This window comes from Arvicanthis niloticus, chromosome 19, assembly GCF_011762505.2.
Source record: "Arvicanthis niloticus isolate mArvNil1 chromosome 19, mArvNil1.pat.X, whole genome shotgun sequence".
Lineage (NCBI taxonomy): Eukaryota > Metazoa > Chordata > Mammalia > Rodentia > Muridae > Arvicanthis > Arvicanthis niloticus.
The window spans coordinates 6,535,369-6,607,457 of record NC_047676.1 but is presented as its reverse complement, the minus strand read 5'-3'; the positions used below and the strand labels follow the sequence as shown (position 1 = coordinate 6,607,457).

At 39.8% G+C, this 72,089-nt stretch overlaps 2 protein-coding genes across 3 annotated transcripts in view; both read right to left on the bottom strand.

Moving 5' to 3' along the window:
* Positions 1-10,484, bottom strand: part of LOC117723831 (uncharacterized) — a 19,806-nt gene extending 9,322 nt beyond the window's left edge. Inside the window, exons 1-3 of one of the 2 annotated variants that reach the window (XM_076916349.1) lie at positions 10,351-10,484; positions 1,830-1,956; positions 842-937 (exon numbers count right to left, since the gene is read on the bottom strand). In XM_076916349.1, coding sequence (XP_076772464.1) covers positions 842-937; positions 1,830-1,956; positions 10,351-10,356 — 229 coding nt within the window. In that variant the 5' untranslated portion in view covers positions 10,357-10,484. Of the gene's footprint in view, positions 1-841; positions 938-1,829; positions 1,957-10,320 lie in introns of both variants that reach the window. The other variant, XM_034523387.2, reaches the window with a different exon arrangement.
* A 33,120-nt stretch (positions 10,485-43,604) lies between these two features.
* Positions 43,605-61,461, bottom strand: LOC117724036 (uncharacterized). Its single transcript, XM_076916348.1, is given in 5 exon segments — positions 43,605-45,654; positions 45,657-48,607; positions 49,970-50,065; positions 51,364-51,490; positions 61,327-61,461. Coding segments are annotated over 5 exon segments (3,267 nt in total). The 5' UTR covers positions 61,363-61,461; the 3' UTR covers positions 43,605-45,597.
* Between the last annotated feature and the right edge of the window lie 10,628 nt (positions 61,462-72,089).

Here is a 72,089-nt window from a genome sequence, read left to right as displayed (position 1 = left end):
CAATCTTAAAATGGGCAGTCCAGAAACTATATACTAGACTCATGATAACACATAAAGTAGAAACACACACAGTTCTGATACTCACAGAACCAGACCTCACTGATGGGGGAAAATATCCCACTACATTACTACATTACTGTGCTAAAGTGTTTAGTATTGTATAATCTATCCACAAAAACATACAGCTAACATAAACAAAGTATTTTAGACAACCTAGATTTCAATAATACAAAAATAAATGTAAAATAATAAAAAGAGAATCTTAAACCCACTAAATTCTGGAAAACAACTGGTAAGCTACTAAAAACATTCTTTTAGACATATAAAGTTTCAATCTATGAAATATATTCACAAAGGGTGTGTATCTTAAATCAGAGACACTGAGTGTGTGAAAAAAAACTGAGAAAAAAATTATAATCATTCATAGCATTTATAAAAAGATTTTAGTTACCATTCATGTAAGTGATGTGAAGGAAATTTATTTGTGATTATATTGTATTATGATGGGTTCACACATAGGCCTTTAAACACATGTATAAATTTTTAAAAATATAGGAAACAGTCAACATTCCATTGAAAGGAAGACGCTCAGCAAAATGACAAACTTTTTCAGTCACTGTAAACATAGGCAGAGTCCTTTGGAGAGGAAACGAAAGCTTGGAGATTTAAGGCATCATAAGATAGATGTCTTCTGACAGAAATGAATGAATACGTAAATAAATAAATAAATAAATAAATAAATGGGGATATCTAAAAATTGATTTCCGTTACAATTTCATATTCCCAATGCGTTTCTGTTGGACCCCATACTCTGCCCTCTGACCCTCTCATTCCTACACACCTGGGTGCATGGTGGTGGCTACTGGTCTCTTCTCATCTGAAGGCTCTTGTCCTTGCTCCAGAAACGTGACCAGGTATGGCTTAGAGAAAGCAAGGCCTGTGTGTGGAAAAGAGGAATATGATTGTTTGTGTGTTATTCATCTGGGAAATAACATGTCTATTCCAGGATTCTTCTATTGTGGGCATTCTTCTATGGGGACAGTATACCGAACATCATTTTCTTCATTTACGAGAGATAATATTAAAACTCAAGGATATGTCTTGTGCCTGTGAACATTACCAATAGAGTGAAGGATACTTCTAAGAAACAGTCGGGTTAAAACCAAAAAGGAAAAAAAAAATATCTTAGTTACATCAACAATCTCCCCAGTTCTTCCTTAAATAAAGGCTCATAAACCTCACTGTTGGAAAATACAAGCTCCCATGAAATGTTCTATAAAATAAATTTAATATTCACCTTGAATTAAGCATTCACTATGGGCCAGACACGACCCTGCCCAAGTGACTTCTAATTGGTAAATAAAGATGCTGACAGCCAATAGCTGGGCAGAAGAGACACAGGTGGGGTTTAAGTTTCTCAGGATATTGGGGAGAGGAGGACCATGAGGGAGAACACACAGGAGAGGTGGAAGCAGAACCACCATGGGTTAAGGGTCAGGAGGGCAACCCTGAGGGCTGCCCAATTAGAGTTGAGAGCAGCCCAGATGGAACATAGTAAATAGTAGGTAGTAACTCAGGGTAATTGATAGGAAAGTGGACTCTAACAGCATGGCAGGCAGGCAGGCAGCTGCCCGGATATGCTCTTTAGAGGTTATCAGAAATATAAAGGCTATAACTGTGTCTTTCACTTGGGAACTCAATACCCAGAGGCAGGGAAGAAACCCTGGGTAGAGATTTGTAAAGACTTTATACAACACACACACACACACACACACACACACACACACACACACACACACAAAGAATTTAATGATGAAAGCTATCCTCACCCAGGAACACAAGGTGGCTGTAATTCTCCAGTATCACGTCCCTGTACAGATTCCACTGAGCAGGCTCCAGACATTCCCTCTCTTCTGGAGAGAAATCAACAGCCACATCCCAGAAGGACAGCATTTCCTGAAAGAAGGACAAGTTAACCAATATCAGATTATAATAATAACCAATAATATAAATACCAATAAGCATCCTGTACTTATGAATACAGTCTGAGAACTACAGCAACAACAACACTTCATTAATACTTAAAATAACTAGACACCATTCTCACATTCTTTCACGTTCTCCTTTTTACCATGTGTTTAGCTTTTGTAAAAACGTATTCATATGTTTACTGTATTCATAGTGCAGCCTTTGAAATCACGACAACTTTATCTGAACTGCTGAGTTTAAGAACTATGATTTGTGATTCTAATTACTATTTTCCCATATTTATTTTTACATTCTAGTATTGGATTGCTTTTCATCTCATTGCATAAAGTTCTCAAATGGCCATGGACAGCAACACATTATTTCTTCTGTTCTATGGCTAGATAATAGAAAATCATAGATTTACATGTTCAAAGGGGTATTTTGCTATAGGTAGACTCATCGTTGTCTGTACATCAATTCTTAAATGATCATTTCCTTAAACGCTTAATGTTACGAAGTTTTAAAAGTCCAAAGTTAGGCCAGGGGCTCTAATGCCTGTCTTTAATTTCAGAACTTGGGAGGCAGAGGCTGAGGCAAGTGATTTCTGTGAGTTCCAGGCCAACCTGATTTACACAGCGAGTTCTAGGGCAGCCAGCACTAGAGAGACCAGACACTATCTCAAAAAACAAACCAAACCAAACATGTCTTCTACTTTTCTATGATACATACTATAAAATGGTAACTTACAGTCACCATTCTGGGCAACATTTACTATTAAGCTTCTTCCTTCTATTTAACTATATAAGAGTACCGACTGACCAATATTTTCCAATGCCTTCCTTTCCTGATGGGCAAAAATCATTATTTCTCCAACTTCTGTAAGTTAAAATTCTTAAGACTCAACCTGTGCTTGAGGTCATGTGAATACTTGTCTTTCTGTATCTGAAATAATAATTTTTAGTCTCTTCTATATTGATCCAAATTACAGAATTACATTGTTTTCTGTGACTAAACAGTTCATCATAAACATGTGCACCACAATGTCATTGTCAAAGATTAAGTAAATTACAGAACTTAGATTTCAGCCACATTTGGATGACCTCAAAATTATAGAAAAAGAAATATAAAGTAAAATTTAAGCATTCACGCCAGAGGAATTCTGAGATCAGTTTTGTAACTGAAATGAGTAAAGGGAACTTCAAGGATCAGAAAAATAAATCCAGTAAAATAATATTTACCTTTGCCGCAGCACTAGTAAAAGCAGAAAGAGACCATAGCAAAGCATCAGAAAGTGTGTGCGGGTCTCCTAACAGGAAAACGTGCAACTGTGCAGAGACTGTATCATATGGGGATGGCACTTCTCTTTCAAATGACATTTATTTAATGATGTGACACCACTTAGACATGTGTTTAAGATAAGAATGAGATAGTTGTTGATCCCTGGATCATTTCCAGTTACTTAAGATTTCTTTTGAGATTCGCTTTACAATTTTTATTAACTTGTCAACATTCTCTTAATAATTCCTCTTTATAAATTCCCTGTATGGATTCCAGGTATGAAGCCAAACTAACACTTAGTGGTTTAGGAAAACCCATGTTGCTTTGCTTTTCCTAAGTGGGCCAGCAAGGCAGTTTGGAGGACAGCCTCCAATTTTCTTGCTCCTTTCCCAGGATATTAATCCTGGCAGGTGATGGCACTTCTGGCCACCCGCCAAAGTTCTCTGGATTCTCAAATGAAAGACAGGCATGCTAATTATGTTACCCCAAAAACCTAGTTACAATGTCCTACATGTAGGCTAAAGGAAGCCTACCCTCAGTTAGCTGATTGGGAAGTAAAGTTGCCAACGTCCAATGGCAAGGCAGAACGAAAAGAGGTAGGACTTTTAGGATTCCTGGATAAGAAATGCAAGAGAGAAGAAGGAGGATTCTGCCTTGAGAGTGGGTAGGACCAACCATGCAATGACAGGGAAGCAGAGAGATTAAAATTAAGAGTCCGCTGATATATAAGAACCCGGGAAAGCGGCTCCAGGGGCCACTGCCCCAATTGGGTCTGGGGTAACAAAGATGAAATATAGATTTTAAAAAATATTAACTAAGGAATACCGGAAGAGAGTGTGTGCTAGCCACAGGAAGGTTTGGAAGTGCCCAGCCAATGAGCTAATAAGGCATATTAATAATGACGCTGCTACACATGCGTGTCTTTCATGAAAGAATCCAGAGAGCTTGGGGCGGGTGGCAAGAAGGGTGATTACTCACTGAGACCCAGAGCAGATTAACAATTCACTGCTACAGAAAGGCATCTAATTTCTTAGAACACATTTGAAGGTACTATAAATTCTAGCTCAAGATGGGTGGTCACTGTTATTCCCAAAGGCCAAAAATCAATAAGCACTATATGAAATACAAATAGGAAATATGGATCGGACAAAGGAAAAACAAAACACCCCAAAGATTCCCTGAACACCCTACCTGTGTTAGTAATCTAAAGGAGAATTCAAACAACTAAATAAAAAGGTAATATAATAACTCCATAGGTAAATAAGAAGTCAGAAATCAACCATGCAATAAAATATGAGAAGCAAAATGACAGCTGCAAATGCCATACTGAATGCAAATAACACAGGAGCAAACACTAGAAAGATTCTGGCAGAAGGAAGGAAGCCTCAGCAAACAGAAAGCTGCCAGAGGTTACAAAAGGAGAAGGGAGGAGATGTCAGGGGCAGCCTCGCTTATACACTGAAGGCTTAAGGCCTAAGTCAGCCTGCTAACACAAAGTCTTGGTCTCTGGAAAAACACTGAAACAGATAGCTATAAGATACTGTAAACAGGCAGCTTTGGTGGAAATCTACCAGCCTGGATATGAACTAATAGCCATAGACCTTGTGGATAGGTAACCTTGGTGGATAAGATACCAACTTAGATAAGAAACAAGTGATTCATAGACAGAGTCATAGTGACCTGTTCCCTGAACCTTCACCCAGCCGATACCCTGTTCTGGAAGATATCTGCACTCCTCCTGAACACCTATGCTCCTGTGTCATCCCCTTCCCCACATCCTGCATTTTTGTGTTTATAATCCCTGTGTGAAAAAGTAAAATCACGGTTTGATTAAAAAAAAAAAAAAAAAAAGAAGAAAGAAAGAAAGAAAGAAAAAGAAACCTGCCAGAGGTTATAAAAGCATGACAAAGAGACATTAAGAACACTGAAGGCCTATAGAGAGAGTCAGCAGGTCAGGACTTGGAGCCCACTGTCATGACCTGAAGTAGATCTTTCATACCAAGGTACAGTGTTTTTTTGAATTTTGCTCCTACACAGGCATAGCATGGTATGTGGTCCTACATATACAAACAGAGTCAATAAGGAAAGAGAAGAATATAAAGAAGAAAGTAAAATAAAGGACTGGAAAAAAAAAAAACTTACGAGGCTGTAAAAGATTTATGGAACATTCTCCATGGAATAAAAGAAAAGGAGGAAACCAGGATGGTGTTGCGTGTTTGTAATCTTAGTTCTTGGATGGTACAGGCAGGGGTACCAGGCATTCAAGGCCAGCCTCACCTGCATAGGGAATTTAAGGCTAGTCTGTGAGATGTGAAGACATCTCTTATTTAAAAAAAAAATATGAACACATTTAAAAAAAGAAAAAAAATTACATTTTAAGAAAAATTTAAAAACCTTACACTATGTGAAATGAGTGATGGACACTAATTAAAACTTCCAACAAATGCCAGTCTAGGTAACACTGAAGACACTCAAGAAGGCTGAGCAAGCTGTGTAAGCAAGAATTCTGATAGGAGTGGGAGAACAACAACTCCTTACCCAGGAGGTGCTTCTGTAAAATCCTTAGTAGTTTACCACAGCAGGAATGGCGGCTGGGGAAGGTGAGCGATGTTGTGATGTTGTGTCACACACAATGGAAGGAAAAGAACAAGCATGGATACACAGACAAAGCTGCTCCCTAACAGACTGGGAGAGCAGAGAAGTCAACAGAAACCAGAGCCTGTGGAACAGCAGAGGGGAACTGCAAGGAGTATGTCGACAGACAGATTCTCAAGTCACAAGTAGAATGATGAAAAAAAAAAAAACAAAAAATAAAAAACCAACTAAATCCAGTCTCCCCCAGCCCCCATCTCTTTCTTTGCTTTTTTTTTTTTTTTTTTTTTTTTTTTTTTTTTTTTTTTTTGAGGCAAGGTCTCAAAATGTAGCTCTGGATATCCTGGAACTCATCATGTATATGAGGCTGGCCTACCTCTTCCTCCTAAATGCTGGGATTAAAGGCATGTGCCACCTGCCCCAGTCACTTCTTAAGAAAGTAGACTCTGCTGAAAGCATCTTCACAAGGTGAGAGATGAGAAGAAACACATTTTCCACTTTCTTTACCTACGAGATGGCAAGGGCTGGGTGGTGAAATCTAACTTCCCTTCTTTGGAATGGAGGCTGGTCCTAGACACAAGCCTAGACCAACGGAATGGAGAACGGAGAAGTCCGAGAACTCTTGCATACCATGCCTGTGTCCCTCAGAAATACTCCTTCATTGAAAACAAATAGCCCCGACTAGCAGGAGCTTATGTGGATGTGAAAGTCAGACTGGACTCCCAGTTAGCTTCTAGCTACTAGTGACTCCATTTTGGATACAGCGTATCTACAGATTAAAGAACATGCTGCCTTAAAAACACAACAAAGGTATGATAAAGTAACCAACCCATAGGTCTCTGGCCCAGCTCCTGACCCACATGTATGTCGGGAAATGCAGCAATCATTAATTCTTGTTTTTAGCTAACACATTTTGCAATACCATGACTTAGTGGCTATTTGGAACATTGAACATGGATTGGGAGATCATAGGTGTTATTTACTTACAAACCAATATGCTTTTAAAATATGTATTCCACGTAACGAACACATGCTTTATTCTGTATGTTCAATGTACAAATCTAACAGTGATTTATATTATTCAGTACAATGTCACTATTTGTTCCTAGAGAAATATTAAGTGCAGTCCATCCTGTAAACAGTCAGGGCTCAGAATCTCATCCGTTTTATTTAATTCTTATGTAGCTACCACCCCAAAGAAGATAATAATTGTAGGTCTTTGAAAAGGTCTGCCAAACAATCTGACTCATACTTTTCGACTCAAAATATGTTACCACATTTAAAAAGAACTACATTTAGACCCAAGAATGGAAATATTTATAAACCAAAAGAAGAAAAAAAAAATGCTAAAAGTCTGTGCTTCACGTTTTTCATTCCTTGCATGTTTCTGTCTCCCATCCAAATCTATACAAATAACTTCTGTATCTTCTCTCCACGTTACCCAACAGATGTCACACAGACCACCAGAAAATGAACATCATCACCATCCTGCCAACTTTCACTTTTGGAGTTTTCCCAAGGACAACGTGTCTAACACAACAATGTCCCTATATGTGAGTTTCTAAAATGAGAAACTCCTTCCCTCTTATCTTCACTTATACAAACATTAAAACACAAAAGAGCCTTAGAGAAAGGGGCAACTGCACGTCATGGGAGACTGGATTCCTTGCTGAAAGAGGAAGAAAGCCACTTTAGCAGTTTACTGGCTGAACGTGAAGGACGGAGGTAAATGTGGTTGTCATGACCCACACGCAGAGCTGGAGCACTGTTCTGGATAACTATAAGAAAATGTTCCACACACAGCTGAACCTGTTGTACAAGTGCTGGGCAAGCCATCCAAGCTCCACAGAAAGACAGAGGAATGTGAACACGGGAGGGCTGCATCCATCCCGGCTGCAGTGGAAAACTGGGAAATGATTGAAGTCTCAGATGGGATGGGAAGGAGCGGATTGGAGGAATCCAGGAAAGAGCAGAAGAAAGCACCATGAGGTCATGACAGAAACAGAGATTAATGCCTGACGCTATGAACGTTCTCTGCAAATCGGCAAAGCAAACAAGAGAATTGCTCCCTACAAAGCAAACAAAAGGAAGCATCTAATCTCTAAAATGTAATCTCTTTAACAAAAGTTTGTTAGTGGAAAAAAAAATATTAAATTCTGTGTCAAACACGGAGCCAAAAGAACTTTTCGACCACATGGAGAAACTTTGAAAATCAGCAAAGTGGATGGATTTCTGTCTGTCTGCTGGTGCTAAGTCAGATGACAGGAACCATAAAATGTATCTAGTATATCTCTAGACTACTGTTTTAGAATACTTTTAACAAGGCTCATTTCATGGAGACTGACCTTAAACTTTCTAAGCAGAGTGCAACGGTGAACTCCTGACTTCCTGCTGCCACCTCCCCAAGTCAAATGGCAGAGTTACACCCCAGAATATGCTGCACTCACAGGTGTGCCTACTTAAAACTATGCGTATGTGAAGGATCTATATGTTATAAGTGAGCACACTGCTGCATCGTCTATGCATTGTAAGAGCTCTGATGCCCAACGCGGTGAAAAAGAGTTAGGTTCCTACAGATTAGTGATATTTACCGGGAAGTATCTGTATTTTAATTATAGGTACAAAATCCACAGGAAATTCTGATATGTAAGTAAAGACCATGTTTCTCATGCAAGAGTGAAGAGAAAAAAGAAATCACACAGTGAAATTAACCAGACCCAAAGTCAGTACAGCTCAGCAGACTTCTGCATACAATGGTCATTCGGATTGGAAGCTGTGGGGCTCTACAGTCATTTTATACTTCAAGTAGGAAAGTTTAATAAAATCTGTTATTTTAAAAAAATACCACGTTTTTGTTGTTGTTTGTGACAGGTGTTTTTGTGTAGCCCTGGCTGTCCTGTAACTTGCTCTGTAGATCAGGCTGGCCTCAAACTTGGGGATCCATATGTCTCTGCCTCCACAGTGCTGGGATTAAAGGTGTGCATCACCACCACCAGGCTAAAAATACCACGTCCCTTATGAGTAGACTTTAGTGCCATAAGCCAGTCTCTAGCCCACAAACACTTGGCTTGACTGAAGTGTGACAAAGTAAGAAAGAGCACAAAAAATTGTGTGAAACACATCAGAGAAACCTACAAAAATACCTTATGGGTTTATCCATGAAGATTTGCCCATGCCCAGCACAAAGAATCTCTTAGGAAGCAAAATGAATAGCTTTGTCATTGGGTGAATATCAGATCTTTCAAAGCATACATTTGAAATACATTTTGTTGAAAATATAGATGAGATAGGAGTTGCATGCTTATGTAATAATTTATGTATTGATTTTATAGTCATGTATAATAAAAATGATTTTTAGCAATTGTTCAAAACAAAAGAAAAAAAGAATCAACAAAACAAAAGACAGTATGAGCAGCCACTGTGTACAAACTACAGGACCCGGAGTGAACCTCTTCAAATTCATCTTTTACTCTTTCGACACAGTATAAATACTTGGATAAACAGTTCCAGAACTGTTTAAGGAGAATCATGAAATGCAGACCCCACATCTAGTGACAGTTTTAGACACTGTACACAGTAGACGACAGAAGAAATGCATAGGATTAGAGAGCACTGTAAGCATTCTGTCAGGTATGCAGGGCTATTTCTCTTTCCCAGAGAAACTCAAGCTCCTTTCTGTCAATCCCTAGACACACTTGTAGCCTCAAGTCAACATCTCGCATGAACTAATGACATCGAAATTCACAATGGAAGTGGATGAGTTATTATTCTCTAGTACAGTGCAAGATCAGTAAGATCAGTAATTTCTTGTTTTGCAAAATTAGAACCTTTTCCTTTAGGGGATCATTCTAGCTCTGCATGGGAGTGTTAGTCTGAGGATTCAGGTCACAGCGCTGATCATGAAGTATTCCTATTTAAAACAGCAGTTCATAAATGTAACTCTGTTCCAAAACAATATTGGACTACATCCCATACGTCAATCTCCCCCGCAAAACTCTCCATCCTTGGAAACTAGTAACTTTATGAACTTCTATCAACGCAAACTAAAAAGTATTAGGCCGACTATAAAGTACAGGAGGGGCCAGACCTCCACTTGGTCTAGGTGTCCTGAGAAAACTGACAACATCGGGGAAGGCGTGGCTCGGCTAGTCCATAGCCAATCTGCAATATGTGAGCCCCCCAGGTACAGGTCGTGAGCCGACCCGCCTGCCAGAGCAATCCTGGATTTTCCACACTTGCCAATCTCTTTCCTGCCAAGCCAGCCCCTATAACAGAAGCTCAGGGTGGCCCCAGGCAGCCACCCCCTGCTCACAGAGAGTTCACTTCCAGCACCAACTGCACGCCCTCTCCCCAGCCCCAACAGGCTTCCAGACGCTGTGGCCCAGCCTAGGTCAGGAAGGCTCCACCAAGTCTGCTCTTCCCGCCTCGGGGCCACCCCTCCTCCGCTCCCTCCGAGCCGGACCCGCCCACCGTCCCTCCGACCTGCATAGGTGCACGGCACCCTGGACCAACCTCCATGTCAGCGATGCAACCTGAGTGCGGAGCACGACCAGAGAAATCGCCCAACTTTGCGAGAAAATGCACTAGTGCAGACGCAATGCGGAAGTGCCGTTTCCACAATGGCTTCTTGTGAAGCGATACAACGGAAGACTACACTTCCCACAAGTCTGTGCGACGAGGCGCCAGGAACACAGGCCGGTGACGTGCGTTGTTTCCTGCGTTTCTCCCTCCTTTGCAGGTGAGGACGGATGGCAACAGTGGCAGACCTTGCACTGGGACAGCTATAGGGAGTCAGGCTGCTTTAAAATCCCGGATTCACGACAGGAAATGTTTGAATGTGAGTCGCACCTTTGACAGTAATGTTTTCTGGGTTTGCTGGTTATTTCTGGTCAATATGTTCCGATTTAAAACTCAAAGTCTGCTTATTATGGGATTTATTCCATGTGTAAAATTTACGTTGACTCAGTTTAACTTTAAAATAAATCAGCAAAAAATTGTATGGAAGTGACCACTATCTAAGATGATTTTGCAGTCAGCCTAGTTGGCACTCCCTGCCTTCGAAGCTGCTCAGGAGCTTAAGACAGAAGGATCCCAAATCTAAGGCTAACCTGGGCAAAAAGTACAAACTACAAAAAGGGTTACCTAGCATCTTAGGGGTAATGCCCTTGCTTGCCTGGGATGAAGGAGGCCTTGGTTATAAATGCACCACTACAATAGACAATCTTGTCCGGTAGTAAAATAAAATAACCAGTGTGCCCCAGCTGGAAAAAAGTCTTAGTGTGAACATTGGAATCCATACAGTGTTGTGCATGGGTCAAGGTACACAGATATGATTTAAAATCATAAAATGAAAAGTTCAGCTTTCTAGAATTTACATGTAAGAAACTCAGAGAATTCATCTAAGAAGAATGTTTTCATAAACCTGCAACCCCCGTTTCATACATTAACCCATTAGTCTGTGTAAGAAATGTAATTTTTGTGAACTGTAGCAGGACACCACCCCCAGCTCCTGGTCCATCATCCATTGTAGAATTTATCTCTGAATTAGGTTTTATATTTCTTCAGTTTCTACTTTCTCCTTTCATTCTGAAATTCTTCCTGTCACAGAATTTTAAGGGTCAAGTCTATCTACCTTAAACTTCCCTCACTTCCTCTAACAGGGGACATAGAGATAATGAATAAAGCTAGATAGGCACCATTGGGCCTCCTATCTCCTCTTAGAATGTCTACTGCTGTACTCATTATGCCAAAGACCAAAGCACAAACTTCTTTAGAAGAAGAGCCTATTCTTGTGATGGACAAGGAAGCTAAATCTCGGCCGATAAAAAAAATCATTTTTTTTTTAATCACTATAAGAAACTTGGGTCCTTTTTATTCTTCTCTGAAAAGATTAAGATGTTTTAATAACTTTTGGGGGTGGCTAGACAGATGGCTCAGTGGTTAAGAACACTGACTAATCTTCCAGAGGTCCTGAGGTCAATTCCCAACAACCACATGGTGGCTCACAACCCTCTGTGATGGGATCCAGTGCTGCCTTCTGGTGTTTCTGAAGAGAGCCACAGTGTATTCATGTAATGAAAATAATAATAATAAAAATAACTATTTGGTGATAAAATGACAATATTTCTATAGATAGAGAAGGATGAATAATACAGTCCCCTGTAAATATGAGTTCAGTTAGGAGAGGAGAGTAGAATCTCAAGGTCTATGAATGATTGGTGTACTTCCATCAGCCCTTAGTGATGAAAACACATACTAAGGCACTGGGTCCTGTTTGCTTTCATGTTAGAAGGACATAACTTCTACAAATAACACCCATCTCCATCACACAAATAACCACTTTATGAGAGAATCATTTATCCAGCAGACATGAAGCAGATGTTTTCATTTCACAGTATTCTCATGTTTACATAGAAACAGTAAACATATCACCCAGGAGCTAAGTCACATTTTCTGTAGGGTTGAACTGGAAATTTTGCCATTAAAGAATATCAAATAATTCAACAGATATACCTGTCTTAGTCAAGGTTTGTATTCCTGCACAAAACATCATGACTAAGAAGCAAAATGTGGAGGAAAGGGTTTATTCAGCTTACACTTCCACATTACTGCTCATCACCAAAGGAAGTCAGGACTGGAACTCAAACAGGGAAGGAAGCAGGAGCTGATGCAGAGGACATGGAGAGATGTTACATACTGTGTTGCTTCCCCTGGTTTGCTCAGCTTGCTTTCTTATAGAACCAAAACTACCAGCCCAGGATAGCACCACCCACAATGGGCCCTACCACTCTTGAACGCTAATTGAGAAAATGCCTTACAGTTGGATCTCATGGAGGCTTTTTCTCAATCGAAGCTCTTTTCTCTGTGATAACTCCAACTATGTCAAGTTGACACACAAAACCAGCCAGTACAACTGACCCCTTGTCAACTTGGCACACAAACACATCATTATTAAGCCTGACCACTTACTTTCTTATTCATTTCCAAGATCTAAGTAACTTTAAAAGTCCCACAGTCTTTAGAGTTTGTACATATTAAAATTCCAATCCCTTTAAAATATCCAATCTCTTTTAAAATTCAGTCTTTTTACAATTCAAAGTCTCTTAAACTGTGGCCTCCACTAAAATACATTCCTCTTTCAAGAGGGAAAAATATTGCTGGGCGGTGGTGTCGCATGCCTTTAATCCCAGCACTTGGGAGGCAAAGACAGGCGGATTTCTGAGTTCGACGCCAGCCTGGTTTACAGAGTGAGTTCTAAGACAGCCAGGACTACACAGAGAAACCCTGTCTCAAAAAACCAAAAAAAAAAAAAAAAAAAAAAAAGAGGGAAAATATCAGGGCACAGTCACAATCAAAAGCAAAATCAAACTCTAACCATCCAGTATCTAGGACTCACTCACAATCTTTTGGGCTCCTCCAAGGGTTGGGTCACTTCTCCAGCTCTGCCCTTTGTAGCACATACCTTGTCTTCTAAACTCCACTGCTGCTGCTGTTCTTGGTGGTCATCTCATGGTACTGGCATCTCCAAAACACTGCTGTCTTCTACTGCAACTAGGCTTAACCAACCTCTCATAGTCTTTCTTCATGATGCCAAGCCTCAACTACTTTGCATACTCCTTCAGTCTTGGGCCATTAATAGCAACATTGGTGAAGCTGCACCTTCACCAATGGCTTCCATGGCCTCTCCCAGTGCCAAGCCTCAGCTGCTCTTCATGACCCCTTCGTGCCTTCAAAACCAGTACCATCTGGGTGATTACCAAGTCCACTGAAACATACAGTACAACCTTGGCTATCCCTGGAACATAGCCTCTCTGTGCTCTCAGAAAACACTTCCCAGAAGATTTCACTCAATGATACTAGTCTCTATCACCACTAATTTCTTAGCTCCTGCTAACCAACATCAATAGTCCAGTAATGCAAAGTTTTTGCTTTAGTAATTCTGGTATCTTGTTAATCTCAGCTGATTCTTCAGCCCCAGCTAAGCAAAACCACAGAATCTTCACAATCAAAACAGCAACAGCCCTGATAAGAGTCTTTAATCTTCCCTCTGAAATTTCACAAGCCAGGCCTCCATCTTCTGCACTATTCTCAACATCATCTTCCAAGCTCCCACAGAACATCCCACAGAGCTCTTAACATCCCAATGGCTCTTCTAGCCCAAAGTTCCAAAGTCTTTCCACAGTCCTCCCCAAAATATGGTCAGGTTGTCACAGGAATATCCCACTATGCTGGTACCAATTTGTCTTAGTAAGGGTTTGTATTCCTGCACAAAACATCATGACCAAGAAGCAAGTTGAGGAGAAAAGAATTTATTCAGTTTACCCTTCCACATTGCTGTTCATCACCAAAGGACGTTAGGACTGGAACTCACACAGGGAAGGAACCTGGATTCAGGAGCTGAAGCAGAGGCCATGGAGAGGTGCTACTTACTGTATTGCTTCCTCTGGCTTGCTCAGCTTACTTTTTTATAGAAGCCAGGACCACCAGCCCAGGGATGGCACCACCCACAATAGGCTGGGCCCTCCCACCTTGATCACTAATTGAAGAAATGCCTTTCAGCTGAATCTCATGGAGGTATCTCTTCAAGGGAGGCTCCTTTCTCTGATAAGTCCAGCTTGTTTCAAGTCGACTCACAAAACCAGCCAGTACAGTACCTTAATTATCAAGAATTGCACCCATTTTTGTATTTGAGACAGACTTTCATATAGCCCAGGCAGACCTCAAACTGCATAGCTGAAAAACTCATACTCAAAAAATCTCTATTTTACTCTCTAATTGTTGAGATTATGCAACACCATAGCTATCTATCTATTGGGAGCCAAGTCCTAGCAGAAAGTGGCTATCATCTTTGTAGCCATCTTGTGCCATATACCCTGACAAGAGACTTATTTTTCAACAGCCTACAATAGCTGAGCACACTCTGATAAATATCTTGGTTTTTTTCGTACATATCTTGTTTTGATGTTTAGTGTCCACAGCTTCAAGGCACATGTGGTAGTGTCTCCAACTGTACTCCCCTGCTTGTGTTTATATACCCATGATTTTTCTTTCAATAAATGGGACCTGATCAGACATCCTGTCTTAGCTCCATTCTTTGAGTCTCTTGCCCCTATCCCCACTCTGTCTCTTGCAGACCCCATTGACTGACTCATTCAGGCTGGGTCATGTGGTATTCAACAAGAGGCAGTGAGAATGAGAGACCCAATGAGGGATGTTACTGGAAGAAGGGTCGACTGAAAATTCAGAAGTGAAACAAAGGTGATCGCTGCAAGGAACCTGCTCTATCGAGATCACTAAGTCATAGTAACAAAAATGGGGCAAGAAATAAGTGAGCAGAAACAGATGAAAAGGGCTTTAAAGATGTGAGGAGTAAATTGCAGGCTGCTCTGAGTCAAGACAGCCAAACAGATAAATAGATAAATAGAAGGCTGATCTAGGCCGAGAACTGAACAGAAAGATAGTGTTAATCAGTTGTATTAGATTGATTTAACTTTCAAAATGGGTGTGATTCTGAGTTGTGTAGTTATATTTTTCCTCTGGATAAAAGGTCAATGTAAAGGTTTTTCTGCTTATTGGCTCAAGGATTTTCTGATTTGGGAAAAAAGTGTTTTCAGAAGAGGTCATTAAGGTAGTAGTTATATCTTCCAGAATTATATGGATTAGACATGACAGAGGCATGCCTCCAGAAGACTAGATTCCAAAGAATCAAACAAAATAATTTTCTTGATGATACTAAAATTTGCTTTGAGATTGGTGGTATATCACAGAATATACAGCCTTGGTGAATCTACTCAAACATGCTGAGATGACCTGCTTGAACTCCTGATATCCTAGACTTCCAGCTGGATCCAGTTAACCACAAAGACATCAGAGGCTTATCAATTTACCCTTCACCCCTTTTCTAATATCTCAATGCCCAGCTTGAAGAAGTTAATGAGTTGGTGCCCCAATTCCCTGGGCTTGGGGACTGAGGTGGTTAATATTAGGCTGTCTTTCTAGGAAAAAGTAATGGTTTTATTGGAATAGGAAGGAATAGCTAAAATTGATTACATAGCCATAATCTAAGGGTTTCAATGGTATAATTTCTTCTATTAATTCAAAATTTGTGGGTACATGGCTTAGACTTTTTACTCCTCCAACAGGGGGAGTTGTGTGTTGCCCTTAAAAACATGTTGCTTTTATACTGACCATTTAGTCATTGTTCAGTCTCTTTTCTCTTGGGTCCATGTTGTTCAGCAAACTGATGGCTTTTGTAAGACAACAGATAGATGCTATTCAAATGAAACCCATACAGGTCCATAATCACAGGCTGGAAGTAGGGGACTCTTAAAACCTCTGTCATTGAGATTGACGAGGATTAACACCTAACTGGATAGTCAATGACTCATGACTCGTAAGAGAATACCTCAACACCCCTGCCCCTAACTGGAAAGTTTCACCATCCTAAGACAGGAGCTCAACCAAATGGCTGTTGAGTATTCAAAGACAGGAAAGGAAGGCTAGGGTCTTCTGTTTCAACCTAAGATAGGCATGGTCTCCATAAGTTTTCCCAGCCTTCTCTTTTGAAAAAATTAAAAAGGGGACCGGTTGGGAGGCAAGTTCTAGCAGAAAACAGCTATCGTCTTTGCAATCATCTCAGGCCATATACCCTGACAAGAGACTTGTTTTTCAACAGCTTACAACAGCTGAGCACACTCTGATAAACATCTTGTTTTTCTCATACATATCTTGTTTTGTTGTTTAGCACCCACAGCTTCAAGGCACATGTGGTAAAGTGTCTTCAGCTGCACTTCCCTGCTTGTGCTTATATACCCATGATTTCCTTTCAATAAATGGGACTTGATCAGACACCTTGTCTTGTTTCCATTCTTCAAGTTTCTTGCCCCTCCATCCCCACTCTCTCTCTTGCTAGACCCTGTTGACTGACCTGTGGATCAGGTCAAGTTTCAGTGATTGCCCCCATGAATCTGGATATCATAAAGTTCACAGAGGGATACAATCATACTGTGAAGGTTCTCTAAAGTAAGCATTCTCAGCTGCTGATGACTATGGATACTTACTTCTGTGGAACTGCAGCGAAGAGGAAGGAGTTCCCTGGCAACCAGACTAACCCTGGATCTTAAACTTAGGCTTGCTGTGAGTATAAGGGAGGAATTATGGGCAGGGGCTTTTCTACTCTGTTTCTTCTGTTTTGTATACATTTTACATTCAGTTTACCTGTTTGTTACTGATTGTTTTTAAAGCTAGGAAATCAACATAATATTCAAACTAATGTAGAGGAGAAAATGGGGTAAAAAGCTAAGAAATGACTTACCATCTATTCTAGATGTTTTATGAACACTGATAATTAGTTAAACAGGCTGACCAACTAATCCAAAAATTCCATTTATAATCCATTCTCCCTGTGAACTTTCTAGAACCAACTAATTTTGAAATCATTTAACTCTGGTTCAAACCAGAAGATGAGTGGATTGGCTGAAGGACAGGTAATGATTTCACACAGATTTGTTAGTAAGGAGAACTTCTGTTTAAACCATCCTAGATCCCCTTGCAATTCACTTGCTAGACTTAAAACTCTTTACAGTCATTGTCAGTGCTTGTCAATGCTGTCTTTATTCTGAAGTACTGGTATGTGTTAGGTGTAGTTTTATCTAGTTGTACGTTGTTGTCTTTATTCTGAAGTACTGGTATGTGTTAGGTGTAGTTTTATCTAGTTGTACGTTGTTGTCTTTATTCTGAAGTACTGGTATGTGTTAGGTGTAGTTTTATCTAGTTGTACGTTGTTGTCTTTATTCTGAAGTACTGGTATGTGTTAGGTGTAGTTTTATGTAGTTGTACGTTGTTGTCTTTATTCTGAAGTACTGGTATGTGTTGGGTGTAGTTTTATCTAGTTGTACGTTGTTGTCTTTATTCTGAAGTACTGGTATGTGTTAGGTGTAGTTTTATCTAGTTGTACGTTGTTGTCTTTATTCTGAAGTACTGGTATGTGTTAGGTGTAGTTTTATCTAGTTGTACGTTGTTGTCTTTATTCTGAAGTACTGGTATGTGTTAGGTGTAGTTTTATCTAGTTGTACGTTGTTGTCTTTATTCTGAAGTACTGGTATGTGTTAGGTGTAGTTTTATCTAGTTGTTGTACGTTGTTGTCTTTATTCTGAAGTACTGGTATGTGTTAGGTGTAGTTTTATCTAGTTGTACGTTGTACTGTAGTAACTTATGGATCAGCTTAGAAAGGTCCACTTGTTAAGGTGAATGCAATTGTGTATTCTATGATCATTATAGTGGGAGAAAGCATCTTTTAAAATATAATCCAGGTACATAATGCTACCAGTGATTTGGACTGAAGAAGCAGGACAACCTTTTGTTTGTTTGTTTGTTTGTTTGTTTTGTGACAGGGTTTCTCTGTGTAGCCCTGGCTGTCCTGGAACTCACTCTGTAGACCAGGCTGGCCTCGAACTCAGAAATCCGCCTGCCTCTGCCTCCCAAGTGCTGGGATTAAAGGCGTGTGCCACTACTGCCCGGCGACAATCTTCTTTTAAAAGAACAAATGAGAGTCATGTTGCTATGAATATTTTCCTACTACCTCTTTTGCTTTCAAATAAACTCTATTTTGAGATGGTGTCTTACTTAGGGTTTTATTGCTGTGAACAGACACCATGACCAAGGCAACTCTTATAAGGACAATGTTTAATTAGGGCTGGCTTACAGGTTCAGAGGTTCAGTTCATTATCATTAAGGCAGGAAGCATGGCAGCACATCTCAGGAGGAGCTGAGAGTTCAACATCTTGTTCCAAAGACAAACAGAAGACTGGCTTCCAGGTAGCTAGGATGTAGATCCTATCATCCTATCATCCTATTATCATAGTTTTATCATAGTATCAGAGTAGTCCACACCTACTCTGATAAGGCCACACCTTGTAGTCAGGAAGCTTGGCAGCATCCAGGCAGGCATGGTGCAGATGGAGCTGAGAGTTCTACATCTTCATCTGAAGGCCTTAGGAGAAGATTGTCTCCCACAAGGTTAAGAGGAGGGTCTCATTGTCCCCCACATAGTGACAACCTCCTTCAACAAAGCCACACCTCCTAATAGTGCCACTTTCTTGGCTATATATATATATATATATATATATATATGGCTTGTTTGGATGTGTATGCATATGCTAGTAGGAAAACCAGTTACAGTGATTCATATCTGACAACTTTTAACACTCCAGTATTTATCCTACATGCTAAATGACTTCATGTGACTTGCATTCCTATGACAATACAGTTTGTTTATATAAAAATCAGGATAATGTTGAAATGAAGAAAGGAAATAATTTGTTATGGAGAACTTTGGGGCCATTTGGCAAGAATCTGACACTGGCCAAGGACAAGGAAATGGGCTTCAGGCAGGAATCTGACATTGGTCCATGACAGGGAAGTAAGTTCAGGCAGGAATCTAATTTTAGGATAAAACAGAGAAGTAATTTCAGTCAGGAATCTAAATCTTGGGCTAAAATAAAGAAGTAGGCTTCAGGCATGAATATGACTTTGGGCTAGGACAGGGAAGTAGGCTTAGATATCTTGGTCATCCTGAGAATCCCTTAGAAACAGTGATCATGATCTACGGGACTTTGCTTATTGCTTGTTCCTTGACTATTTACATCTATTTTATTGCTAGTTCCTCAACTTAGAACTAACCTAAATACTTGCATGTAATTAAAATGGTATAAAAGCAAGTTGGGAAGAAATAAACCCGCCTCAGCCTTCAGCCTCAGAACTGGCTGGGGTCATGCTGCAATATTGTCTCTTTTCTTTCCTCACTCCTGCTCTGGAGAACCTGTTGACTGACTGAGCTGGCTTGGTCAATTTGTGGTGTTTTGCATGAGAATGGCCCCCATGGGCCCCTAGGGAGTGGCAATATTAGGTATGGGAGTAGGTGTGGCCTTGTTGGAAGAGTGTGGCACTGTGGGTGGGCTATGGGGTTTCAAATGCTTAAGCCAGGCCAAGTGTTGTTCTTTCTTTTCCTGCTGCCTGCTGATCAAGATGTAAAAATTTCTCCTCCAGCATCATGTCACCCCGAGTGCTGCCAAGCTTCCTGCCATGAGAGTAATTGACTATACCTCTGAAACTGTAAGTCATCCCCCAAGTCAATATTTTCCTTATTCTGAGTTGCCATCGTCATGGTGTCCCTTCACAACAATAGACACCTAGCTACTACACCATTCTTACCAGAAAGGGAATAAGGGATTGTTTGTTCTGAAGCCAAATATGACTGACAATGTGTTATGTGAGGTACCACTAGAAAGACACACACAAAAATGCCTAGTCAGCCCAGACAGGCATAAATAGCAGAACAACATAGAAATTTACCAATGTCCAAATTGTGAGGTAAGTGTATTGATTGAGGTTTCTTATAGACCAGAGGAGGGGTTACTTACAGGAGTGTGTAAGTAGCCAAATGGAGAAAGCTATATGACACCATGGCCCAGGACCCCAGTATCTCATTACCTTAAGTACTATATTACAACACAACTTTAGTTTCATGAAACATTTATAGTTACAGAACAAAGAAACTTGTCAATCAAGACATCTTGAAAACATGTTGGCTGAAACATTGTGGGGGGTAGGTTATAATGTATTCTGCTCCTGCTGCAGGACCAGATGTTCTCTTAGCATTCCTTTCAGATGACACTTTTGGCATTTGTGTTGGTCAGAGTTAGGCATCTGTCTCTACATTGTGAAATAATATACCTAACAGTCATAAACATGTTCTATCACACAAAAGTTAAGGTATTAAATGGCTATTTACAGCTTAAGACATATCACAGAATTTGAAGTGACATGTACAATGCATCCATCAGCCTTGAATATTTAATGTAAGAGCAGGTGGTATTCTTTCAGGGAACTTTAGTTCACGATTGTTCTGAAAAGATACAGATCTCACATGTTTTACTTTATTTCCAGTATCATGTGGACAAATGCCAGCACAGGAAACAAACAAAAATTCTTTAATATGAAGAGAAAATGAAAGATGTGTATTGCATGACCTATAATACAAAAAAATATGATTGTGTGTGTTGTACTTAAGGCTGTAACTATGGGGAGTTGGCTGTTACTTATGAGATCCCATCTGCCTGTAACCTTTATTGTACCAACTGCTTTTCTAGCCACTTAACTCTGGTTTAAAAGTGAACGTGTGGGCACCGAGAGAAGGGCCTTATATATGGCTCAGAAAGAAAACTTTCCTTTTTACTGTCCTAGATCCTCTTCTAATTCATTCGCTCTGCTTAATAGACTTTACAGTTATCTACAGTTAGGCCTGTCAATGTCATCTCCTTTCAAAAATACTGCTATGTCTTCAGTGGAGTTTCATCTAGTTATACTGTTGTAACTTGGGAGTCAACCTGGAAAGGTCCTTTTGTGAAACCGAATACAATTGTTTGCCATGACCATTCACTATTTTTGAAGAAAAGAGCATTTAACATAAATCCAGGATAGAAAATGCTTCCAGTGATTGATGGGGGCAGGGAGGATACTTGTCTGTTCTCTGCAAAAACACATGAATTATGAGCCGGAGAGATGGCTCCATAGTTAACTGTACTCACTGCTCTTGCAGATGACCTGGGTTCAGTTCCCAGTACACACATGGTGGCTCACAACCATCTGTAACTTCAGTTCCAGCGGATCTGATGCCTTTTTTGGAACATGTGCACACATTGTGCACAGACATACATTTAAGCAAAACACACAGAAAATTTATTTTAAAAACAAAGATATGAATTAAGTCAAATTCAAAAAGCAAAAAGATGAAATGAAAAAATATTTGTATTTAAATATTACCTCTTTTTTCTGATAAATTCAATTTTGAGGTGGCTTTTGGGATATGTGCAAATACTGCAGTAAGAACATCAGTTACTGTGATTCATACTTCTAAATGAGTTTATTTGACTCATCTCTGTTTTCAATATAGGTCTCTGCTTCTATGGCCTACTATTGACAAAGAGGATATAACTATTGTAAATATTTACAATAATACTACAATTATTATTATAAACAATAAGGCACTTTAGTACTACATTCTTATATCTAGATTGGTCCTCCAAAACAATAATAAACAAAGATTCTATGAAGATCAATATCCCATACATCAATTCGACTTAAACATATCTATGAACATTCTACCAACACATAGGAAACACAATCTGTTCAGTGGCAAAAAGAACATTTTCTAAAATGGACCAATTATAGACCACAAACCAAGCCTTTATAAATAGAAAACAAAACAAAACAAAACAAAAAATCTGTACATCCTAACAGGGCACATTGGGATAAAATAGAAATTAATAGAGACTAGCTTTGCGAAAAGGTGAATAAATAATCTACCTTTCCATGAATGGTGGCTCATTGAAGAAATAAGCAAAGAAGGCATTCCTATGAGGAATGGTTATACTGAGTTCTTGATTTAAATACTTCTTTTTTCCCATTTTTTATTGGATATTTTATTTATACTTCAGATGCCATCCCCTTCCCCCATTCCCCCCCTTAAAAAACCCCTATCCCATGCCTCCTTTTCCTTTTTGCACTTATACATTTTTAAAAAATGTTAATCATAAGCGTTATAAGTTTGGTATTGCTTAATCAGAGGTGTAACCCACTACCCAACCTAGATATATCAACTATCTTTGACTGGTGGAGATACATGAACATCTACCTCCCTGTCTCCCCCCTCTTTCTCTCTTTCATCACCTAGCTTCTCCTCTCCTTCTTCTCCTCCTCTTCTTACTCCTTCTCTTCCTCTCAGTACTCCTCCCACCTTAGCTCCTCCTACATATCACCCTTCCTGTTAAAATGAAACTTTTCTCTCAAAATACAATTAGAGCATAATTATGCCAATATGTACCAGTGAGGTACAAGACAGTCTTAATACCCAGTCCATCATTTTGTTGACTAACCAGAACCTCTGTCATCTATCCTAACTAAAACATTTAGTTCTGAACCTGGCTTTAGGATGAATGTCAGCTGATGACTATCCACTCAAATCTTTTCTCTCAAGGTAAATAGCCAGGATTGGCTATAAGGCTATAAGTTTTCAACCCCATCAGAAATCCAGAACGACTGAGTTAACTATAATTGTGGGAAGCACAAAGCATAGCTTCTAAAACTTAGCCAATTTATAGAGACCTCTGAACACCTGGACACTCCCTCTACTACAAAACGTTGGAGCATCTGTTCTTCCGCCTTCTGACCCAGGATCATCTGACAGACCTTAGTACTGCAGAATTATTAAGGGCTGATTACTCTGTCTAGGCAGATATAATCAATCGACTATTCTGCAAGTGTGTCCTTTTCTGGACAGTAATTTGTCTGTAGAAGGAAAGAGCCAATTCTTGTCTAGTGGCTGTCTCACCAAAACTTGAGTAACTCCAAAGATGCTCAATTTCTTCTTAGAATTCAATATAGGAAGCTGTCAGGAGCAGATAGGTCTCTAATCAAAATGAACATTAATATAGAAATGTTTGTCACGTCAATTCTGTGGATTTCTGATGGTTTGAAAACCAACTATCCATGTAAGGTAATCTGGACTGTTGCCTGTTAACTCCACTCAGCTATCTCTAAATAAAACATAGGAAACACCCTAACAATAAACTCCAAGCCATGAATTTGCTATAGTCCCTTAACTCACAGGCTGACCATCTCAAACCAGTTAAAAAAGTTGTAGCGCACAGCCTCGCCGATAAGGAGCACGCCACACTCAGGATTCTTCTGACAGCATTTATTGAACAGCTCTTCAATATGGTGAGGTGGAGGGAAGGACGCCGAGCTCAGAAAGCCCGCTGCTTAAATAGAGCTTTGTGAGACGTGCAGATCCCTCATTGGCTCAAATCTTTCATCCAATTGTCATACTTGGTTTTCGCGCCATGCGCAGGCGCATTCTCAAGTAAAGCTTCCATGAAGAACCAGGAAGCAGAAGCCTGCGCCATCTTTTAATGGCAAATGCGGCTCCTCACAAAAAGTTAAAGAAGGACTGGGTCTAAGCCTTGTATTCCTAAATGTGTTATACTGGTACAATGCCTATGAGAGTAACAATATTCATCTCACTTTTATATCAATAAGAAGCTTGTACCAATGAAAACCTTAAAATTTGTAATCAAAGTAAATTGGTGCCATTTAAGAATTTATACCTACATCTTGATAATAATTATACAGATTTCTACTAATAGGTTATGACAATGCAATAAATCCTAGCTAATCCTCTTTATTCCCACAAAACCACTACTTTTCCCTAGAAAGACAGCCCAACATTTACCACTTTAGTCCCCAAGCCCTGGAATAGGGGCGCTGACTCTTCATTAGCTTCTTCACGCTGATTATGGGCGTTGAGATATTAGAAGAGGAGTGTGTGTGGGGGGAGCAAATTGATAAGCCTCTGATGCTGTGTCTTCTCTGCCTCCAGATGGAATTCCTGGACCTCAGAGGTCTGAGCAGGTCTGCCCAGCTTGCTTGATGAGTAGATACACCAAGGCTGATCATTCTGCAATATACAATTCTCAAAACAAATTTTAGTGTCAAGATAGTTTTTTTTTAAGAGGGCTGACATTTTATTAAGGATGTTGGTTCTAACCGCTTTTCTTTTTTCCCCCCTCTTTTATTGGATATAATATTTACATTTCAAATTTTATCCCCTTACTGCATTCCCCCCACCACCCAGGAACCCCTTATCCCATCCCCCCTCTTCCTGCTTCTATGAGGGTGTTTACCCACCTACCCCCCAATCCCCCTCCCCACCCTCAGATTCTCCCCCCCCCCCCACTCAGTGTTCAGCTTTCAAGGTACCAAAGACCTTGTCTCCCACCTATGCCCAACAAGGCCATCCTCCCCTACATATACAGCTGGAGTCATGTGTCTCTCCATATGTGCTCCTAGGCTGGTGGTTTAGACCCTGGGGAGCTCTGGCTGGTTGGTATTGTTGCTCTCCTCATGGGGCCACCAACCCTTTTGGCTCCTCCAGTTTACTCTCTAACTTCTCCATTGGGAACCTTTGATCAGATTAATGGTTAGCTGCGAGTATCTGCCTCTGGGTATGTCAGACTCTGGGGGACCTCTAAGGAGACAGCCCTATCAGGCTGCTGTCAGCTTTCCCTTCCTGACATCCATATCAGCGTCTATTTTTGGTGGCTGCACATGGAATGAATACCCAGGTAGAATGGTCTCCATACAACCTCTTCTTCAGATTCTGTCCCACACTTTGTCTCCATATTTGCTCCCTTGGGTATTTAGTTACTCCTTCTAAGAAAGACCTAGGCATCCTCACTTGTTCTTTCTTCTTCATGAGCTTCATGTCCTCTGGTAATTGAATCTTTGTTGTTTCAAACTTTTGGGCTAATCTCCGCTTATCAGTGAGTAAATACCATGTGTGTTCTTTTGTGATTGGGTTACCTCACTCAGGATGATATTTTCTAGTTCCAGCCATTTACCTAAGAATTTCTCGAATTCATTATTTTAATAGTTGAGTAATATTCCATTGTGTAAATGTACCACATTTTTTGTATCCATTCCTCTGTTGAAGGGCATCTGGGTTCTTTCCAGCTTCTGGCTATTATAAATAGTGCTGCTATGAACATAGTGGAGCATATATCTTTGTTATATGTTGGGGCATTTTCTGGGTATATGCCCAGGAATGGTATAGCTGGTCCTCAGGTAGTGCTATGTCCAATTTTCTGAGGAACCACCAGACTGATTTCCAGAGTGGTTGTACCAGCTTGCAACCCCACCAACAATGGAGGAGTGTTCCTCTTTTTTTACATCCTCACCAGCATCTACTATCACCTGAATTTTTGATCTTAGCCATTCTGACTGGTGTCAGGTGGTATCTCAGTGTTGTTTTGATTTGCATTTCCCTGATGACTAAGGATGTTGAGCATTTCTTAAGGTGCTTCTCTGCCATTCGTGTTTCCTCAGTTGAGAATTCTTTGTTTAGCTCTGTACCCCATTTTTAAATGGGGTTATTTTGTTGTTTGGTGTTGGGAGCTGACTTTTAGCAGAAAGTAGCTATCAGCTTTGCAGCCATCTTGAGCCATATACCCTGACATGAGACTTGGATTACAATAGCCTACAACAGCTGAGCACACTCTGATAACAGCTTGGTTTAGATACCCAGGACTTTCCTTGGGTGTGTGAGATTAAAGGTGTGTGACTTAGAGATCAGATTTAGAGACAAGACCTAAGGGCATGATTAAAGGTTTGACTTCGAGGCATGGCTTAGAAGTGAGACATATAAAGGCGAGAGGCAGACAGAAGAGAAAGCAGAGAATCAGACACTTTAGAGAGTACAACTTAGAGAACAATTTGGAGTAACAGAGATTCAGACACTAGGAGTAGGAATAGACATTAGACACTCGGAAGAGAAGAGATTGAGTATAACTAGGAACTAGGAACTCAAGACTTGGGACTTCAACTAGGAAGAGAGACTGAAGAATAAACGGGATTGAAACACACTCTGTCTGGTCTCCATTCTTCAAGTCCGTCCTCACCGGGATACAGTGGCCACCAAGTGTGGAGTGGAGAGGGCTGCAACATTTAGGCCGCCCAAAGTGGGCCAGCGAGGACCCAACAGTTTGGCGTCTAATTTTTTGAGTTCTTTGTATATATTCGATATTAGCCCTCTATCAGATGTAGGATTGGTAATGATCTTTTCCCAATCTGTTGGTTGCCATTTTGTCTTGTTGAGAGTGTCCTTTGCCTTACAGAAGCTTTGCAATTTGATGAGGTCCCATTTGTCAATTCTTGATCTTAGAGCATAAGCCATTGGTGTTCTGTTCAGGAACTTTTCCCCTGTGCCTATGTATTCAAGAGTCTTCTCCAACTTCTCTTCTATTAGTTTCAGTGTATCTGGTTTTATGTGAAGGTCCTTTATCCACTTGGAATTGAGTTTTGTACAAGGGGATAAGAATGGATTAATTTGCATTCTTCTACATGTTGACCTCCAGTTGAGCCAGCACCACTTGTTGAAAATGCTGTCCTTTTTCCACTGGATGGTTTTAGCTCCCTCAAAGATCAAGTGACCATAGGTGTGCAGGTTCATTTCTGGGTCTTCAATTCTATTCCATTGATCTTCCTGTCTGTCTCTGTACCAATACCATGCAGTTTTTATCACTACTGCTCTGTAGTACAGTTTGAGGTCAGGGATGGTGATTCCCCCAGAAGTTCTTTTATTGTTGAGAATAGTTCTCACTATCCTAGGTTTTTTGTTATTCCAAATGAATTTGTAAATTGCTGTTTCTATCTCTATGAAGAATTGATTTGGAATTTTGATGGGTATTGCATTGAATCTGTAGATTGCTTTTGGCAGGATGGCCATTTTCACTAAGTTAATCCTGCCAATTCAGGTGCATGGGACATCTTCTGAGATCTTCTTCGATTTCTTTCTTCAGAGACTTGAAGTTCTTGTCACTTGCTTGGTTAGATTCACTCCAAGATATTTGATTTTATTTGTGGCTATTGTGAAGGGTGTCATTTCCCTAATTTCTTTCTCAGCCTGTTTATCCTTTGAATATAGGAAGGCTACTGATTTGTTTGAGTTGATTTTATATCCAGCCACATTGCTAAAGTTGTTTATCAGGTTTAAGAGTTCTCTGGTTGAAGTTTTAGGGTCACTTAAGTATACTATCATATATATCATCTGCAAATAGTGAAATTTTGACTTCTTCCTTTCCTATCTGTATCCCTTTGACTTTTGTTGTCTAATTGCTCTAGCTAGGACTTCCAGTACTATATTGAATAGGTAGGGTGAGAGTGGGCAGCCTTGTCTAGTCCCTGATCTTAGTGGGATTGCTTCAAGTTTCTCTCATTAAGTTTGATGTTGGCTACTGGCTTGCTGTATATTGCTTTTACTATGTTTACGTATGGGCCTTGAATTCCTGATCTTTCCAAGACTTTTAACATGAAGGGATGTTGAATTTTATCAAATGCTTTCTCAGCATCTAGTGAGATGACCATGTGGTTTTTTTTCTTTGAGTTTATTTATGTAGTGGATTATATTGATGGATTTCCGAATATTGAACCATCCCTGCATTCCTGGGATAAAGCTTACTTGATCTTGATGGATAATCGTTTTGATGTGTTGTTGGATTTGGTTTTTGAGAATTTTATTGAGTATTTTTGCATCAATATTCGTAAGAGAGATTGGTCTGAAGTTCTCTTTCTTTGTTGGGTCTTTCTGTGGTTTAGGTATGAGCGTAATGGTAGCTTCATAGAATGAATTGGGTAGTGTTCCTTCTGTTTCTATTCGATGAAATAGCTTGAAGAGGATAGGTATTAGGTCTTCCTTGAAGGTCTGAAAGAATTCTGCACTGAAACCATCTGGCCCCGGACATATTTTGGTGGGTGGGAAGATTTTTAATGACTGTTTCTATTTCTTTAGGAGTTATGTGACTGTTTAGATGGTTTATCTGCTCCTTGTTTAACTTTGGTGCCTGGTATCTGTCTAGAAAATTGTCCATTTCATCCAGATTTTCCAATTTTGTTGAGTATAGGCCTTTGTAGTAGGATCTGATGATTTTTTAAAATTTCCTCTGTTTCTGTTGTTATGTCTCCCTTTTCAGTTCTGATTTTATTAATTTGAATACTGTCTCTGGGCCCTTTGGTTAGTCTGGCTAAGGGTTTGTCTATCTTGTTGATTTTCTCAAAGAACCAGCTTCTGGTTTTGTTGATATTTTGTATAGTTCTTTTTGTTTCAACTTGGTTGATTTCAGTCCTGAGTTTGATTATTTCCTGCCATCTACTCCTCTTGGGTATATTAGCTTCTTTTTGTTCTAAATCTTTCAGGTTTGTTGTCAAGTTGTTAATATATGTTCTTTCCATTTTCTTTTTGTGAGCACTTAGAGCTATGATTTTTCCTCTTAGTACTGCTTTCAGTGAGTCCCACAAGTTTTGATATGATGTGTCCTCATTTTCATTTAATTCTAAAAAGTCTTTAATTTCTTTCTTTAGTTCTTCCTTGACCAAGTTATCATTGAGTAGAGCATTGTTCAGTTTCCACGTGTATGTGGGCTTTCTGTTGTTTTTGTCCATGTCAAAGACGAGTCTTAGTCCATGGTGGTCTGATAAGGTACAAGGGATTATTTCAATCTTTTTGTATCTGTTGAGGCCTGTTTTGTGACCAATTATATGGTCTATTTTGGAAAAGGTACCATGAGGTGCTGAGAAGAAGGTATATTCTTTTGTTTTAGGATGAAATGTTCTATAGATGTCAGTTAAGTCCAATTGGTTCATAACTTCTGTTAGTTTCATTGTGTCTCGGTTTAGTTTTTGTTTCCGTGATCTGTCCATAGCTGAGAGTGGGGTGTTGAAATCTCCCACTATTATTGTGTGAGGTGCAATGTATGCTTCAAGCTTTAGTAAAGTTTCTTTTATGTATGTGGGTGCCCTTACATTTGGGGCATAGATGTTGAGAATTGCAAGTTCCTCTTGTTACATTTTTCCTTTGATGAATATGAAGTGTCCTTCTTTATCTTTTGTGATTACTTCTGGTTGAAAAACGATTTTATTTGATATTAGAATCACTACTCTGGCTTGTTTCTTGGGACAATTTGCTTGGAAGATTGTTTTCCAACCTTTTACTCTGAGGAAGTATCTGTCTTTTTCACAAAGGTGCGTTTCCTGAATGCAGCAAAATGTTGGGTCCTGATTATGTATCCAGTCTGATAGTCTATGTCTTTTTATTGGAGAATTGAGTCCATTGATATTAAGAGATATTAAGGAAAAATGAGTGTTGTTTCCTGTCATTTTTGTTATTGGCCGTGGAGATATGTTTGTGCAGGTACCTTCTTTTACGGTTTTTGGAATATTACTTTCTTGCTTTTTCTAGGTTGTAGTTTCCCTCCTCGTGTTGGAGTTTTCCACCAATTATCCTTTTAAGTGCTGGATTTGTGGTGAGATACTGTGTAAATTTGGATTTGTCATGGAATATTTTGGTTTCTCCATCAATAACGATTGAGAGTTTTGCTGGGTATAGTAGTCTGGGCTGGCATTTGTGTTCTCTTAGGGTCTGTATGATATCGGTCCAGGATCTTCTGGCTTTTATGGTCTCTGGTGAGAAGTCTGGTGTAATACTTATAGGTCTGCCTTTATATGTTACTTTGCCTTTTCCCTTACTGCTTTTAGTATTTTTCTTTGTTTTGTACATTTGATGTTTTGATTATTATGTGGCAGGAAGTATTTCTTTTCTGGTCTAAACTATTTGGAGTTCTGTAGGCTTCTTGTATATTTATGGACATCTCTTTCTTTAGGTTAGGGAAGTTTTCTTGTATAATTTTGTTGAGGATATTTACTGGTCCTTTAAGTTGGGAGTCTTCCCCCTCATCTATACCTATTATCCTTAGGTTTGGCCTTCTCATTGTATCTTGGATTTCTTGTATATTTTGGGTTAGTAGCTTTTTGTATTTTGCATTTTCTTTGACAGTTGTGTCAATGTTTTCCATGGTATCTTCTGCACATGAGATTCTCTCTTCCATCTTTTGTATTCTGTTGGTGATACTTGTGTCTATGACTCCTGATCTTTCTCCTAGGTTTTCTATCTCTGGGGTATTCTTCCTTTGTGATTTTTTTATTGTTTCTACTTCCATTTTTAGATCCTGCATGGTTTTGTTTAATTTTTTCTCCTGTTTGGTTGTGTTTTCTTGCAATTCCTTAAGGGATTTTTGTGTTTCCTCTTTAAGGGTTTCTATCTGTCTACCAGTGTTCTCCTTAAGTTCTTTGAGATTGTTATTTATGTCTTTCTTAAAGTCCTCTATCATCGTCATATGGAGTGATTTTAATTCTGAATCCTGCTTTTCTGGTGTGATGGGGTGTTCAGGGCTTGCTATGATGGGGGAACTGGGTTCTGATGATGCCATGTAACTTTGGTTTCTGTTGCTTACGTTCTTGTGCTTGCCTTTCGCCTTCTGGTTAACTCTAGTGCTGCCTGTACTTGCTGTCTCTGACTGAAGCCTGTCTTTCCAGTTATCTAGCTTGTGTCTGATCTCCTAGGGGTCCAGACGTCTCTGTGATCTTTTCCAGCTGCACTGATTACAGAGGTACCTCTAGGATGCCTCAGGATATGGTGCTTCCAAGGTAGCAGTCCAGCTAGGTGTCTGCTGTTCTGGGTGCAGTGTCTCCTCTAGGATATCTCAGGATATGTTATCTGACGCTCTGAGTTCAGTTGTTCCTCTGTGGCTCTGGGTTGAGTGGACCTTCCAATATATCTCAGGCGGAATCGGGGTCCACACAACAGCAGACCGGGCAGAGGTCTGGTCCAGGCCTCAGATCCAGGAGAGGGGCGGATGGGGAGTGCTAGTCCACGGAGGGGGGGGGGGTGTATCTGCTGGAATCTGAGCGCTCACAACAGAACAGCCAGGTAGGCCTGGCCCACTATAAAAGGGGCTGCTTGCCCCTCCTCTCTCTCTAGATCTCCTGCTCTCTTGATCTCACTCTGTCCCCTTGCCCCTTACATCTTCCCTTCCCTTCCCCTTCTTTTCCCCCTCTCTCCACATGCTCATAGCCAGCCTCTACTTCTTTCTCTCTCTCTCTCTCTCTCTCTCTCTCTCTCTCTCTCTCTCTCTCTCTCTGCCTTTCTCTCTACCTCTACTACCCCCTTAACTCCCCTCCCCATGCCCTGAATAAACTCTGTTCCACACTATACCCTGGTCCCTCAAGGGGAAGGCATGCCTTGGCATGGGCCCGCTGAGACTTCCTCTTCCCCCATACCACACCACACACCCATAGAACATATTCTATATTTATCTTTTTATAAACACATCAACTAGCTTTGTTTCCAATTTTTCTGTCTTAAACTCCTGGCATGGTGGATGATAGGCAGGGTGACCAAGCATGGTTACAATAAGCATCGACATTAGCTTCCTGATTCCTTACTTTTAAGTAAAGCAAATCAATCTGAATTTTCCATGAGGTAGTAAGAGTCTATAAGTAGATCTGAGCTGGGGCTGGAGAGATGGCTCAGCAGTTAAGAGCACTGACTGCTCTTCCAGAAGTCCTGAGTTCAATTCCCAGCAACCACATGGTGGCTCACGACCATCTGCAATGAGACCTGATGCCCTCTTCTAGTGTGTCTGAAGATAGCTATGATATATAGAAGATAGCTATGATATATATATATATATTAAAGAAAACAAAAAAAAGTAAATCTGAGCTTTAAAATCACAACGTTTTAGCAGAAATAACTAGGAAATGTGATAAATGTGAAAGGCTCAATTCATAGGCTAAAATCAGGTGCTGCAAACACAGAACTGTAAAAAAAAAAAAAAGCCCAAATCCCTTGTGGCTGCCCAAGGGGCTGAAACCTGTTTCTGTTAGTATTCTGTCTAAACTCTACCTCCACATTTACCTGGCAACAGCCAGGTCTGCTCCTCCCCACAGTCACCTGGTCTTCCCTTCCAATTGGTTCCCTGAGAGAGGCAAGTCAGTTCCTTGGTCAAGTCTGACAGAAGTTGGATATCTGTTTCACTATTTACATCCCGAAGAATAAACCAGGACACTGAGGATATAGAAAGCCTTCTCACACCAGCCACTGACTTCAGGAAGAGAAGGCCTGGAGAACTGATGCTCAGTGGATGCCCCACAACAATTAGATAGGAAGAAGCTTATTTACTGTGGCCCAGAATGTTAACTGTGTGTTAACTATTATGTAGTCTGTATTTCAGAAGCCTAGAGACCAGGATTTTGGACATTCTAAACAGAAACGAAAAATTAATTGTTTGATGAGATAAATGAGCAAACATATTAAAACAGATATGAAGATTATAAAAACTACACCTTTAACAATTATTTCAAAATACCTCATTGATATGTAAATTTTTATTGTTTTGTCATTTAGTCATAGAAAGGAAAAGAAACATTACTGCTTTCATAGATTATTTGAGACTTTTACATGATATGATGATAAATAAAAACTATAACATAGAAAATTTAAAATAAGACAAACTAGTAAAAAGCATTACAAATTAAAGTTCTGGGACTTGGCAAAGGCACAGATGTAGTGGTTTGGGCCTAAAGCTGCTTATATTATGTTAATTTGGGTCTCCAAACTTTTCATGAGAGTCTGCACATAAGACACTGAGGGACCCTGTCCCCAGTTGTTTCTGACTGGTAAATAAAGTTGCTGTCAGCCAATGACTGGACAGGGCAGTCAGAGGCAGGACTTTTAGGATTTCCAGACTACAGACAGGAGAAGAAGAAGAAAAACGCCACACCTGAGAACCCGAGGGACAGAGAGCATAGCCATCATGCAGGAGCCAGAGGATAGCAGCCCAAGAGGGTTGCCTGACTGGGTCCAGGGCAGCAAAAATAGACTATAGGATTTTGTAAGTAATAACTTGGTGATATCAGAAGGAGGTAGATTAGCCACAGGGAGGTTAGGAAGTGGCCCAGACATTGAGCTGTTTTAGGCATATAAAAATATAAGGGTGGAGTTTAGACACAATGTTAACACTTGTCACCACCAGGTGTTCTCTGAGCACAAGTTTTTCTCCTCCTCCTCCTCCTCCTCCTCCTCCTCCTCCTCCTCCTCCTCCTCCTCCTCCTCCTCCTCCTCCTCCTCCTCCTCCTCCTCCTCATCTCCCAAGAGGAGGCGCAGAGCTCCTGGCATCACACTGGTGTGTGTACTGACTCTTGGTACAATGTGCACTATAGGATTTCCCTCTGCATTAATTTTGATGTTCTTTATTGAGTTTGCTCTCTCTCTCTGATCCTGATGATGCTCACATTGGCACTATTTGAATATTAGTGATATCTGCATTGAACTTCCCTCACTTCTCAGCAGAACCCTGAGGTGATTCCTCCTTGAATACAAAGGTATCAGCTATATGTCCCTAGGACTGTCAAATGAGCTCACTGTCGTAAAGAAGCTACACTGGAACCATGGAGTCCTGAGAATGCCCATCTCTTCTTAGGAAGGTTTATTCCTGGGCAGTCCATGCTTGAGACAAAGGTACAAACTCCATCCATCACAAGGAAGGCTTCATGCTTCCATGATGCAAGCTGATCCCCAGGGAAGCTGTTTCAGAGCAGAGACTGTGAAGTTCCTATTCAATTCTTCTATTCCATACAGTACGTTATCCCCATGGTACAGAACAGTGTCCTCCACTTAAAGAAACCAGAGTCAACAAGCAGTAGAGCAACATGGACATTTGATTGACAAATCTGTTTGAATGAGGTCATGACTGATCTGTTTTCCTGCATGCTGCAGTGAAGGGCATTGTCAGCATCCTTAAGAGATTAGCATTCCTGAGCATGGCTAGGCTTTTAGTGTGTGTGTGTGTGTGTGTGTGTGTGTGTGTGTGTGTGTGTGTGTGTGTTTGTGTGTGTGTGTACATGTATGTTTGTGTGTACATGTATGTTTGTGTCTGTTACATGGACACCTACCTGAAAGGGCACTTACTCATCTGAGAGGCTCTGATCCTTGAGGATGTAGCATTCACTCTCAACTGTTCTGCAGTCTCCATTTCCTCCTAGTGGGATTGTTTAATTCAAGAGGAGGAGGAGGAACTTAATGTGGTATAGGCACAAACTGAACATGCAGACTCTAGAGGAAGCCTCATTCAGCATGACATTAGGGGCCCAGGCATACTTTAGGGAAAGGTTACCATAGCCCGATTCTCAGACCTCATATGTTTGTTTAGACCATGTTGGCAGTTTCAACTTTATCACCTATATTAATCATTTTATAATAACTTGATCATTTAATTTTCTCACATAGAAACATTCTGCATTAGCTGTGATGTTTTCCCAAATGCCTTTAAAATCTATGCTTGCAGTAAGCTAAAGAGATTGCTCAGTAGTTGAGAGTAATTAATGTTCTTACAGAGCATGAGTTTCTTTTCTAACATGCAGAATATAATAAAAGATAGAAACTCAGGCATTAAAAATAAGACAGAAGGAATAGCTATAGTCATCAAAATGGTATATTTAAAAATTTCTGGATATGACACATGCAGGAATTCTAGGACTGTATGAAATGCCAAATGTAAAAATTATAGAAATGGAAAGAGAATAATCCCACTTCAAAGGTCCAGAAAATATTTTCAGCAAAATCATAGAAGAAAACTTTTCTAACTTAAAAGAGATGCCTTTAAAGGTATAAAAACCATATAGAACGCTAAATAGATTGGACCACAAAAGAAAGTTCCCTCACTACATAATAATAAAAACACTTAATAGTAAAATCAATTCCTCAATAAAAAGACATAGACTAAATGAATGGATGAGAAAAAAGATCCATTTTTTTTTGTTAAAACAAAACAAACAACAAAACAAACCTCAAAATCAAAGGTAGCCACTGCTTCAGAGTGAAGGGTTGTAAAAAGTATTTTTCAAGCAAATGGGCCTAAGATATAAACTGGTGCAGCTATTGTGAATTCAAACCTGAATTAATAAAAAAACACACAGACAATGAAGCACAGCAAACCAAACACAGGACACTTCATACCCATCAAAGTTAAAAAAAAAAATCCACCAATGCAATGTTTATTCTTGACATCTACATCCCAAATGCAAAGACACACATGTTTGTAAGAGAAACATTACTAAAGATTAAATCACACATCGATAGTGGGAGACTTCAATAGCCATCTCTCACCAATGGACAGGTTATCCAGACAAAAACTAAACAAAAATACTGGCACTAACAGATACTGAAAAAGTATAAAAGCAAGTTGGGAAAAAAAATAAAACTACCTCAGCCTCACAACTGACTACCATGTTGTCTAAGTGTCTTTTTTTCTTTTTAAAATATTATTTATTTATTTTTATTTATATGAGTACACTGCAGCTGTCTTCAGATACACACCAGAAGAGCACATCAGATTCTATTATAGATGGTTGTGAGCCACCATGTGGTTGCTGGGAATTGAACTCAGTACCTCTGGAAGAGCAGTCAGTGCTCTTTACTGCTGAGCATCTCTCTAGCCCTGCCTTTTTTCTTTTTCATCCTCACTCCTGCCTTGGAGAACCTGTTGACTGACTGAGGTGGCTTGGTCAAAGTGACCATATCCCAGAATGACAGGATATTCTGAAATAAAGAAAAACGAGTGAATCCCATACATTATGCTAATTACAACCATCAATAATAACATAAATACCAAGAAACATCATGTGTTTCCAATATAAATCTAAAGGTGGCCCAGAGTGGAATAAGTGCTGGAAGGTCTTCTTATACAGGTAAGTAATATCCCTAAAGTATTCCTGATATGGAGCTGGGGGTCACCCAGGAGTTATCTCTAAGGAAAGCGGATGGCAGACGATCCTACAAACTCTTATGCATATTGCACTTTCAAAACCCATAAAATGAAGAATGAGGGCATCTACAAAACAGTATGTTGGGGCTGGTGAGATGGCTCAACGGTTAAGAGCACTGGCTACTCTCCCAAAGGAACTGGGGTTGATTCCTAGATACCACATGGCCATTCACAACTGTCTATAACTCCAATTAGAGAGGCTCAGACAATCTCTTAGACATGTATGCTATAAGCAATATACCTTCATTAGAGGTTCTATTCCTGCCATGAAACTCCAAAACTCAGCTTGGGGAGGACAGGGTTTATTGGAGTTATACTTCCATAACACAGTTTGTCACTAAAGGAAGTCAAGACAGGGACTCAAACAGGACAGAAACCTAGAAGTAGGAGCTGATGCAGAGATCAGGAAGGGTTATGCTTATTGGCTTGGTATACATGGCTTGCTCAGCTTATTTCTTTATAGAACTCAGGGACACCAGCCCAGTTAGCATCTCCCACATCAGGAGGTATCATGCTCTTATCAATCACTAATTAAGAAAATGTTCTACAGGCTGGCACACAGCCCGATCTCATAGAGGCATTTTCTAAATTGACATTTCATACACTCACTTAACTACAGTTTGTTTCAAGTTCACATGAATCTAGCCAGCACACAAAAAATAAATAAATAGTAAAATGTGAAAAAAATACTTTTGTGTGCCACCATTGTATTATATTACAGCACACATTACGTATATTTCTCACAGTAGAGAGCCATGGTGATGGAGAAGTTACTTCTCAATATGCACTATCACAATGACAAATACAATGAAGATATAGATCTGATGAGCAACTGTGGGCTGAGGTCAGCATCCTGAGCAAGTACAGAGATGCTCTGCTTGCTGCCCTCCACTTCCCTCTTAATCTAAAAATTACATGAAAACTCTTAAGGGGGCTTCCAGTCCCTCATGGGGCTTCCAGTCCCTCAATAGACAGGACAGTATCCCTCATGGGGCTTCCAATCCCTCAATGGACTGAACAGTATTTCTGACACTCACAATAATAATGCTTGATCTCTTTCAGGCATTACTGTGGGAGCAGATTAATGATTCAATCACTAACCTAGAAAAGAACTTAGAGACATAGATTGTCAGCAATGACCACCACTCTTAGAAAACATTTGGAAAAATAAAATTATTGGTGAAGATAGGTTGAGATGTTTTTACTACTGACTCTAATGTAGAAAATCTTAGGGGATAATACGAAGTTCAGAAAGGCACACTCTTATTAGTTAAGCTAGGGACCTTTAAAGTCAGGGAACAAGGAAAACGGCAACACTGGCTGACATGACTCTCTCTGAGACTGTAGAGTGAAAAATTATAAAAATCATTTAATAAAATATATATAGGCTTTTCTTTAGGACTCCCTTTAAAGAGCATGGAAAATTTTTTTCTGAAGCAAGCTAAAAATGTAGACTGGCCAGTTTCAGGAACTGGCTAACTACAAAGGGAAGAGAGGAATGCAAATCATTTAAGTTGTGCTGAGAAACTAGTGACCATGATGACAGGGCAGGGTTGTGTCCAGAGCAACTGAGAAATAGTTGAGCAAGTGACAGGGCAAGGCCACAATGACAGGGCAAGGCCACAGTGACATGGCAAGACCACATTTTTGAGAAGAATGAGTATACAGAGTGTTTTCTACATGACCCTGACTCACTTAGGTTGGGTTCCTCTGGAATTTTCCGCTATTTTTATGTTATGTTTCCTTGCTAGCCCCCTCACTCCCCTTGATTTGTGGTTCTGCTCTATATAAACCCTCCACTTCCAGCCCACATGTTGCGGCCCAAGCTGCCCCACGTTGGGCACCAAAAATGTTGAGAGCCGCTCTAGCCCACTTTGGGGGTCAAAAATGTAGGGAACCGCTCTGTCAATGTTGGAACCCACACTGCCAAAAGCCTTCGGGGCTAAGTTGTTAGAGCCTGCACAGCCCCAGGCTGCTCCGGTCTGAGGGCCGGGGTTCAGCAAGAGAGAGAGAGTGAGGACAGATTCGAAGAATGGAGACGAGACAGAGTGTGATTCAATCCCGTTTATTCTTCAGTCTCTCTTCTTCTCTCCAAGTCCCTAGTCTTGAGTTCCTAGTCCCTAGTTCCTAGTCTCTAGTGCCTCCAAGTTCTTTCTCCAAGTTACTTCTTCCAAGTGCTAAGTGTTTAATGTCTAATAACTAACTCCAAGTTGTTCTGTACTCTTCTGTCTGCCTCTCGCCTTTTATATGTCTCACTTCTAAGCCACGCCCTTAAGTCACACCATTAGGTCTTATCTCTAAATCTGACCTCTAAGTCACAACCTTAAGTATAGGCTCTAAATCACAGCTTTAAGTCTCACACACCCAAGGGAAGATCCTGGGTTATCTAAAACAAGATGTTATCAGAGTGTGCTCAGCTGTTGTAGGCTGTTGTAATCAAGTCTCTTGTCAGGGTATATGGCTCAAGATGGCTGCAAGAATGATATCTGCCTTCTGTCAGCTCCCCACACCCACGAGGTTGACACTCCTCTGACCCTGCGTGGGCCACGAGTCTCGGCCTCAGTCGACTGACCCCGAAATATACCTCTTGCTGTTGCATCAAGAATAGTGAGTGTCTTATGAGTTATTGGGGTGGCCACAAATTCCTGAGGCTTGAGGGAGGTCCTCCCTTCCTGGGGTGGGGGGGGGGGTGCGTCTTACAAGACTAGGCTGGTGACGGTTGATTTCTTATACCTATTTTTGCCCTCAGCTTTCTGATATGATTTATTAAGAAATACTGATGAGTAGATATGCATTCTGGGAATTTAAGGTAGATTTGACTGATTTTTATATAAAAGTTTAGATTTGTGATTCTTTTAAGATTATGATAAGATTACTTTTAAAGATAAATAACAAAATAATTATACATTTCTTTAAAACCTCACATCACTGCCTGCCAGTAAGAAAAGCTGGCGAAGTAAACTACCTTTCTTACTTATATGTAATATACAAATTATATATAAAAGTCAAACTACAAAACTCCAGATAACCCAATTAAAAATTGGGTACAGGAGCTCTATTTTCAGGAAAGGTGAGTTACCTACTTGTGAACCAGAGAAAAAAGAGAGACTCACACAAAAACATACACATTGGATGAAGTGGAAAATGGCTATATCACAACATTTAGATGGATGGATGAGGCAGAGTCCACCACCCTGAAACTACTAACTTTTTCTTTGGCTTTTTAATATCTTCTTAGACAAGACTTCTTTAGAAAATTACCTCATAGATAAAAATGTACAGAAAAATGGAAGTTACAGAGCAATAAAAATTGTAGCTGCCTGTGGTCAAGGATCAACTGGGTTCACCTGAAAAGGGGGCTGGGAGCAATGAAGCCAAGACAAAGTTCTCTTCAAGGCTCAAAGCTTTAATGTTCAGCTCTCAATTTAAATGGAAAGGACCAACCCAAACCCTTTCTGGTTTAAGCCGGAAATGGGTGGGATAATCCGATAATCTGTTCTTGGTCTTGGGCAGAGATATCTCAAGGCAAGCCCAGGGGCAGTTCTTCTAAGTTCCAAGGTGGGTAACTCCACTTAGATCCTATCACTTGGTCTGTTTTGGTAAACAAGGTCTCTCAGGCCTTCTCAAGGCTGGGGGAAGGGCACAAAAAAAATAACAAGTTCAAAGCAGTGTTTCATTCTATAGGCTCATTATAAGTTCAAAGCAACAGTTTCATATAGTCTTCATATGCCTTTATGATAGATCACACCTGTGGCTTTATTCTTGGACTTGAATGTTTTTCCTTGAACACAAATTTATCTCAATCCAATTTCTCTTTTTAGTGTAACCATGAAAGCTCATTTGATTTCTTATTATGCAGCATTAACTTACTATTATGAGGAGTAGTTACATTCTATTCTTGAGTCTAACTTTATTACATCTTTTATGAAAGCAACTAAAACCATATCTTAAAACTTTCTTGCTATGATTATTTGAATTGTATCAGAAATTATATAAAATCATTAATTCATTTAAACAGGGTTAATGCATGAAAGTTGATCTTTATGTTGATCTGCATGAAATCTGCTCAGTAGGGTAGGCTAATGCCCAGGGATTATTATATTAATTGAATAATGAGAGGAAAGGCATATCAGCTGCAGGAAGCAATCCTGAGATGAGGTCTCATTGAAACCTTGCCTCATAGGACTCATCCATCAGAGACCATGCAAAAATGGTGGACCAACTTCAGGAAAGTTGCCTGCTAGCCTTTAGCCTATTCTAGATGGCTCCTGACTATGAGAATGTCAGATGGTCTTCAGGAACATCAAAAATCTGTTGAATACGGCATCTAAATTTTTATTAATTTTTGACAATGGGAAATGTAGACTTAGTAGTATGGCAGCAATCTCATACTACTTCAAAGAAGATGATGAGCATTGAAAATCCTCCTCATGGAATTTGTTGCAAATGTTGCAAACTGTCACTGGCATGAAACTACCTTTCCCTTAATTGCTGACCATATGCTCTTCAAGCTGTGGACAAGCAGCCACAAAGAAAGAAGAATGCCAAACTGCTAGGACAGGTAAAGAAGTTCTTCCTATTTGTTGCTTCACAGAAAAATCTGTCACATATTGTGGGCCAGTATATTGAAGAGATAAATGTGCCAACATTGAAGAAGAATCTTAGGTGACTGACAGGCCACCACAAGTCCCTAATATTTCTACAGTTTTGTAAGCTGCTTGACCTGTACTTTCTGTTTATTCAGGAAATATTTATGTCTCCCAATCCTCTGATGGGGCTGAAGACTAGATAGTTATAATATCACAGTTAAGATTAAGTTGTTTAGGATTTAAGAAAATGCTCTAAGGTTTAAAAACGTATTTTCAGTTAATAAATGCAACATATAATGGAAAGTGATTTAGGTACAGAACTTTGGACTCATGAAGATAGGACAGTAGAATTCTTTGTCCAAGATTAACAAATAGAAACAGACTGGACAGTATGAATGTAATTCTTACCATATAATATGTTGTTTATTGATGTTAGCACAAGAGTCTTTTATTTAAACAAAAAGCAGGAAAATTGCAGGATATTTGATCACATTTTGAGCTCCAAGATTGTGAGCTGGAAAAAACTTGTAGTATGACTCAGCCCTAGCACACACTTTTAACCCACGAGCCAAATAAATTCAACCATAGGTAAAGAGGCAGAGCAAGCAACCAGCTAACAGAAAGGAAACAGAAAGGAAGGACAATGAAGAGAAGTGTATATAAGACAGCATGGAGAAGGGAAAGACCTTTTTCCATCTGGGACATCAATAAGATAGAAAGGCCAGTTGCCTCTCTGAGCTAGCAGACTGTCACCGAGGCACCTGGCTCCTGACTATTCATCTGTAAACTTAAACTGCTGGAATTTTTGTTTTTAAAACAACACACTGTTTTCACCACTAGGCAGCTAACTTGACTATAGAGCTCAAAGCTCACTCCGGCACCTGTGACACATATCCTGCAAGAAGGCTACACCTCCTAATAGTACCACTCCTTTTCAGATAACCATTCAAATACATGATTATATATGGGCTTCCTCTGAACAATGGTGGGAAATGGAGACACCAACCCACAGTCAAACATTAATTACAGAGCACTAGTTGGGAGTCTGCATCCAGGCTTTTTCTTGATGATTGGGGAATCCTGTCAAAGGGCAGTATAAGTAATTCTGGGAACCAGAGGGCTTGAGGACATTGCAAGAGCCTGTAGAATCATTTAAGCAGAGCTCATGGTGGCTCAGAGACCTAACTGGGAATTGTGGTGCCAGCGTGGGTCTGGTTGTTGGTTTTATGTTTTTGTGAGGCTCCTGACAGTCCAATTGGTGGTGTCTCTCATTTATTTCCAGCTTTCATTACCACTTTGTCTGAGTTGCCTGGCCCACCCTGGATTTGAGGGAGTGTATGAACCTTGTGCAGTATTAAGTTGATGTCCTGAAAGGCTTGATCTTTTTTGAGGTGATAAAGGAATCGGATGGGTCTCAGGGAGATGGGAGGTGGGGTTGGGAGTGGGAGTAGGAAGAGTAGTTGTTGCTGGGATGTATTAGATAAGAGAATGAATATATTTAAAAAATAATCCAAAACCACAACCAACCAACAAATACACCACCCAACCACTGTAGAATAATTTCCCTAATGAACATAAAAAAATTTCAAAGATCTCAACTGTATTCTTTCTTAGCTCATACTTTATAACTGACCTGCTTTCATGTCTATGACAAAGTTTGCTCTACTTGTACAAATCTTGTGTGTAAAAAGTGACACTGAGAGAGATAACCAGAATTCACACAATTCTTTTTTCTTTTTCTTCCTCTTCTTCCTCCTCCTCTTCTTCTTCTTCTTTTTGACAGGGTTTCTCTGTATAGTCCTTGCTGTCCTGGAACTCACTCTGTAGACCAGGTTGGCCTCGAACTCAGAAATCCACCTGCCTCTGCCTCCCAAGTGCTGGAATTAAAGGCATTCGCCACCACTGCCTGACCACACAGTTTTTTATAGTAACTGCAGACAAGGCAGTTGTGAAACTTCACAATACTGTAGAATATATTACAAGGAATGTAGGAATGGATGGAGAAATGTTTCACCAGAGTAAGGGCTGTGTATGACAAGCCAATCCTCAGGAAAAGGAGGAGAAACTGAAAGTACTGCAAAATTTGGCATGGGGTAAGGATTCCTTATCTACACTGTAATGCAAGAATTGGGTTAAGTAATTGTTAAAGAAATAAGAGAATAGAAACTAGCAAAAGGGTAAAAATGGGGAAGGAGGAAGTTAAATTATCCCTCTTTGAAGATGACCCAAGGCTATACTTAAAAGGTTCACCACCACACATAAAAATCTCATGAATTTAATTTCAGTAAAATGGCAGTTTAAAACAGTAAGCATATAGAAATCATTAGCCTTTATATAAATAACAGCAACAACTGACTTGCTGAGAATGTAATTAGAGAAAAAAAAGTCATCAGGGCTATTTATAATAGCCCCCAGAAGCAAACAAAATACAGGAGCAACATTACCAGAGGAGGGGAAAGACTTGTACATAAAACAAAAACAAAGAAGACATTCTGATACCAACAGCCTTTACAACAAACACTGCTCCAAAACTAGATATCCAACTGTGGAAAAATGAAATGTTGCTCACCCTACAGAAAAATCAATTCAAAATCAAAGTAATTTATTTAACACTGAAAATGCAATATATATATATGAATACAGGTGAAGAGAAGGAACATTTTTCACAGAGAATGGGGTAAATGGAGGACAAAAATGGGAAAGGGGCGAAAGTACACGATTCATAGGTATTAAATGTCACATTGAAACTTGCATTTGGCCAGAAGATTTAGTAAGTCTTTTCATGACCATGATAAAATATTCACACAAGAGCAAGTTAAAGGGTTTAATTTGTATCATTAATTTGGTCATTGTCTACCATGGTATTTTACTCAGTGTTCTATTGCTATGAAGAGACACCAAACCAGGATAACTCTTGTAAAGCATTTATTGGGGCTTGTTTACAGTTTCAGAAGTTTTGTACATTATCATCATTGTACGGAGCATGCTAGGGAACACGGTGGAATGCAGGCAGATGTGATGCTCAAGAAGTAACGGAGAATTGTACATGTTGATCCATAGTTAGTATGAAGAGGGACACTGGGGTCTGAGCTTTGGAAACCTCAAATACAACCCCCAGTGACACCTTTATTCCAATGATGCCACACTTCTTAATCCTTCTAAAGAAGTACTACTGCCTGATGACTAAGATTCAAATCTATGAACCCTGAGGGCAATTCTAATCCAACCACAATACATGATGGAAAAGTTATGACAACAGGAACTTAGAGAAGCTCATCATGTTCCACCTAGTCAGGAAGCAGGAGACAGATGCAGAATTATCAGGATAGTTTCTTATACTGTAGCATTTCCTGCACATGCTTCAAACCGCAATCACCAGATCTTCTGACATCAAACAAACTAATCAAGAAAAGTCCTGCAAATCAACAGAGGCTTGCTCCTCACATGATGCTAGAACTCATGAAGTTAACAAAATATAAGCAATTACTTTATGACCCATCTGCATGAAAGACAAACATAATTAAAAAACATAATTTAGGTTTATTTTGTCTGGGCATACGTATGTATGTATGTATGTGGGAGCCCATGCATGAAGGTCAGAGAAAAATCTTTACAAATAATTACCCCTATTTTGCGGGTACTTGGAATACTAACATGGCTATGGGTCTTGCTGACAGTTAAGTTTTTTCCCAAACTCATGCTAGCCTTAGCCACAGAGATTTAATCACATTTCTTCCCTTTTCCACAACCTTACTCTCACCTCATAAGTAAAATAGGCTACAACTAGAAAGGTGCACAGAGTACTTAACAATGACAACACTATGAAAGACCACAGTCCATGTGTCATGTGAGACTCAAGGCAATCTCTTATCTGTGATCTCTTACAACATAAAAACAAGTGACTACTTTTGCAACACAATGGTATAGAAGTGTTCTGATTCTAAAACAAAAGAAACACAAGATAGCAAGAATGGATCAGCCCCAAATCCAGAGAACAGTCTGACAGCTGTACCTTTGACATGGCTGTGTGAATGATTCCAAAGGCTTTATTTACCATATTACTCAATCTTACATGATTTCTATTTAGCAGAAAGCTTTTGATAACTTTTAGTGTCTGAAGAAGTGTTAACATGTTATGAATATTTTAATATTTGTATTATTTCACTGCAGTTCAAACTACCTTGTGTTGATAAATATAAGAAAGTTTATTAAAGGGTTTGCAACATTTTTCACATGTAGCATTTCAGTCTCGTATGAATTATGAGGTGTTTCACAAGTTCTTAGTAATTAATAAAGACCTTGGAACTTCACACTTGTGTGGTTTCTCTCACAGATGAATTCTTGAATGTTGTTTAAGACCAGAAGACTGGTAATAGTTTTTGCCATATTCTCCACAATTGTAATATCTGTCTACAGTAGGAATTATCCTATGTTTGGAACATGCTATGGAACTTCTAAAGTATTTGCCACATTCTTTAGATTTGTATGGTTTCTCTGCAGAATGGATTCTTTGATGATCCTTAATGTTTTAGTTGAGCAGAGATGGCCTGGATACATACTTTATACTTGCAGGGTTTCTCTGCTGAGTCACTTCTCTTGTGTTTAGAAAATAATGCTGGACAATGGAAATCCTTGCCATATAGTATACATACTTGTAGGGATTTTCTCCAGAATGAATTTTCTTGTGTACCAAACGTGATGATAAAATTCAAGGCCTTTCCACATAATTTAGTACTGTTTCTTTCCAATATGAATTTTATTTTCTTTCGGCACTAGGTAACATACCATCAATATTTTTTAAACATTTATTTTATGTATATGAATTCTCTATCTGCATATACACCTGTACACCATCAGAGGGGATCAGATCCCATTATAGATGGTTGTGAGGCACCACATAGTTACTGGGAATTGAACTTGGGACCTCTGGAAGAGCAGCCAGTGCTCTTAACTCTTGAGACATCTCTCTAGCTCCATGAATTGCTTTATGCTTGGAAAGCCGTGATGGGTAATGGAAGGCCTTGCCACATACTTCACACTTGTGGGGTTTCTTTCCTGTATGAATTATCTTGTGTTTAGAAAGTAATGATGGGTAATGGAAGGCCTTGTCACACACTTCACACTTGTAGGGTTTTTCTCCAGTGTGAATTATCTTGTGTTTAGAAAGTAATGATGGATAATAGAAGGCCTTGCCACAAACTTCACACTTGTATGGATTCTCTCCTGTGTGAATTCTCTTGTGTTCAGAAAGTGACGATGGAAAACGGAATACATTTCCACATACTTCACACTTGTACGGTTTCTCTCCTGTATGAATTTTCTTATGGTTGGAAAGTTTTGAAGGATAATGGAAGGCCTTGCCACACACTTCACACTTGTGGGGCTTTTCTCCTGTATGAATCATTTTGTGTTTAGAAAGTAATGATGGAAAATGGAAGGACTTGCCACATAAGTCACAATTGTAGAGTTTTTCTCTAGTGTGACTTATCTTGTGTTTAGAAAGTAAAGATGGAAAATGGAAGGTCTTGCCACATTCTTCACACTTGTAGGGTTTCTTTCCTGTATGAATTCTCTTGTGTTTAGATAGTGATGATGAGAAGCGGAAGGCCTTTCCACACACTTCACATTTGTATGGCCTCTCACCTGTATGAATTATTCTGTGCTTAGATAGTGATGATGAAACATGGAAGTCCTTGCCACACACTTCACACTGGTATGGTTTTTCTCCTGTGTGAATTCTCTTGTGTTTAGAAAGAAATGATGGATAATAGAAGGCTTTCCCACAGTCTTCACACTTGTAGGGTTTTTCTCCAGTATGAATTCCCTTGTGAACTAATAGTAATGATGCAATATGGAAGGCCTTTCCACATACATCACAATTGTATGGCTTCTCTCTTGAATGAATTTTCTTATGTTTAGAAAGTCTTGAAGGATAATCAAAGGCCTTTCCACACACATCACACTTGTATAGTTTCTCTCTTGTATGAAGTTTTTTATGTTTAGAAAGTCTTGAAGGATAAACAAAGAACTTGCTATGTACTTCACTGTTATAGTGATTCTCTCCTGTATGAATTCTCCTGTGTTTAGAAAGTAATAATGGAATGCAGAAGACCTTTCCACAAACTTCACAAGTGTAGGCTTTTTCAACTTTATGAATTCTCTTGTGTTTAGAAAGTGATGATGGAGAACAGAAGGCCTTTCCACATACTTCACACTTGTATGGTTTCTCTCCTGTATGCATTTTTATATGGCTAGAAAGTCTTGATGGATAATGGAAGGACTTGTCACATACTTCACATTTATAGGGTTTTTTTCCTGTATGAATTATCTTGTGTTTAGAAAGTAATGATGAATAATGGAAAGCCTTGCCACAAACTTCACACTTGTAGGGTTTTTCTCCTGTATGAATTATCTTGTGGTGAGAAAGTTTTGATTGAACATGGAAGGCCTGGCCACATACTTCACACTTGTAGGGTTTTTCTCCTGTGTGTACTATCTTGTGTTTAGAAAGTAATGATGGATAATGGAAAGCCTTGCTGCAAACTTCACACTTGTAGGGTTTCTCTCCTGTATGAATTTTCTTGTGTGCAGATAGTGATGATGGAAAGCGGAAGGCCTTCCCACATTCTTTACACTTGTATGGTTTCTCTCCTGTGTGAATTCTCTTGTGTTTAGATAGCGATGGTGGAAAACAGAAGGCTTTTCCACATTCTTCACACTTGTATGGTTTCTCTCCTGTATGAATTCTTTTATGGGTGGAAAGTCTTGATGGATAATAGAAGGCCTTGCCACATACCTCACACTTGTGCAGTTTTTCTCCTGTATGAACCGTCCTGTGTTTAGAAAGTAGTGATGAAACATGGAAGGCCTTGCCACATACTTCACACTTGTAGGGCTTCTCTCCTGTACAAACTTTCTTATGTTTAGGAAGTCTTGACTGGTAAACAAAGGCCTTGCCACATACTTCACTGTTATAGTAATTATCTCCTGTATGAATTCTCTTGTGTTTAGAACGTGATGACAGAGAACGGAAAGCCTTTGGACATAATTCACATTTGTATGGTTTCTCTCCTGTATGCATTTTTGCATGGGTAGAAAGTCTTGATGGATAATCAAAAGCCTTGCCACACACTTCACACTTGTAAGGATTCTCATCTGTATGAATTATCTTGTGCTTAGAAAGTAGTGATAAAACTCGGAAGGCCTTTCCACACACTTCACACTTGAATGGCTTCTCTACTGTATGAATTTTCTTATGGTTGGAAAGTCTTGATGGGTAATGGAAGGCCTTGCCACACACTTCACACTTGTAGGGTTTTTCTCCTCTATGAATTATTTTGTGTTTAGAAAGAAATGATGAAATGTGGAAGGCTTTGCCACATACTTCACACTTGTATGGTTTCTCTCCTGTATGAATTCGCTTGTGTTTATTGAGTATTGATGGATAATGGAAGGCCTTGCCACACACTTCACACTTGTAGGGTTTTTCTCCTGTATGAACTCTCTTGTGTACCAAAAGTAATGATGGAAAGTGGAAGGCCTTGCCACATACTTCACACTTGTATGGTTTCTCTTCTGAATGAATTTTCTTATGTCTGGAAAGTCTTGATGGATGTTGGAAGGCCTTGCCACACACTTCACACTTGTAGGGATTCTCTCCTGTATGAATTATCTTGTGTTCAGAAAGTAATAATGGAATGCAGAAGGCCTTGCTACAAATTTCACATTCGTAAGGTTTTTCTCCTGTATGAATTCTTGTCTCTTCAGAACTTAATGATGGAATATGGAAGTGCTCCACACATGCTTCAAATTTATAGGGTTTCCCTCCTAAATCAATTATCTGGTGATTTTGAAACACTTTGGTCCACTCAAAGACTTTGCCACATTCTTTGCATGTACAGCATTTTCCCCCTGGGGAGGAAGGATTGAGAAATTAATAAAAGTAAACAGAATTCTGTAAATTTACAATGCTTCTGTTTAAAAACTAATATTTTCTCATACTCTCATTTGTCTTTATAAATGAGAAGCCACATTCAATTTTTTATATCTGTATTCAATGAAGCCTAATTTAAAACACAGAAGCGAAAATCATGTAGCCTTCCACTGAAAAATAAGACCATGACAACAGAGAAATGGAAACAAAGGATTAATCAAAGTCAAATAGAAAGAAAAACATAAAATTAACAAAACTCATTAAGTAAATGCAAATCATTCCCTTACACAAATACAGAAATTTTATGACTATATAAAAGCAAAGTATAAAACAGTCTACCTTTGGAAACACCCAAATAAAAAATAAATTTGTATTTTATATTATAAACAATATATGTATATGATATACATATTAGTGTAAAGTTTAGTTTTCAAAGTTATATATAATAAATCTCAAGGGTTCAAGAAAGAAGTTAATGCATATCTTTAGGCATGATGTGTTTGTGCAGATGTAAAGATTATTCTCGCATTGTCCAAACATTGATTTTTCTGCCTTGTATCTACTTGCCAACCACACATCGTACTGTAAATCTTACTCTAAGCATGTCCCTTTTCATGTTTGTGTTCCCATGTTATCTAACTTGTTCCCATGTTATTATCTAAGTTGTCAATAAAACTGATCAGCCAATAGATCAATTGTAGGGAGGAAAGAGTTGGACATCTGCCATCATAGGGTAGAAGACACAGAGAGAAGGAAAGAATTCACTACAAGGACGGAATCCAGAGAGCCATTATGTAAAGACACCCAAAGCCCAATAAAAAAAATGCAAGTATCCTGATTATTTTGTCTGGGAGGCAGCCAGACTAACTAAGAAGATTAGAATGAGCCATTAACTACCCAGTCATTGTCTTGTGAATCTGATCAAATAAATGTTATAGTTTCTGTCTCTTTCATTTTGGAGCTAGCCAGGGATAGAGACAAATCTTCACTTTTAAAAATACATGTACATAAATCATATATATATATATGTATATATATATACATATACATATATATATATATATATATATATATATATATATATATATATATAATATTATATTACTTAGAAATGGCAGATCATTGGCTGTCATGGGGAACACAAGTTAATCTCATGGTAGAAGAAAACACAGCTTATTAGACATAATGCATCCTTAATGTTAGGTAATGTCTTCTCACAGAAAAAGACAGAAAATCATAGCTTTAAAAGATGATTTATACCGGAAAATTGTGTCTCAATAGCTTTATATTAGATCTTAGAATTTCCTCCTCTGTTCACTGATACCCTCCTCCTGACGCACCTGGGTGCACATCCGCAGCCGCTCCTCTCTTCACATCTGAAGGCTCTTGTATTTGCTCCAGAAATGTGACCATGTATGGCTTAGAGGAAGCAAGACCTGTTTGTGGAAAAAGGAAACAACATTATTAGTGTGATCTCCTGGGAAATAAAATGTCCTTTTCAGGACTATGTATATAAAGAATGAGAAGATACAATAAAGGAGTACAGAAGATTTGTTTTTCACATGTTTTCTGATGGGCACATCAGAACCCTTAGGAAAAACTTAGTACTTCTGGGTCCAGAGATTCATATCCCTTATTTACAAAGATGACTTTTAAAACCAAAGTGTGTGACAGTCTCTGCAAGGTGTACCACTTACTTTCAAAAAAAATGAGACACATAAGAGGGGTAGGGAGAGGAGGAATCAACGCAAGAAATAGTTTAATAGTTTTGAGGTATATAAATAATTTTAATTATCCTAAAAAGTAGCGCTATATCCCTCACAGTTGGAAGCACAGGCTCTCATGAAGTACTGTACAAAGGGAGCAACTTTCATACTGACAATTAATTAAGAGTTCTTCATGGAAATATGTAGCAGTGAGGGATAAAGAACTGGGAGTAGCCATTGGAGGCTTCCAGGACCCAATGGGGATGACATTAGCAGAAATGTACAGTGAAGGGGAGACAGAACCTGTAGAAATCACCTCCAGTAGATAGGCATGGCCCCAGGTTGATGGATGGGGCTACCCACCAATCTCAAAGTTTTTTAATTCAGAAATGTTCATGTCCAAAGGAAAGACAGAGACAAAAAAATGGAGCAGAGACTGAGGGAAGGGCCAGTCAGGCACTGCCACACCTGGGGATCGATCCATCCTATCTGAATATACCAAACTCAACACTGTTGCCGTTGCCAAGAGCCCCTTGCTGACAGGAACCTGGTGTGGCTGTCCCCTGGGAGGTTCTGAAAGCACCTGACCAATGCAGATGCAGATGCTCACAGCCAACCATCAGACTGGGCTTGGGGACCCAGGTGGAGGAGCTGGGCGAAGGCCTGAAGGAGCAGAGGGCAATTGCAACACCATAAGAAGAACAATGTCAGCTGGCCCAGTGCTCTCAGGGACTAGACCACCAAGTAAGGAATGTACATGGAGGCGTTCATGGCTCCAGGTATATAACTAGCAGAGGATGGCCTTATCTGAAATCAATGGGAGGGCAGGCCTTTGGTCCTGTGGAGGTTTGATGCTGGAGAGCTGGGGTGGGACTGGGTTGGTGGGTAGGAGAGCAACCTCATAGAGGCAAAGGGGGAGGGGAGGAGAGGGCAGATGGGATGGGGTAACCGGGAAGGGGGATGTTATTTGAGATGTAAATGAATGAAATTATGAGAAAAAAAAAGTTCTTCATGGAAGCTATCCTCACCCAGGAACACAAGGTTGTTGTAATTCTCCAACATCACGTCCTTGTACAATTTCCACTGAGTAGGACCAAGGCATTCCCACTCTTCTGCAGAAAACTCAATGGCCACATCCTTGAATGACAGCATATCCTGAAAAACAAAAATAGAGGAAATACCACATATTGTTGGGGAATGATCTGGTGCTTCTATGTGCTCAAATGCTACCACAAGATCTGGTAGACATAAGACAAGCAAACTCTTACGTACACCAGTATTTATTGTGTAAAACTTGGTCTCCAATTTTAAACTATTGGTAAAATAAAACTGACAACAACCAATTATGGGGTAAAATAGAGGTTGGTAGGGCTTCAGTGACTGGGCTGGGGGTCAAAGGTAAGGAACATAATGATGAGAATGGGAAATAGAGAGAAGAAGACGGGAGGACATGAGGTCTCCATCAGACATGATGGATCAATAACACATGTTCAAGAGAAGTGATGCCCAACCTCCAGGAAATATGGATGGAGCAGACATAATTCAGGAAAGACTCAATCAGCAAGAAATTAGGGAGAACAGCAGGGGAAGTAGCCAGTCTAGCTTTAGAAAAATAGATTAGGAGTAATCCCCCAGTAATTGAGCAAAAGTCAAATAAATAAATCATAGTGTGAGTCTCATTCATTTGGAAGCTAAACTGGGATAGACATAACCACAATTAACTTACACATCAGGCTAATTATCACCATCAATAATAACATAAATACAAAGAGACATCATGTGCTTCTGCATATAAATCTAAATGAGGCTCTGAGTGAGAGCAGAGCCGGAAGAACTTCTGATATAGGTAAGATATCCCTAAGATATTATTTGTGATGCTGGGGGTAACACAGGACCCATCTCTAAGTGAAGTGGATGACAGAAGGTCCTAGAAACTCCCATTATATAATGCTTTTGAGAACCATAAAATGGAGAACGAGGGCAACTAAAAACAGTGTGTTAAAGCTAGACAGATGGCTCAGTAGTTAAGAGCACTGGGTACTCTCCCAAAAGACATGGGGTTTGATTCCTAGAGGCCTCATGGACACTCACAACTGTCCATAACTCCATTTAGAGAAGATCAGACAACCTCTCAGACATGAAAGCAATCCTGCTTTACTACAAAGCAGACTGGATCAGGTCCAGTGATCTCAGCCAGACAAGCTCCTGGTATAGGTAAGTCAGTCAGAAAGCACAGGAAGTACAGTCACACAGCATGTAGGACTTGTTTATTCATACCTGAAACAGTAATGCCCTGTCCTACCTGATAACAGCCTTGCCTTTAAAGACAGGATTCCTCTATGAATACAGCTAACCTTCCTCAACTTTGTCTACAACCCACAGAGGAATGTTTTAGGACAGCATGAAAATCTGTCTGCCTAAGCAGACAACACCAGGAAGGAGAGACTGCAGACCTGGATGGAGCTCCTATAGCAGCATCCTCTCCCTCATTCCCAAGCCCCTCACCTGTGTCTCTAAAAGGTTCAAGCCAGGTTTCTCCCTTCACACAACCCCCATCCCATTTCCAGGATTGGTGCCCATCTCTGTGTGTAGCCTCATCTGTTGTTCTCAGCCTATTTCCTGCCTTTCTTCTCTTTGATCTGTACTAACAAATCTAACATCAACCATATTTTCACAAATGACCATATTGCGTCCTGTAACATCACTGAATATCACAAATTAAGCTGTGAATTGACTAGCATAACAGAGAAAAAAACTGTGTATGGCAATTCCCTAATTCTTTTACTTTTATGATGTCGTTAAAATTCATTCAAACTAAAGATGTTCATTTGTAACCACATTAAGATAACCCCAAAATCACTGAAAAGGAGAATATAAAGAAACATAATGTATTTGGGTTAAGGAATATAGAGCTGTTTCATACCAGAAAAGAATAAAGGAAGCTGTTATTAAGTCAGCACACAAAACTAATAAAACAACAATTAGTTTTGCAGCATGTAGGCTGACGGTTATGTCATGCCTGTAGTTTTTCCTAAAAATATATGACCAGATCTCATAGAAAAACAATATAAAAGATCATGCTAGCATTTCCACTCAGTATTCTACAAGATTTCTAGAAACATTTGCTAATACACATTACTTGATGAACACTAGGACCCAAATTTTAAACGTACAATCATAAACTTCATCAAAGACTACAAACATTTTTTAAAGGTATAAAGAAACATCTCATAGCTACTAAAGACAATGAAAGGAAATATACAGGAAATGTTAGACACTGTGAAAAGACCAAATCTTCGCATTACAGGCATACATGAAGGAGAAAAATCCCCAAGCAATGGCATAAATATGATCTTCGGGAAGGCCATAAAAGAAAAAACAATAAACAACAACACCACCAAAAAATGCAAAGAGAATACAGACACATGTCAAAAACTATCCACCATGACCAAGTTGGGTTTATCCCTTAAATGCAGGGATAGTTCATCATATGCAAGTCAATAAATGCAAGAAATGACATAGTCTTATAAGCAATAAACACATGGGCATCTCAAGACGGGCAGAAAAGCCTTGGACCAACTTCAATATGCTTTCTGGGTGAAAGTGCTACAGAATGTAAAACTAGAGGGTTGTTCCTTCAAGGGAAGGAATGGGAAATCTGCTTTCCATACAAAGCTTAGAGCTGATTACTAGTCTACTTAGTCACTTATGATACATAGTTCACTAACTTCGCTCCTCGAGGACATTTAGGTATGTTTTGTTGTGCTTACAGGACTGAGGTAATTATTACCAGAGGAGTTTACACCTAACTGTGCTAGTGTGTGACTGTGCCTAAAACAAACAAGTGGACATCAGACTCCCCCATTTGAACAAACAACTGCTAGTGAGTTGCCCTGTGTAAACTGCCTTCCCGCCTCCCCTGCTGTGTTATTCTGCTGGTCATGAAGCCATGAACCCCTGTGGGGGTGCTGTTTGGGAGCATAAGGAAGAGAATGGAGGGTACATATGACCTCAAGGGGAAATTGTGAGGCAATAGTTAAGGAAGTGGACGAACGTAAATATGGATCTGAAAGGTAACCTTGGAGTGTCAACCCCAGCTCCCTACCAGCCTGCAGGCACTCTGGGCAAACCCAGCAGAGCTCACCCAGATACCTAAACCACACAGACTCAAAAAAGAAAGAGTATTTCAACTACTTTTCCTTATGAACATTGATGCAAAAATACTCAATAAACACTCACAAACCAAATCTAAGAATACATCAAAAACATCATCCACCATGGCCAAGTAGTCTTCATGCCAGGAATTCAGAAGTGGCTTAATATATGCAAATCTGTCAACTTAATCCATTATATAAACAAAATGAGACAACCAAGTTACCTGTCAACCTCCTTAGATGCTGAAAAACCTTTTGAAAAAAATCCAAAACTCCTCCATATTAAAAGTCTTGGAGAAATCAGGGATATGAAATGCATACCTAAACATAATAAAAGCAATATACAGTACAATCTTGAGTTAACATCAACTCAAATGGAAAGAAATTTAAAGCAATTCCACTAAAATCAGGGACAAGACAAGGCTGTCCACACTCTCCATGTCTCTATAATATACTACTTGAAGTTCTAGCCAGAGCAATAAAAATAACTAAAAGAGATCGAGGAGATACAATTTGGAAAAGAAAAAGTCAAAGTATAGCTATTTACAGATAATATGATAGTATACATCAATAACCACACCAGAGAATTCCTTGAGCTGATAAATACCTTCAGCAAAGTGGCTGGATACAAAATCAACTCAAAAATAAAATAATCATTAGCCCTCCTTTATACAAACAATAAGCAGGCTAAGAAAGAAATCAGGGAAATAAGTGAAAACGGCCATCTTATCAAAAGCAATCTACAGATTCAATGCACTTCCCATCAAAATCCCCACACAATTCTTTACAGACCTTGAAAGAACAATTCTCAACTTTATATTAAAAAAAAAAAAAAAAAGCCCAGGATAGCTAAAACAATCCTGTTCGATAGAAGAACTCCTAGAGGAATCATCATCCCAGATTTCAAGCTGAACTACAAAGATACAATAATGAAAATATCTGTATGGTATTAGTACAGAAACACACAGCTTGATCAATGGCATCTAAAAGAAGACCCTGAAATAAACCAACACATTTATAGACACTAAATTTTTGATAAAGAAGATAAAACCATACAATGGAAAAGAGAAAGCATCTTTAGCAAATGGTGCAATTCTAACTGGATGTCTGCTTGTAGAAAAATACAAACGGATTCATATTCATCAGTCTACACAAAACTCATGTCCTAGTGGATTGAAAACCTCAACAGAAACCCAGCTACACTAAATCTATTAGAAGAGAAAGTGGGGAGTAGCTTTAAACACACTGATATAGGAACAACTTTCTGAACAGAACACCAATAACTCAGGCACTAAGATAAACAATGAATGAATGGGATCTCAGGAAACTGAAAGCCTTCTGTGAGGCAGAGGACACTGTCATAATAGCAGCCTCCAGAATGGGAAAAGGTTTTCATCAATCCTACATCCCACAGAAGGCTGATATCCAAATATATAAAGAACTCAACAAGTTAGACACCAGCAAACCAGATAACCCAGTTAAAAAAAAAACTGAGGTACAGAGCTAAGCAGAGAATTCTCATCAGAGGAATCTCTAATGGCTGAGAAACACTTTAAAAAGTTTCTTTGGTCATAGGGAAATGCAAATCAAAGTGACTCTGAGATTCTACCTTACACCCAGCAGTATAGCGGAGATAAAAAACTCAAGACATACAGACAAGGATGCAGAGCAATGGGAACACTCCTTGGCTGCTGGTGGGAGTGCTAAGTTATACAATCACTATGAAATCAATGTGGTAGTTTTTTCAGAATATTGGTAATAGTTCTACCTCAGAACTCAGCGATATCACTCTTGAGAATATACCCCAAAGATGTTCTACCACAGCACAAGGACGCTTGATCAACTACATCTGTAGCAGCTTTATTCATAACAGTCAGAAACTGGTAACAACAGATGTCCCTCAAGGGACAAATGGATGAAGAAATTGTTGTTCGTTTACACAGTAGACTATTACTCAGCTATTAAAAACAAGGATATCATGCAGTTTACAGGCAAATTGATTGAACTAGAAAACTTTTTTTAGATTCAAATCTTACTCTAAGTAGAGTTCTTTAATGTTTCAACCTTCCTTCTAGCCCACATACCAGAGGTAGGGGACTAAAAAGGTTACCAGGAAGCAGGGGCTATGGACTTGTTTAGAAGTAGTTCCTTGAGGCAATTCCATTCTTTGTTGTCAGGATATCAGCAGTCCAGTCCAATTTCAAAACACCAAACATGAATCAGTACAGGTGGTAAGATCCAACTTAGACAGCACAAGGAACCACTGACTTCATAGGAAACAGAAGAAGCAGCCAGAAAACCACAGAAGTTCTTTGGTGCATTTCTCTCTATGTAGTGAAAACCAGCAGAGCTTTGCAAGTCAAATCAATGCAAGAGCATCCTCTCACTGTCTGCAGGGTTTGATTTATCTCCTCTCTAAACATCACCTACCTTCTCAAGCATCTGCTCTCAGCAAAACATCACATGCCCTCAGACAAGACAGCTTCCAGCAAAACACCACATGACAACGGATTTTTAACGAAACTAGAAACTTCCACTTCATCTTCCTGACTGAGGTAACCCACAACCAAATGGATATGTATAGTATGTACTCACTTATAAATGGATATTAGCGACAAAGTACAGGATGACCATGACACAATCCACAGACCCAAAGAAGCTAAATAAAAAGGAGGACCCAAGGGAGGATGCTTGATTCTCACTCAGAGGGGAAATAAAATAGTCACCAAGTGGATGGAGGCTGAAGGTGGTAGTGGAAGGGAACGGGGAGGAATATGTGGGTGAGAGATCAGGTGCAGTGAAAGCTTGGCAGAGAGGGCCATAGGAGTGAGTAACATTTGGTGGGGGGCCAGGTTGAGGAAAGGTGTCATATCTGTGACATGCTGGAGACCTGGGATGGGAGAGGCTCCTGGGAGCCTATAAGGGTGATACTAGCTGAGACTCCTAGTATGAGGGAATATCGAGCCTGAAGTGGTCACTTCCTGTAGCCATGCAGGACTCCCAGTGGAGAGATGAGGTTGCCAATCCAACCACAAAACCTTCAACTTAAAATCTGTCCTTCCCACAAGAGTGCATGGACAAAGATGAGGCAGAGACTGAGGGAATAGCCAACCAGTGACTGGCCCAACGTGAGACCCTTCCCATTGGTAAGAACTATTACTGATACTCTGTTAGGGTTGCAGACAAGCCTGGCCTAACTGTCCTCTGAGGGACCTACCCAGCAGCTGATGGAAACAGACACAGAGACCTGCAGCCAAACATTAGACACAGCTGAGGGAGTTTTGTGGAAGAGTTGGGAGAAGGATTGTGGGACTCCACAAAAGGAGAGGGTAGGGACTCCACAAATGACCAAGGAAGTCAACTAACCTGGACCCTTGGGGCTTCCCAGAGATGGAACCATCAATCACAGAGCATACATGGGCTAGGCCTACCACCTCACCCCCACACATATGTAGCATAAGAGCAGCTTGGCCTTCATGTAATTCTCCCAGTGACTGAAGTGGTTATCCCTGACTCCGTTGCCTGCCTGAAGATCCTCATCCCTATCTCAGCTGCCTCATATAGCTTCACTGGAAAGGTGTGTGCCCACTCCTCCAGTGACTTAATGTGCAAGCAGGGGTTGGGAAAGGGGGATGGCTTCCCCTTCTCAAAGAGAGTGGTGCATGGGGGAGAGGGGCTATGTGAGGGGAGACTGAGAGAAGATGGGGGGCTGTGATGGGATGAAAAGTGAATACACAAATGAATGGAAAAGAAAGAAAGAGGTGTCCTTGAACTCACTGACAGAAATATTTTAACTTAAAGGCAGAAAATGACAGCAACCTGTGCCCCTCAGGTTTATTCTTTACTCGTTTTTGACTTGTCCTAATTAGATTTCTGTCTTCTATGCATGGCCTCTGACGTGTAGACAGTCATCACCAGGAACTGAATGACATCACCCAACACAAGGACCCTTCAGAGTTTCCCAGAACTTGTCAAACGTGACAAGGTTCCTGCCTGAGTCTGTTAAAATCAGTGAGTCCTTCATTCACACCATCACTCACAGTAACATAAGGATGAAGTGAAAAGAGCCTGCAAGGAAAAGGGCAGAACTGCACCCCATAGGAGACTGGAGTCCCCCCTGAGGAAGAGGAAGGAATCCCACCTGGACAGTTGACTGTCTGGATGGTGGTGATGCCACCTGTGAAGGACATGGTAGATGAGGTTGTCATTTTCCATTTGCAGAGTCAGCTGTTCTGAAAATTTTCAGGTAAAGTCAGACAGCCCCATGGGGTCATGACAGAAAACGGTACACAAAGAAGGCTAACATTCCTGCTAGTCAAGCAAGGCAAACAATGTTTTCCCCACACAGTGAAATGCAGACAACATCCTAATGTTCAACACAAGTCATTAACAAAAGGATGCTAGAGAAAAATTAGATTGTGAGGTTTCAGGATTAGGAAGCTGTCAGTTGGATGGATTTCTTTCAGGTCACTGGTGCTCAGAACTGAGAGCAACAGAAGGAATTACTACACCCAATATACTATGTTTTAAGAATCGTAAAAATGTGGGGACTCATGTCGCCTAGCTTCACAATGAATTGGCTATGAAGGAGAGGATGACTTTGAACTTCAGGATTCCTGACTCCTCCTCAAAATGCAGAGATGACAGAAGTGAGTCACAGATAGGCTTAAGTTCACTTTTCTGTCATAGATGTGTTTAATACACAATATGGATGAATATTTTGGTGCCTATAAACCATATATGAGCACACTGCTGTAACCTCTTTACAGTGTAAGAAATGTGTTTTGATGTACAAGGCAGCACATGATTCCTGACTCCATGTACTGTGATATTTTTCCTACAGATTAGCAACATTAACTAGGAAATGTTTATTTATTCTAGAAATGGTTAGAAACTCGTTGAAAATTCCAGTAGATAGGACAAGGTGGTTTGAAGCCCATGCTCCCTGAGAGTAGACTTCAATGCCATAAGCCAGGTTCCAACTCACTAACACTTTGACTGAAGAGTGACAATATAAGCAAGATCACCTGAGGTAGGGGGAGGGGCTGTAAAAGAGAAAATCTGAAAAAGCAAACACATAAAACTATGTGTCTGGCTCTGAATGCAAAACTCTTGGAAGGAGTCTGTGTGTGCGGAGACTGATGGTCCATGTGGAAGTTCACTGAGGGGCAGAACTTGGAATTTTGCAGGTTCAGGGGCAGCTGTCTTACCTTGGGCTGGTTTTCTCTTCAGGGACAGTCCTTGCCTCACTCTGTAGTGGACCACACAGCTTGTGACTAAAGATAAAAGCCTCTCCAAACCCACTGACTTTGCAGAACATGCGCTTCTATCAGTCCAAAAGCTAAAATCTCATCAGATTGTATCTTAGGTGAATAGAATATTTCCCATGTCTCATAGTATGTGCCTCTATCAGACACACACCAATATATTTCAAACTTTCCTTGGTTAATAACATTATTCTGTAAAACCATTAAACTGATTCCATGTTGGGGCATGGAATTTGGATTAAATTAAATCTATGTTTTCAGATCATGGCCACTCAAATGACCTTGGACCAAACTATTCTCTTAACCTTTCAAGAGGAGAACTATGCCTTTTGCATGAACAGAAATCTTCTATGTGTAAATCGTAAGACCCTAAGTGTGCCAGGCTTTCGAAATTTATCTTACAGCTTTAAAAAAGTGTATTTACTTATGTATATGAGCACTCTGTGGCTGACACACCAGAAGAGGGCATCAGATCCAATTACACATGGTAGTGAGTGTGGTTGCTGAGAATTGAACTCATGCCCTCTGGAAGATCAGCCAGTGCTCTTAACCACTGAGCCATCTCTCCAGCCCTCTCTTACAGTCTTTCAAACACAACTGAAGAACTTGGAGAATTCTTTCTAAAACTATTAAGGGTGCATGAGTAAACCTGACTGTCACATCTAGGGACAGAGAAGATTTAAGAGAGTTCAGGCACTGCTGATAATGTGAACAACCAGAAGAAAAGCACGGGAAGAGACAACAATGTACCTATCCTGGCAGATTAGAGAACAATGTACACATCCCGGCACATTAGCAAACCTATTTCCTCCTTCTCTTTCAGACATTCCAGCCCCACCCAGAGAACTTTTCCTCACTCCAAGTCATCTCTTACATCTGAAAAGGAGTCTAAATTTTGGACAGAACACATACTCAGAACTGTTGAGGTATTACTGTCTAGTGATTTTTCATCTGAAGGGTAAAATCTTAATTATTTGAATTGTGCAAACGCAGGTTTATACCAATTACAAGATTATTCTGTGGCTAAATAGCCATGTATTGCGATGTTTCAGGTCACAAAGTTGTGTATTAGAAATTCTTATTTGAACCGAGGCATCTATGAGTCTAACAATTCATTCCAAAGGAAAAGGAACTAACACCCCACACATCAGTTGCCCTCCCTCACAGTATTCTCGCTCCTTGGACACTAGGAACTTTAGGAAGCTGTTTGAGCTCAAACCAGGAGTCGTCTCTAGGACAGAAAGTACATAGGGCGCTAGATGTCCCCGTGTTCTGTATGTCCCGAGAATCTGACTACAGCCATGTGAGCAGGGGTCAGCTAGGGAGAGCGCATTTCCCCAGCAAAGATGAGTGCGCTCCCTTCAGCATCTCAGGCACAGGCAGGCAGCAGACCCAGGCTGTCCTGACCATCCTGTTGTTTCCAAGTTTCTTCCCTTCAAGCTTGTGCCCAGGAGCAGTGGCCCAGCCTAGGTCAGCACAGCACCTCCAGGTCAGCAGCTTCCCCTGTCTTACAACACCCCAAGTCAGCTCCCTGCACGCCCGAACCGCCACCCTGCACAGTTCCTCAGACCTGAAAGATGGCGCTGCTCCCTGCACCAACCTCCATGTCAGAGATCCAAACGCAGTGCTCAACAGGACAGTTGCATACATTTGAGGAGGAGTGAAATTTGAAGAATAAGGAAGTTCGCTTCAGATGGCCCTTTCTGATGACGTCACGGTACTCTGGACTACATTTCCCACAAGTCAGTTGGAAGGACTTCCAGGACCCCAAGGAAGAGGTTTTGTGCACTGCCTGGATTCTAGCCCAGTGGTGAGTGAGCAGCTGAAGTCAGAGAGAAACAGGCATCAGCATATGAGCAGCCACGGAAACTGGGCTTTTTAAAAGTCCTTGGTCACAGTATGCGATGTTAGCCTGTGAGCTGAGCCTTTCACAGTGATGTTTATCGCATTTCCTTGTTATCTCTGCTAAAACACTGTGATTTTAAAGCTCGGATCTAATTATACAATCTTACTACCAAATGGAAAATTCAACAAGGAGTACAGTCGCCTGGACACTTGATTGGCATGGCTGCTGAGAATGAGCTCATGACTGGGCTGTCTTCCTCCTGAATGCTGCAGTGAAGAGCATTGTCAGCAACCACAAGGATTTAGCATTTCTGAGCTTAGCTAGTTTTCCAACAGTGTATGTGTAGAGGTTTGGTCTTTTGGTTATGTATTGTAATGTTAAATTCTCTACCGGAAGGTCTGCACCTACCACTGAATTCTCACATTTACAAGGTTCTATTGTGCAAACCTTGTTCCTTAATTTAAAATTATTGGATAAATTAAATTGGCTATAGCCAATTACTGGAGGAATTAGAGGTAGGTGGGTTTTGAGTTACCTGGTAGGGAGTGGACAAGAGAGAGAAGGAAGAGACCAGGAAAAGGAGGGAGAATGGGGAAAGAGGACTAAGCTGTCATGAAGGGACATGGCCAGGAAAAAAAAAAGCAAGTATTTGAAGTTCACCACCGAGAAGGTAGCCAGGACAGCAGTTAGAAGAGTAAATTAGGAGCCGGGCAGTGGTGGCACATGCCTTTAATCCCAGCACTTGGGAGGCAGAGGCAGGCACATTTCTGAGTTCGAGGCCAGTCTGGTCTACAGAGTCAGTTCCAGGAGAGCCAGGACTACACAGAGAAACCCTGTCTCAAAAAACAAAACAAAACAAAACAAAAAGAAGAAGAAGAAGAAGAAGAAGAAGAAGAAGAAGAGGAGGAGGAGGAGGAGGAGGAGGAGGAGGAGGAGGAGGAGGAGGAGGAGGAGGAGGAGGAGGAGGAGGAGGAGGAATAAATTAGGGCTTGAACCCCACTAATTGTCAAAGCCAAATGAAATAACCCTAGTCTGAGTCTTGTTTATTTGTAGGCTTTTCCGGGATAAGCTCTTTTGAAAGAAACCATTTAATTGGGGCTGGCTTACATTTTCAGAGAGTCAGTTCATTATCATCATGATAGAAAACATAGTAAATTGTGCTGCAGACATGGTGCTGGCAGAATCCAGAGTTCTACATTCTTATCTGCAGGCAGCAGAAGGGAACTGTCTTCGTACACCAAGGAAGAGGCTCTGGATCACACTGGCCAGACTTGACCATATGTTTGGGATATCAAAGCCCCCACCTCCTGACTTGCTTCCTATAGCAAGACTGCACCTCAAATGAGGTCACAGTTCCTATCAGTGCCACTTCCCACGGACCAATCATGTTCAAACTACCACCATTTCCTTGATACACAATAATCAAACAACTAAAGATTAGAATAAATTCCTCAGTAAATAGGCATAGACTAAGTTTTCAATAAAAAGACATAGACTAACTGAATGGATGTAAGGGAGAAAAGACCATCCTGCTACCTATAAAAAACACCTCAACGTCAAATATAGCTGTCACACCAGTAAAGTTTTATGAAAATGTTTTCCAAGCAATGAACCTCAGAAGGAAGCTAGCTTAGCTGTTCTATCGTGTAACAAAATAGAATCCAAACCAAAATTAAGAAAAAACAAACCAAACAGGGAGGAACACTTTAAAATCAGAGGAAAAATCCACAGAGATAATGTTTCAGTTCTTAACATCTACATACCTACAAATGCAAGGACTTACAACTAAAAGAGAAACATTACCAAGCTTAATACCACATTGGCCCTAACATATTAGTTGTTGGAAAGTTCAGTACCCCACCCTCACCAATAGACAGGTTATCCAGCCAAAAGCTAAACCAAAAAAAAAAAAAAAAAAAAAGCCATCACTGACAAACATTAAAACAAATGGACCTGCAGGATATCTGCAGAACCTTTCACCCCAAACAAAAGAATATACCTTCTTCTCAGCTCTCTCAAATTGAGTACACACTTGGTCACAAAGCAACTCTTTCCAGGGATAAAGAAATTGAAATAACCCACTGATTCTGTTCAGACCACCATGGATTAGGCCTGAACAAGAGAAGCACTGAAATCTCTGGATTTCAAACAAACACTCTGCAATGGAAATAGACTTTCAAAGAACAGCTAAGGCCAATAATCTTTAATTGCTCCACAACAATAGAAATAGAGGAAACTTTTCAAAACTCATTTTATGAAGCTATGCTAACCCTGATACCCAAACCACACAAAGATTCAAAGAAGAAAGAGAATTACAAATAACCTGTATAAACATAGATGCAAAAAAAAAAAATGCTCAATACAGTTCTTTAAACCCAATCTAGGAACACACCAAAGTTTTTTTGTTTGTTTGTTTTTGTTTGTTTGTTTGTTTGTTTTTCGAGACAGGGTTTCTCTGTATAGCCCTGGCTGTCCTGGAACCCACTCTGTAGACCAGGCTGGCCTCGAACTCAGAAACCCGCCTGCCTCTGCCTCCCAAGTGCTGGGATTCAAGGCGTGAGCCACCACAACCCAACACCAAAGATGTTATAAAACATGACCAAGGAGGCTTCCTCTCAGACATGAAGGGATGGCTCTACATTAAAAAAATAGGCAATGTAATGTACCATATAAACAAACTTAAAACTACATGCTCATCGCATTAGACACCAAATAAGCCTTTGACAAAATTCAACCCACTCTAATGACAAAAGTCTTTAAAAGAGTAGAGATACAATGGACATAGCTAAACATAATACATCTGATTTACATCAAAACTTTAGTCAATGTCTTAGTCAGGGTTTGTATTCCTGCACAAAATATCATGGCCAAGAAACAAGTTGGGGAGGAAAGGGTTTATTCAACTTACATTTCCACATTGCTGTTCAGCACCAAAGGAAGTCAGGATAGAAACTCACACAGGGCAGGAACCTGGAGGCAGGAGCTGATGCAAAGGCCACAGAGGGGTGCTGCTTACTGGATTGCTTCCCCTTGCTTGCTCAGCTTGCTTTCTTACAGGACTACCAGCCCAGGGATAGCACCACCCACAATGGGCCCTCCCCTGCTTGATCACTAATTGAGAAAATGCCTTACAGCTGGATCTCATGGAGGCATTTCCTCAAGGGAGACTTCTTTCTCTGTGATAACTCCAGCTTGTGTCAAGTTGACACAAAATCAGCCAGTATGGCCAAAATCAAATTAAATGGAGAGAATCTCAAAGCAATTTCAGTAAAGTCAGGAATGAGGCAAGGTTCTTCATTCCCCCCATACCTATTCAACACATATTTGAAGTTGTAGCTAGAGTAATTAGAACACTGAATGGAATAAGGGGATCCATAGAAGAAAGGCAAAAGTCAAACTGTCATTTGCAGAGGAATACAAACTACAAATGTACTGAAAGAAAACTCAGGGAAACAACACCCTTCACAATAGCCATAAATAATATAAAATATCTTGTGAAAATTCTACCAGGCAAATTTAAGACTTGTTTGACAAAAATGCCACATCTTTGAAAAAATAAATCAAAGAAGATATCAGAAAGCGCTATTTTCGTACTCTCTGGGACAACCAAACTTCAGAATACTGACACAGAAACTTATTAATATTTATTTTATCTTAGGGCTTAGCTGGCTAACTCCCAGCTAGCATGTCTGACTTAACCTGAGTATTCTAGTCCACATTTGCCACATGGCTTGTTATTTTTCACTCAGTGCTGGCACCTGTTCCTTCCATCTCAGTGTGATGCTGGAGAATCAGCTTGGCAACGGATTCTTCTCACAGAGCCTATGTCTGCCCCAAAAGTGCCATCTTTCCTCTCCAACCTCAGCTATTGGTCATCAGTTCTTTATTGAGACAATACGAAGGCAAGAGATGTGTATGTTTAGAAAAGACTGAGGCAGGTAATGAGCCATAAAAATAACACCACCAAAGTCCATGCATCAGTCAGCTCTCTCCTGAATAATACATAGAAATCTTTTATACAGTGTACAAAATTCTATCCTAGTATCACTTCCTTTTAGTCTAATGAATGGCTTTTTCTCTAAAATCAATACATTTCTAACATATAGAAGAAATATTTTATGAACTCTCAGGTAAGAATTACATTCATAATGTCTAGGCCATTTGTGTTTTGCAACAATGGAGATAGCACTGCACTGTATATACTATCTTGACGAGTCCAAAGTTCTATACTTGAATCACTTTCTACTATAACTCAAATTGTCAACTGTTGTGCCTTTTACTCTTCCTCAACGCTTTGCCTCAACGCTTTGGGGCTCTTGGGGCAAGAAAGAGAGAGAGTCTGCAGGGGCAGGAGACGCGAAGAATGGAGACAAGACAGGGTGTGATCAAGTCTCTCTTCTATTTTTCTCAAGTCTCTCTTATCAAGTCTCTCCCTCTTATTGAGTCTCTCTTATTGAAGGGAATTCTGAGGTATTTATATACACAAGCAGGAGAACACAGGTGAAAACATTTTACCACATGCACCATACAGCTGAGGTCACTAAACAGCAAAACAAGCTATGTGGGATAAACAAGATATTTATCAGAGTGTGCTTCAGCTGTTATAGGCTTTTGACAACCAAGTCTTTCATCAGGGTATATGGTTCCAGATGGCTGCAAAGTTGATCTAGCCGCTTTCTACTAAAGTCGGCTCCCAACAGTCAACCTAAAATACACCCTTTTAAATCTTAAAACATTTTCTTTAATCCTAAATATCTTAAAGTTATATGTGATATTATAACTATCCAGTCTTCATTTTCATCAGAGAGCTGACAAGGATAAATATTACCTAAGAAAATAGGAAGTACAGAGCAAGCAGCTTCCAATACTATGGAAATGACAGAGACTGCTAGCTGCCTGGACAGTCACCCAACATTTTTCTGCAACATTAGGGCATCCATCTTTATCCTAGAAGCTTAGAATACCTGACAGGATTCATGTGAAGCAGAGATATAGAAGGATAGTCATACTTTGTCCCTGCAAAGTTAGTCAATCAACTTCCCGGTGTCCTATTTGGCTAAACATTGGACAGAATGCTGTGAGGAGTCTCAGCATCTTATTATTTAATTATTGTTCATATATGTATATATATATATATATGTATATACAAATACTGATAAATAAAGTGTTTTGGGGGAAAAAAGAATTTAGGAGTCATAGACGCAAGCATCACTAACAGAATACAAAAGATAGAATAGAGAATCTCAGGTGCAGAAGATACCATTGAAAATCCTGACACAACTGTCAAAGAAACTGCAAAATGCAATACTTTCCTTTTTTTTTTTTTTTTTTTTTTTTTCTTTTTTTTCCGAGACAGGGTTTCTCTGTGTAGCCCTGGCTGTCCTGGAACTGACTCTGTAGACCAGGCTGGCCTCAAACTCAGAAATGCTCCTGCCTCTGCCTCCCAAGTGCTGGCATTAAAGGCGTGAGCCACCACTGCCCGGCTAATGCAAAACATTCTTAACACAAAATATCCAGGAAATCCAGGACATAATGAGAAGACCAAACCTAAGTCTATACGTAAGTCTATACCTAATAGGTATAGATGAGAGAGAAGATTCCCAAGTTAAAGCACCAATAAATATCTTTAACAAAATTATAGAAGAAAACTTTTCTAGCCTAAAGAACGAGATGCCTATAAACATATAAGAAGCCTACAGAATGCCTAATAGACTAGACCAGAAAAGAAATACCTCCTATCACACAATAATCAAAACACCAAATGCCCAAAATAAAGAAAGATTATTAAATGCAGTAAGGGGAAAAGGGTAAGTAACATATAAAGGCAGGCCTATCAGAATTACACCAGACTTCTCATCAGATACTATAAAAGCAAGAAGATCCTGGACAGATGTCATACAGACTCTAAGAGAACGCAAATAGCAGCCCAGGATACTATATTCAGCAAAACTCTCATTTACTATAGATGGAGAAACCAATATATTCCATGACAAAACCAAATTTACACAATATTGTTCCACAAACCCAGCACTACAAATGATAGTAGTAAATGGAAAGCTCCAATACAAGGAGGGAAATTATACCCTAGAAAGAGCAAGAAAGTAATCCTCTTCCAACAAATCCAAAAGAAGATAGCACACAAACAATGCCACCACTAATAACAAAAATAACAGGAAGAAACAATCTCCTCTCCTTATTATCTCTTAACATCAATGGCCTCAATTTCCCAATAAAAAGACATAGGCTAATGGACTGAATACATAAACAGAACCCAGCATTTTGCTGCATACAGGAAACCCACCTCAGTGACAAAGACAGACACTCCCTTAGAGGAAAAGGCTGGGAAACAATTTTTCAAGTAAATGGTTCTAAGAAACAAGTTGAAGTATTCTAAAACCTCCAGCCTGAGAACACAAAGGGAGGGACTCATGGCTCCACCTGTATAGGTAGCTGAGGGTGGCCTTCTCAGGCATCAATGGAAGTGGAGGGCCTTGGTGCATGAAAGTTTGGATTCCCTAGTGTTGGTTAATTAGAGAGCAGGGAGGCAGGAATGGGAGGATGGTGGGAGCACACCCTCATAGAAATAGGAGGAGGGGCGATGGGATAGGAGTTGTAGGGGGGAATGTGAGAAGAGATAACATTGAAAGGTAAATAAAATATCCAATTAAAAAAACAGATAATGGGTCTGGCAATTGTAGTTGAGCAGTCAAGATTTTTGTCTATAATTTATTACTGGAACTTCATATAATCCTCAAGGACAAGGTATTATGGAAGAAGCCCATGGAACTTTAAAAAGATTGGTGAGACATACTGTTGCTGAGACAAAGAATGATGCCAACCTGTTAGCTTGCTGAGTACCCTGACAAGGGTGACTGGGGAGCTGTATTGGACATATGTTCCTGACCCACCTTTGCTTGACTATATATCCCAGATGGAAAAAGCTGCCTTGCCTCAAGTTTTTAGACCTTGTAGGATAGAGAATCAAAAAGAGAAATTATGTCTCTTGTATTCTTTTTAAAGGTGCCCAGCTATTAGGACTCATTCATGTACGGGTCTTGAAATCAATCCAATATGGGAAATAACAGTCTACTTTTGGAAGACTGGATCAGGACTTTGTCAGAGACATTTGGAAGCTAGCTGTAGCTTGGTATGATGTTAGGATAGCAAGAGATAATGATGGCAAAGGATCTGGATTTCAAACAAGGGTTATTGCATGTTTTAAGTCTATTATAATTGTCAAGCTTAAATTGGTTTTGTCTCTTCTACAGCATTTATTGTATGTTGCATTGACTCTATAATTTCCAATTATGTTAGTGTGTTGAAACCTGGCATGTCTCTTATTGGGGTCTATCAACCAGCTTTCATCTTACTGTCCTGAGTATTAGAAAACCTCGATTCTCTGAAAAAAGCTTGAAAAAATGAGTTAGGCTTTAAGCAGAAGCAAGAGGGTAGCAGGCTTGATTACTGCTGGTATAACAGCTTTAATTCCATTAATTGCTAGCACCACTGCTTCTGCAATAGCATTGAAACAAAGCATTAAGACAACTATTTTTGTTAACCATCTAGCAAAAAAAGGTTACTAATATATTGAGTATACAAAAGGATTTATATAGGTATCTGGAACAATGAATGATGCTCTATAACCCATTCAGATTATCTGAAAGAGGTTCAGGGTTCAAGAGTTAGAAGCCATCCAAAGTGTCATGACAAATATCATTGGAGTAGTGTTCCTTCTGAAATTCACAATGATTGTCATTATAATTAGAAAAAAGTTTAAAGACACCTGTAGAATATTTGGCATAACCCTAACAACTCTGTGGGTGTGTTAAGTTTGCATAGTGAGATTATGAATTTAAAAAATGCTGCTCTGTTGACCTTTGATGCTGCAGATAATGCTGATAAAATTATCCATGGCCTGAGCTCAGTATTTCCATTTTAAACAAACCTCAGGAATGGCATATGTAGCTCGATCAGGCTAGCCCCTCTTGTCCTGGGAATACATTTATTCCTTCCTATCATGTTAAAGCTTATCTTTAACATCAACATGTTGGCAGCCAAAGTACATGCCATAAACCTGAAAATGGACCCCCAGACAGAATTATTAAATTAACAGGCTGGCCAGCCAAGGATGGATAAGATTCTGCACAGAGCCTTACCAACCTAAGACAGAAGTGCATTGCTTTTGATAATGCATATTCCATCATGGGTAAGGAAGGCATTCTTGTCAGAACAACCTAAGACAGGTTCAGTCTTGTTAATGAAATAAAAAAGGGGGAGAGGTGGAGAACCTTTGGGGCTGCTTGGCAAGAATATGACATTGGCCAAGGACAAGGAAGTAGGCTTCAAGCAGGAATCTGACATTAGACTAGAACAAAGAAGTAATTTTAGGTAGGAGTCTAAATTGTAGGCTACCACAAAGAAGTACTCTCAGGCAGGAATCTAAATATTAGGCCAGAGCAAAGAAGTAATTTTGGACAGGAGCTTAAATTTTAGGCTAAAACAAGGAATTAGTCTTCAGACATGAAAATAACCTTGTGCTAGGATAGGGAAATAGGCTCAGATCCTTTGGTCATCCTGATAAGCCTTTAAAAACAGTGATCACAGGAGTGTTCATGTAACTGGGTTTAATGCCTTGCTTTTTCTTTGACTATTTGTGTTTATTGTATTGCTTGTTTCTGAACTATTTGCATCTATGGTATTGCTAGACCCTCAACCTAGAACTGACCTTAATACATGCATGTAATCAAAATGGTATAAAAGAATAAAGGAAGGGGGTATAGGATAGGGGGTTCTAGGGAGGTGAAATGGGGAAAGGGGATGACATCTGTATTAAATAAATAAAATATCCAATAAAAAAAGAAATAAAAAAATGTAACCTATTGTTCCAGGCCTTGAAAGTTACTATTTCAAACTGTTTAGGATAATTATGAAATGCAAGTTAGTAGTCATTCAATGAAACCTGTAGTCTTGTTAGGTACTAGTTTATTTAATTATAAAAATAAGCTTTGTTTACCTTCCTGTAGTCCTTTTCAAATTTTAACAGATAAATCGCTGTAAACAAGCAACATCTGCCTACTCAGAACCTCCATCTACAGTCTTCTTCAAATATGGCAAAACTAGCCACTAGTTCTACATCCCTAGTCATCAGGGAAATGCAAATGAAAACAACACTGAGATTCCACCTTACACTAGTCAGAATGGCTAAGATTGAAAATACAGGTGACAGCAGATGCTGGTGAGGATGTGGAGAAAGAGGAACACTCCTTCAATGCTGTTGGGATTGTTAGCTGGTACAACCACTATGGATATCAGTCTGGTGCTACCTCAGAAAATTGAACATAGTATTACCTGAGGACCCAGCTATACCACTCCTGGGCATATTCCCAAAAGATGTTTCAACATACAGCAGGGACACATGCTCCACTATGTTCATAGCAGCCTTATTTATAATAACTAGTAGTTGGAAAGAACCCAGATGTCCTTCAACAGAGGAATGGATACAGAAAATGTGGTACATTTAAACAATGGAGTATTACGCAGCTATTACAAACAATGAGTTCATGAAATTCTTACACAAATGGATGGAGCTTGAGAATATCATCCTGAGTGAGGTAACCCAATCACAAAAGAACATACATGGCATGTACTCACAGATAAGTGGATATTAGCCCAAAAGCTCACAATAGCTAAGACACAATGCATAGACCACATGAAACTCAAGAGGAGGAAGGAAGACCAAAGTGTGGGTGCTTTGGGTTTTTTTTTTTTTTTTAAGAAGGAGTAGCCAAATACTCAACCAGAGCTCCCAGGGTCTAAACCTCCAGCCTGAGAACAGAAAGTGGGGGACTCATGACTCCACTTGTATAGGTAACTGAGGGTGGCCTCCTTAAGCAACAGTGGAAGTGGAGGGCCGTGTTCCCCGAAAGATTGGATCCATAGTGTTGGGGGATGCGAGAGCAGGGAGGCGGGATTGGGAGAATGGTGGGAGCATACCCTCATAAATATTGGAAGAGGGAGTATGGGATAAGGGTTTTTGGGGGAGAAAGGAAGAGGAGATAACAGTGAAAGGTAAATATGTAAAATATCCAATAAAAATAGATAATGGGTCTGGAAAAAAAAGATAGTTTACTTATTTTGAATGATTTTCAAAGGTTTTTAGGAGATGCTTATTGGCTAAGATCTTATTTTAAGATCTTCACAAAAGAATTTATGTCTCTGTTTAATATTCTCAAGAGAGATGCAAATCCTATTTCTCTCAACAATTAATTGACAAAAGAGGAGTAATTTTACAAAAAAGTAGAAGAAGCTCTCATTAATTGATATATTATATAGATTGATTAATTGTTGGCTGTTTTATAATATTCCTTTGATAAAATAAATTATTAATAATTATATTTCTTTAAATAGTGTCTTGATGTTTCTCTGAGGGTGGAAGGGACATGCTTTGTATACTCTTAACTTTCAAAAACTGAAAGTTCATGGCAAAT